The sequence below is a fragment of the Mauremys mutica genome, chromosome 6 (assembly GCF_020497125.1).
Source record: "Mauremys mutica isolate MM-2020 ecotype Southern chromosome 6, ASM2049712v1, whole genome shotgun sequence".
NCBI classification, from domain to species: Eukaryota; Metazoa; Chordata; order Testudines; family Geoemydidae; genus Mauremys; species Mauremys mutica.
The window spans coordinates 40,894,136-40,966,224 of record NC_059077.1 but is presented as its reverse complement, the minus strand read 5'-3'; positions in this window follow the sequence as shown (position 1 = coordinate 40,966,224).

Below are 72,089 nucleotides of genomic sequence, written 5' to 3'. Positions count from 1 at the left end.
ATGCCAGGAGAGCTATAAAGTGATAGCAAACACTGTGAAAGTAAATAGGAAACAAAATACATTTTCCTTGCCCCAGGAAAGGCTCAGTCTCTGTATTCTTAAATGGCAGTCTATAAGCCTTCTGTATGTTTTGGCATCAGAAATCATATGACCATTATATAGGTATGTGTTTGCATGTACTAGGGATTTATCTGAGCCCTGATACTTAGACTTCATATTAAAGAGTCAGGGGCTTTAGCATCTATCCCTTTGCACACACTATAAAATACATTTTTTTAAAAATTAAAAGTCAAACATCAACAATAAAGCAGTGTGAGACTCCAGATCACCCTTGCAAGATCAAGAGTTCTTCATCACACAGCCTTCCTTGTCAGCTCCCTCCACCCGGGGAATGCTAAGGGTTAAATCAAGAAGGGTCATAAACAGCGATGGAAGATTATATACATAGTAAATTGGTGCAGATGGGTGTCTGCTAACGCTTCCTTACACCAACCTGCAGCTGTGTAAATTATACCACAATTTGAGTCACTTCTGAATCTGGCCCAGTGGGGTTTCATATCACCATGCAGTGACCACCATTTTTCACGCCTAAAGAGCCATGCACTTTAATTCACCTACTCATCCAAAGTTTATGCAGCCCCCTCAAATAATTCTCTCTTAAATGTGAAGGTTTGAGGCAATAGGCTGCTTCAACCAGCTTGAGCGTGGCTAGTGGCGCCCTCAGCACTCCTGTTCCTGTGAGTTGAGTCTGCTCATTCATCATCCTATGTCTTTCACATTAGACATCTTAGTAAACTTCCTCTCTTTCCCTCCGCTACTTCCGCCACTCTCTTTTCACTTCTCCCTTAGCTCCCGGAAGGGTCGGTATTTCTGCATGTTCTTCTCTCTCTGGGTTCCTTGTTTTTTGTTTGCTCTGTTGGTTTGTTCACCATTTCTATCTGTGTGTGTGTACTGTAAATGCTCTTTGTTGCTTCCTGAAAGACTGCCTGCCAGGCTGATCCCACTTCCAGTGGAGCACAGCTGCCTCTCCTCCTCACTGTTCCCACCAGGGTGTCAAGAGCAGCATGCCAAGGGATGTATGTGAGCTGCAAAGAGAACACTTTTCCTGTTACATGAGCTGCTCGTCCCATTTCTGATCCTGAGCTGCGGCAACTTGGGATGGCATTAATTACTTTGCATGCCTCTATGCACAACCCACAATGCATTAATTAAGTCTCTTACATAAGCTGTCCATTTGACATCAGGGTCAGATTGTTCCTGAGTCAAGCAGAAAGGAAAGCAAGTGTGACTCAGCCATGACAGAATGCATCTGAGCTCTGCCATGAAAATGTTCACATTGTCTGTTACCCAGCAGTAATAAGTCAGTGGTTGCAGAGACAGGCAGAGGAAACAGACCTCTCACTCTTGTCCAAAGTGATCCTAAATCTCTTCGGCCTTGAAATTGGGCTGGAAACCTCACTCTAGTGGGGTATTAATATTTATATAGCAGAAATGTAAAGAGGCCCTATTGTGCACAGACAAAGAGCATGGTCCCTGCCCTGGGTTGTTCACAATCTAAGAAAAGCAGCAGGGTAGCCACTTATTTTATAAACATACATACGTTTGGATTAGTGTTGGGTAAAGTGTCATCGATCCCCATCTGCCCTTTCACCCATCATTAAATGGCTGATTTCTTATAGGCAGCATGGCATAGGTGGGTGTTCAGGAGGACTATGATGGAAGTATCAGAGGGGTAGCCGTGTTAGTCTGGACCTGTAAAAGCAGCAAAGAGTCCTGTGGCACCTTATAGACTAACAGACGTTTTGGAACATGAGCTTTCGTGGGTGAATACCCACTTCGTCGGATGCATGCGACGAAGTGGGTAATCACCCACGAAAGCTCATGCTCCAAAACTTCTGTTAGTCTATGATGGAAGGTTGGTTAAAGAATTCCATGCATAAAGGACAGTGTGGAAGGAGACAAGGAGATGTCTGAGAGGGAAGATGGCAAAGAGATTAATGAGGCTGGTGTCACTGGCTGGTTGCAGAAGGCAAGGCAATAAGTGACAAGATGGGTAGAGCTGTGAAAGGCCTCGAAGGTGAAGACAAAAGACTTGGACTTAATGCAATAGAATGAGTGAAGCTATTGGAGGGATTCCAAGAGAGGGGTGAGGCAGTCAGAATCACGGGCAAAAAAAGATTTGAGTGGCTGGGTTTTGAACAGAGGAGGGTGGGGCTGATGTCAATGTCAGGAAGGAAGAGTGGAGAGAGTTTCAGAGAAAAGTCTAGGAATTCAATTTTGGCCCAGCTAAGCATACACCGAGAGTAAGGTCTCCTGGGGGAGATATTAGAGAGACAGGTGGGATTGGATGGAGGGAGATTGCTCAGCAGTGGAAAGGTAGGTCTGTGAGTCATTGGCAAAAAGATGGAAGCTGAAGGCAGGTTAGCAGATGAGATCATCCAGAGAGAGTATGTGAAGGGAAAAGTGGGGGTGGGCAAGGATGGAGTACTGTGGGATCCAAGCAGAAATTTCTAATACTTCCCAGTGGAGTAGCTGCTGCAGTTGTATTTCAAACCGTAATTTTATTTCACAGCTGTGTCACAACCAGAGAGTTCTAAGTTACATGAAGTGAATCCAGGGCCACTGCCAGTGTCACTTGCACAAATACCTCCAGAGCACCCGGGCTGGAATGTGGCCATGTCCTTACACAATATACTGTAGTACACTGCTAAGTATGTTATAAGGTGTGTACTGTATAGTAACTATCAACGTAAATGTGATGTGTTATCCCTGCTTCTTCAACTGTTTATTTGTGAATATTCACAAAATCAGGGGGGTTGCAATGGGTCTCCCAGGCATTAGTGTTTATTAGAAGGTTCTGCCATGTGTATTCTCCATGACAGAACCCCTGACTTTGGAGAAAGTTCTTCCCTTCCCTGGATCTGCCAGAGCCCTGATTTGTTAGCCTCCCAGACACACTGAAAAGCTCATCTTTTGTCTCTGGCATCTGAAGGCAGGTGGATGAGTGTTGGATGCCATGGGATAACTACATTTTGGGGCTGGATCTGATTGATTGTGGCAGTTAATTTAAGGGGCTTCATGTGATTTTTTTTTTAATTATTCGTTTGGTTTAAAAAAAAAAGACAGAACCTTTGCTTCAGCAGGGTATAAACCAGCTGGTGAGGTGTAAGAAAAAACGTCCCCCTATAGGCAGGTTATTCCCAAATTGTACATTTCTAGGTTTCTTGCCCTTTTGTCAGAAGTATCTGGTAATGGCCAATGTCAGAGAGAGGCTATTGGACTAGTTGGCTGGAATGTGAGCTGATCTATCAATTCTTATGTTTGTGTATTGCAAATTTCAAGTTTTGGAAGGAGAACTGAGAGCTTGGGATGAGTGCTTCTATCATCTGTGTTTATTAAATCTAAATAAATAAATATACATGATCCAGAGCCTCCGCTGGAATGAAGGCACCAGATCAATGCTGATTTACACCAGATGAGGAGCTGACCCAAACAGTCTGTGTATGCTGTGCATCTCCACTGGAGAACCATGAGGGCCTTACAAATCACTACTTTTTTTTTTGTTTTTGAAGTTTCCATGGAATTTAGCTTTTACATTTAGGGGGGACTACAGAGCTACCTTGAATAGCTGCAAAACTCAATGTGCATACAGGTCCTTCCAAGCGTCTAACTCTCGTAAGAATATTGTTGTGCCTGTTCACCAGCCTTTTTGATTGCCTGCTTTATACAAAAAATGTTACTGCTGTAATATGACTGCACTCAGATTTCCCGTTATCTATTTACTGATATAAAACCCTACCTACCAGCAAATGTAACACTAGCTGGATTGTAGAATATGTTTATTTACTAGAAAATCACATTTTTTAAAAAGATACTCCTTACTTCTAACTACAGCGCTGTCTCCAGCCACTCTATTAGCCTACTTTCCAATCCAGAGAGCTGGGGAGAGTTTATGTACTGTCAGACCTGTTCAATAATCTTATTTAATCCTTTTGATTTCCTGAGTCATCTTCATTCTGGACCTCAGCTACCACATGGGCTCCCTGTTTGTAAAACAATCTAAAACACACTCTCGGCTCATAAATGTTTTTATGTTTATAACTACAAAGGATACTTCAAGGCTGTCTAAATGGAGGGGTTTTTATTTATTAAAATGTCAAGCCACTCAGCATGTTGTGTGATCATACCAGCTTTGAGCTTGATTCTCATGCAACTTCTTGTGCATAGTAATGACACTGCTTCTTTAAATAGAATGTAGATCCTGATCCTCAAAGCCAGATTGCTTTTAACCTCCTTATTTTCTAGATAGAGCTTTACTGAGAGTACTTTGCCTGCTGTTTCTGAGAGATGTTTTATAGCGGTTTTGTTTTGGTTTTGTTTTGTTTTGTTTTTTTTAATGTACTACTGCATCATATTGTGAGTAAGAAGAATAAAAGCAGATGGAAAATAATGTGCCTCATTCTGAATGTTGTTCTGGCACAAGAAATGTTTTTTCTAGACTCCACCTTTTCTACATCTTCCAGAAATACTGAAATGCTGTTTCTCATTAGCTTAACTATAGCTGCTTGCATATCATTCCCCTCAGAGTAGGGTGGGAGACCACATATGGGACGCTTGCATATCTCAGTGACTTTATAGTTTGGATATTCTCGAATTTGGACATCAGTGGATAATTTGAAAATTATACACACAACCCTCACTTATATTGTTCCCTTCTGAAAACATTTCCAGGCCTTTTTCATTTTTCAGTTCTTCAAGGCCAAATTTATTTCCCCCCTTCAGATGTACATAAGAGAGGTTATGAAAAACAGCCTGAAAGGGGAACTTAATACATGCAAAGCTGCAAACACTTTGTGATGGAGTAAATAAGCTCCCGAAAAGTTTACCTCCAATGATTCAAGTAAAATGTAGACCGCGAGGACCTTCATGCTCCCTGCCTCCTCAGTCCCATGGCTTGAAAATACCATGGTGTGGTTGAGAAAATGTCACTGCACTAATAAAAGCCCAAATCCTGAGGCCACTTTACACAGCCGTGTGGTGACTGCTAAGTCTCAACAAGCCATGTAAACTGGCTGGGCAGTGCACAAATCCATCCCAGTGCACAAGGAGAGAATTAATAGCCATTCCTCAGTCAGGAAGAGTGTAACTGTCCAGGGGACTCACATAAATGAGCTTTCTGAACCTGCTCCAAGCAATATACATATCCCAAATCTCACCCCTCACTGCTTGTGTACTTGGGTAATTCCAGCCCTAGAGCTAAGAGGGAGAAAGAGAGAGGGGCATCGGGTTATTCCAGTAGCTCCCATGCAGACAAGGCAGCTTCCCTAGCCATTTGCTTTTACAGGAGTTCTTTAATGACCTGAAAATCAAAAAGGAATCCTACAAAAAGTAGAAATATGGACAAATTGCTAAGGATGAGTATAAATGAATAGTGCAAGCATGTAGGGACAGAATCAGAAAGGCTAAGGCACAAAATGAGTTACACCGAGCAAAGGACATAAAAGGCAATAAGAAGAAGTTTTATAAATACATTAAGAGCAAGAGAAAGATGAAAGAAAGTGTAGGTGCTCTACTTAGCAGAGATGGAGCGCTTATAATGGATGACATCAAGAAGGTCGAGGCGTTTAATGCGTAAGTTGCTTCAGTCTTCAGTAAAAGAGTTAACTGTGACCAGATACCTAAAACAGTTAATATTAACAACAAGGGGGAAGGAATAAAAGCCAGAATAGGGAAACAACAGATTAAAGAACATTTAGATAAATTAGACGTATTCAGGCTGGCAGGCCTGATGAAATTCACCACAGGGTGCTTAAGGAACTAGCTGAAACAATTGCTAATGGTTCCAAGATTATCTTTAAGAACTCATGTGGGGACAGGGGGAGGTCCTAGAGGACTGGAGGAGGGCTAACATAGTAACTATCATTTTAAAAGGGAACAAAGAGGACCTGGAGAATTATAGACCAGTCAATACCTAGAAAGATACAGGAACAAATTATTAAACAATCAATTTGTAAGCACCTAGACGATAATTGGGTGATAAGTAATAGCGAACATGGATTGTCAATCATACCAAACCAACCTAAGCAGTTGATGCAATTTATCTTGATTGTAGTAAAGCTTTTGACACAGTTTGATATGACAATATTATAAGCAAACTAGGAAAATGTGGTCGAGATGAAATTACTATAAGGTGTGTGCAAAAGCGGTTGAAAAAATTTACTCAGAGTAATTATCAGTGGTTTGTGTTCAAACTGCTTTTCTCCTTCTGAGAGCTCTTCCCAATTGGCCAGGAGAGAGGGGAGTCCGGCCCCCAACCTGCACTACTGGGCTCCTGATCCTGGGCCCTTAAAGTAATAATGTCCTGAGATCTTCCCATCCCACTGCTGACTCCTGGGACCATCTCATCTCTTCCCATTTTGGCCTTTTCCTGAGGCTGTGCTCCCACCAACATCCCTGGGTTGGGGTCTGCACCCTCCTCCCTGCCCCTTAGCCTTAAAAGGCCAGTTTACTTCACTACAAGGAATCTGTCCTGGGTCCAGTACTATTCAGTATTTTTATTAATAACTTGTCTAGGAGAGTGAAGAGTATGCTTATAAAAGGTGTGGACGACACCAAGCTGGGAGTGGTTGGACATATTTTGGCAGACAGGATAAGAATTCAAAAGCACCTTGATAAATCAGAGAACTGGTCTGAAATCAACAAAATGAAATTCAATGTGGACAAGTACATAGTTCGGCACTTAGGAAGGAAAAATCAAATGCATAAATACAAAATGGGAAATAACTGTCTAGCCAGTAGTACTGAAGAAAAGGATCTGGGGGTTATAATGGATCGCAAGTTAAATGTGGGCTAGCAATGTGATGCAGTTCTGAAAAAGGCAAATATCATCCTGGGGTGTATTAATAGGAGTGTTGTATGAAGACAAGGGAGGTAATTGCCCCTCTCTGCTTGACACTGATGAAACTTCAGCTGGAATATTGTATCCAATTTGGGTTGAAGTTTAAGAAAGAAGTGGATAAATTGGTGACAGTCCAGAGGAGAGCAAGAAAAACGGAAAAAAACATGAATGTAGCAGGGTGGTTAAAAACAGACCTGGGAAAGGGCTGCCCCGGGGAGCCAATAGGAAAAGGCTAGGAGGCAGCCAATCAGGGCCAGGCTGGGCCCTATAAAAGAGCTGAAGGGGCAGAATGTGGGGCAGTCTCTCTCCAACTATGGAAGGAGAAGGGCTAGCTGCCTGAGAGGAAGGTACCTGAACTGGAGCAGTGCTGGGGAACAGGGCAAGGGAGCTGGGGTGCTCCAGCCTGGTAAACCCCAGGCTGCAGGCCTTGGTGAAGGCCAGCTATGGAGGGAGAAGGGCCTAGCTGCCTGGGAGCAGGGTACTGGACAGAGCAGTGCTGGGGAAAAGGGCAAGAGGAGCTGGGAAGCACCAGCCTGTCAGCTCCCCAGGTTGAGGCCTTGGTCAAGGCCTAAACAGGTATTGGGGCTGCAGGGGTGTAGCCCAGGAATAGGCAAAGGCAGCAGGTCCTACCCCCTTGCTGATGATGAGTGGCCATTATGGACGTCAGTCTGCCCCTTGAAAAAGGAGCTAGCTGAAGACTGGCAGTAGCCACTGAGGCAAGGTGGGTGTAGAGGGTTGGAGGTTCCCCTGGGTGGGGAGACCCAGTGGGTGGGGAGACCCAGTGTGTGGGGGTACTGCAGTGGGCAGTAAAGGGCACTGGGGGCCGGGAGGGACACGGGGTGGCTAGCAGCACGTGAGACACCAGTCTGCAGAGGGTGCCCTGTATGCTGGAAAAGAGCTAATTCCCAAATGACCAGAAGGAGGTGCCGTGCTGGTGAGTCTTCACTTCGCTACAATGAACTATGATTAAAGGTTTTTAAAAAATGGGCATTTAGTCTTGAGAAAAGAAGACTGAGGTGGGGGGATCTGATAAGTCTTTAAATATGTTAAGGACTGTTATAAAGAGAACAGTGATCAACTGTTCTCCATGTCCATTGAAAGTAGAACAAGAAATAAGGGGCTTAATCTACAGCAAGGGAGATTTAGGTTCAATATTAGGAAAATCTTTCTAACTATATGAATAGTTAAGCACTGAAATATGCTTCCAATGGAGGTTGTGGAATCTCCATCACTGGAGGTTTTTAAGAACAGGCTGGACAATACCTGTCAGAGATGGTCTAGGTTTACTTGATCCTGTCTCAATGTTGGGGATGGACTCAAGGATGGGCCTGAGTGGTCTCTTCTAGATCCACATTTCTATGATTCTGTAAATGGCTGCAGCAGTTTCTTAGGCTGGGACTGCTTTCCTTAGATAACACCAAGACTTTTCTCCTTGTCTGACATTCCAGAGCTATCAAAAAGGAGACTGTTTTGAGCCCCTGTGCCCCATTTAGTCTCCCATTTCTGACAGTCAGTAGAGAATGAACACCCCTCTTCCAAAATACCAAGGCTAAACGTGCTCAATAATATTCCTGCTGTCTAATTGCATTGTGCCAGGGAAGTGGAGGGGCTGGATGGCTCAATAAGAATTAACCAACCACCTCCATAAGGATCTTCCAAATTCACTCCCCTCCCCCATGGTTTTCTTGGATATCCCACTGCAGCTGTGAAACACAGCAGCACATCACAGAATTGCTGTGGGTTCTGCAGTGCAGATGTAGTAAAGCACCACATTGGACCCACAAAGGGTGGAGAGACCTCAAAAGAGCATATGCTTCAGTACTAACCCCTCCCTAGCAAACATCTGTTATGCTGATTCAGATGTACACTTGACAGCCCTAATGCCTTTTTTGACAGAAACATGCAGTACAGAGATCTGAACTTTGGATTGGGAGCCATGAACTCCCTGAGTTCTAGCCTAAGCTTCCACACTTTCTCTTTTGTGTCCTTAGGCAAGTCACTTAACTTCTCAGTTCCAGTTTCCCATCTGTAAAGTGAGGTTAATAGTTTTACAAGTTAGCCAGGAATAAATCTTTTTTTATTATGACCAGCATAAGAAATAACTCCTTGGATGTTCTGATTCCCAAAAAGGGAGCAAAGCAGATTTTCCCTTGCTGGCAAAGAAACATTTATTGAAGAACAATCAAAATAATGGTAAACCAAATACAGTGCTTCACTTAGTAACCAATTTTATCCGAGGCTTCTAGTAGTAAGACTACATTTCCCAAGTTTCCAAAACTGGGATAGAAGGAATTTGGGAAAGACTACTATGGCAGTCCTGTGCCTATACAGGGATGCGCTGAGTGGTAACTAACTGAACACACAAAGACTGGCAATGTAATTTTCAAGGGTTAGTTTGCATTCTTTGAATGTGACAACCTTGGACAGCTTTTGAGGCCTAGAGATTTGAACAGGGGGAAAGGATTTATGGTCACAGTAGAGGCTCATGATCCAGTGGTGGAAACCCAGTGCATTCAGAAAAGATTGTAATTAATTGACTAGAGCAGAGACTGGCAGTAACTACATCTTGGTTTACAGTTAGCATTTTGTAGGTCCTATCCTGCTCCCATTAAACTCTGGACGGAACTCTGAGTTTAATGGCAGAAGGAGCAGATTCTGTTTCTCATGTGTCCTTTATTAAAATCATGCACTATAGTGGATTATTTGTTAATGGCAAGCAGGCCTGAAGACAGATTAGATATGAGAGCAAATGGCTCAACTTGGTGATTCATAGCAGATGAAGTTATTTAATGTAAGAGGTACATTATACGGAGGGGGGTGTTTAAACCTCAAAAATAATGTTTTAATAGTCCTTTGGTATTTACTTAACAAGAAAACAATTCTTATCTTCCAAGATTCTATTCTGAGAAATGTAGTGAGCAGAAAAGCTTATTGTAAAAAATCCACTAGAAAAAGTGGAAGCAGTTTATGATATGCAGCAATGTATAATCCTTTGTGGTTTTGAGATGAGAATCTAGGCACAACTCATTGTGAGGCACTGAACATAATGCTGAGCCAAGATGACCCGTGCAGAGTGGTGGGCAAGGGAGACATGAAGGAAAGCAACAGAAGCCAGAGGGAAGGGGATTTCTATTGTTTCTCTCTGTCTCAGTCTGCAGCACAACCTGACAGTGCCTCCAGACAGGCAAGACGGATCTGAACAGCAAACTGACTGCTCATGAATCCCACTCCTGCTCCCTCTCCCATTTCCCCTGGAACAGCAAGGAAAACTCTGTGCCTGAGAGGAGCTTCTTTTGGCAGCACTGCTTCATAAGGATGAGACCTCCCTGCAGCTCTTGTCAGCAACAGCTTCGTTCAGACTAGAGCATATATTGGGGATTGTCTAGCCTATTCCATCTGTCCCTTTACAAAAGTGCTAAATGTTATTATAATTGTTGGCTCTGCGATTTTTTGCTACTCAGCTGCTCCTTCCCAACTGAAAAACTTGTGTAATTTTTCTAGCTGGTAGGGTAAAGCATATGGCTAATTTTACTAACAAGAAAAAGCAACGTCACAGTCAATCCTTGTATGTTACGGTGTATCCTGCTAACAACTTTCAGGCAGACTCCCAGAGACAGATTTTCCTAACTGCATGCCTGATTTGTGCATGGAATTACTGTGACTGTGCATGTAGATGGCTATACATTTCACTGCCTCTTTTCTTGCACAAATACCCATGTGAACCCCCTGTGTACAATTATGGTTAATTCAGATTCTGAGGTTCAAGCCATAAATTGTTACTTGTGGCAGCCCTTGATCTAAGTCTTGCCAGCAAGTTTTGAAACACTTGCTTTTCCATCCTTACCTCACCGATAGCTAATATTTATATAAAGGTGGGCCTAACCCAAAGCACTGGGTCTGAGCTAGAACTGGTTGGAAAACAGGTTATTTTTCCATAAAAGTGACAACTGGAACATAGGTTTTTTCATGTGTATTAAGCTCTTCCATGGAAAAGGTAGACTTTTCAGCTACTATTGAAAAATGATTTTGTCCAAAAAACTCAATTTTTTTTGTGTTTCCAGGTGGTCATTTTTTTTCAACAAAATACTGAAATGTTCCACAGAAAGCCAACAAACACTCTTTGCAAGCAAACACGGATTCTACTGAAAACGCAATTTCCCATTAAAAACAGTTTGACCACCCTTGTCTGAATATGCCATGGTTTGCAACCTGAACCTGGATCCAGATCCAAGTTTCATGGCTGGTACATAACTATAATGAGTTGAAACAAATCCTGTGGATGTGGGGGTTCAAAAGCAAAACTCATATGAATTTTGTAGGTTTCACCTATCTCTAATCTAGATGCCATTGAAATAAAGCACAGGAAAGGTGAACACTGACAGTGCCAGGAGAGGTGAAAACCCATTAATAGTTATTTCAATGATAGGGAAAACCATTAAACTTCTGTGCAGTGAAAAAATCTTCAGTCCCACCTACACGTCTGCCTTATCAAACCAGGCAAGCCCTTTGCTGGAAATAAATCATCCCAATAATATAACTAACAATTGTGAGAAATTCCACTTGTGAGGATATAAAATAACTTGGCCAAGGGTTAAACTGGGGGTTGGGCACGGGGGGGGGGAAGTACCAAGCTCAGCCCACAAAATAAGCCCCACTCAGACGAGTCACCAAAATGAGCCACCACACACAGTATTGTGCAGAGAATCAAAATACATTTGTGCATGCTCAGTGGACTCCAATGGGATCCATGAGTTTGACTTTCCTTCAGTGGGTTCTGAACATCCCTATAGACTCTGTTGTGCTTCTTCATCTTGGCTCCCTCTTGATATGGCTCAGATGCCCTAGTGGGTAAATCTAGGTGCCTTAGCTGCTTTCTGTTTGGAAGGGAAAAAATGTGATGGTAGGTCTCTCAAACAGCATTTCAGTGTAAGTGCGATGTCACTCACTGTTGAGTGGGAAGATGTGTGATTTCCCCCCCCCACACACACACACACTTTCTTTTTTGTTATGATAAATGAAATAGCTAACGCTGCTGACACTGATGTTTAAATTAGCATCACTGGGCATCTGAATTAACACCTCACGGTAAAAGGCAGAGCTTTTGTTCCAGACTCAGGCAGACAAAGCTGCATCAATTACACCCTTCTCACATTTTCAAGATACAGCCATAACAGCTAGAGATTTGCCTTTTTTATTTATTCTGGCGCACAAGCTGGCATTGTAGGAGAGGTGCTAGCATCTTGCACCCCTGGGTATTGAGTCCTGAACTTTACCATACCTATGTTCTAGGCACTTCTGGCAAATACTGGAAATTATTTGCAGAACTATCCATTCTGGTTCTTCAGTGTCTGCCCCTTATTGATGGCTACAAATGTTAAAGAGCCACAGGGAAGAACTGGGATTCAAAAAAGATAAGCCCAGAATGACAGGGAGGGCCTGAAAATTGTATAAATTGTCCAGCATCCAGCCCCACTTCATGGAGTGGACAAAATGGATGCAATGTTAAGGAATCCCTTTCATTTAAAAAAGTTGTATAGAAATAAACTGAATACCTTTCTCACCTCAAAGACCTTCCTTCAGTGTGACCACAAATTATATTAAGTATAAAAAACCCTGAGAACAATACTGATCAAATAATTTAGTCTCTTTTTAATAACTCCCAATGAATTCAGCAACATCAAAGAAACATAGGCTTTTGCCACAATGGATCTATGTCCTGGTCAATCGAGTCATGCCTGCAACAGGTCTAGGATTCCTGCTAGTTTATTAGTCTTAATCAGTTTTCCTGCCTTCACACCCTTCCTCATGAAAGTATAGTTAGTCTTCAGATAGAGAGGTTTACCTTTCATTCACTGCCTCAGTTATGACTATAATAAAGGACTAGCGAGAAAGAAACTAGCACCCACTGCAGCCGAATGGACTGACTGATTATGATTGGCAAAGAACTACAATATATGTGTGCAAAAACAAAAAGGCATTTGTGTCACTGAGTAACATAAGTATCAGAGGGGTAGCCGTGTTAGTCTGGATCTGTAAAAGCAGCAAAGAGTCTTGTGGCACCTTATAGACTAACAGACGTTTTGGAGCATGAGCTTTCGTGGGTGAATACCCACTTCACCATTTTTTAATCTACTTTTTCTGGGTTTTCATCAGGAAAGTTGGTCTCTTTTATGCCAGAATGTCTTTATGCCAAAGAAAAAGAAAAAGAAAAAGAAGGAAGAACCCCTTAACCCTGCCTGTTACATCACTTGCCTCTACCAATCAGCTGCCAATATACACAGGCACAGTATCCTGAGAAGAGCAGAGTACCTGCAACTCCTATTGTATTCAGTGGTAACTGCAGGTGCTCTGCTCCTCTCAGGATTAGGTTTAAAAAACCCCAGCCTCTCCCCACATCTCCTGAACTGTTTCTTCCCTTCCTGTATGAAAAATGGTATGCAGAAAAGATCTGGTTATTTTAAGGGGAAATTCTGATTTGGAATCCTTCACCCAGCTGTGTATATTTAATACAACAATGTGTTTCTTTTTGGCAGTCCTCAAGTCCTATGTTACCAGTTATTAGAGTTCAAACTTTGGATTCTTATTAATAAGGCCCTGTTATCATATTATTGCTTCTCATTTTGACTGTTTACTTAAGGTTCATATTTATGTCATGAAATTTAAATTTGTTAGGTGGGGGGGGGACAATTTTTTTTTAATCTGAAGCTACCATGATAGAATACATTTTCACTTGTTGTCCAAAGAAAATGAAGTACTGGAGACACAAGTGACTTTAGTCATTGGGAAATAAAAGCAGTTGATTTCTCATGGACAAGTAACCACTGTGTATGTTAAGGCCCCCAGCCAGCAAAGCCCTTAAACACACAAGTTGCCCCACTAAAGTTGATGGGAACAAACACTTAAAGTTAAGCATGTCTTAAATGCTTTGCTGGATCAGCTGGGTGAAGCCAAATTCTTAGCACCTAGATTACCAATATGGAATTCTATATACTTTATTTCTCTCCTATAACATTTGTTTAACTGAATGTTTTCTTAATTGGTCCTCCTTCTTACTGGACATAGATTCTAGTGAATCATCTCCTGTCTCATCCATCAATACCAAGGTTTCCTGTACTAATGGGCAGTGATGGGGCTGGGGTTGTATGTCACTCTGAGGATATTTTCCATGGAAATAAATCAGGAATTCAACTCTTAAAATCCCTGGGAGGAAAAACATTGAGCTATCTAGACTAGACCTTCATAGCAGCAATTTCAGAACCATGGCTATAGCTATGTGTGTATTTACTGACAACTCTGGGTTTCCTGGTAAATAAAAAAAAATAGGTTTTCACTTCTCAAAGCTTAGAGTTTGAGGGTTCTTGGTAAACTCCACTGCATTTACACTAGCTATTCCCTGACCTAAAGGGATTCCATTACCAATGTGCCCTACTACCACCACTAAAATAGCAGAGGTCCTGGAGCTGAAGTCCTCACGCTAGAAACAATAAAGGGCAGCTGGCAGGACTCTCTCTTCACCATGTTAGTCCAAAATAGCCTGACTCAGATAAGCTTCAGGGAACACTGCAAAGTTTATCTTTTTCCCCAGGTACCTGCAAATGGGCCAGTGGGAAAGGAGGAATTATAAGGGTGAGGAGTAGTGTGAGCCAAGGTGATCTGAGCATTGAAGTTCTCTGATGTTCTGATGGTGCGTTGTTCTGCTGTACTTAACTTCTGTTGGGGTATTACTTGTGATTTAGTCTTGTTTGTATACATTCAAAGAAATAAAATAAGTGTCAGAACTTTAATGTTACCACTTTTTCATCCTCTGCCCCCCAAACTACCTTTCTTCACCTCACATGATGCCTTAATATCTTAGTCCTCCCTCCCACCACAGCTGTCCCTCTACCTCAAGTAGCATAATGAGGAGATGGATAAGCTCTAACTAGGCACCATTTCAAGCTGGTGAACAGCTCTGCCATATCAAAAAGGCCCAAGCAACCAATCAGATTGTAGCATTGGATAACCAGGATTTATAGCCATACTTGTGAGGACCATGTATTACATTTTCTCTGTTCTATCTCCCTAGTCAGAAGAGACTTTGGTACTGTAGCGGGGTGCTCACCGCGCCCTGCTCGGTTCAGACTCCTGGCCCTGCTCCCCAGTGAGTCGGGAACACTTCAAGCTGGTGCAACACCCGTGCTCTTTATTCCTGTGTCCGGTCCCCACCACCAAGCTCAAACTATTTACAGATTATTTACAGGTTTCGCCTAGCACAGGCCTCAGTGGCAACAGGGTAGCAGGCTCCTGGCTCCTCCTGAGCCTATTCTCCCCTCCTGTCCTGTCCTGTCCTGGTCTGGTCTGGTCTGGTCTAGTCTAGTCTAGTCTAGTCTAGTCTAGTCTCCACCCCACCCCCTTTGGCTCACTTCCTCCCAAGCTTTTAGCCCCAGTTAACAAGGCTGGCAGGTGTGGCCAGGTTCCAGGCCAGTCCTAGCAAGTTGCCCAGTCCCAGCCCCTTTCCCCTGATTGGGCTGGAATGGCAGGAGCTGATAAGGGCTTCCCCTGTAGCGCCCTGCCACAGGTACCTGTTATGATTCTACCCATTTTAAAAAAATGTTTTACACTGGGTCAGGAGAGAAGTACCTTGTTTTATGAGCATTATTTATATATGTTTGTTTCCCAGATATGGCTTATATTTACACACTGCTTTTGTTTTCCTATTTTAAATATTAAGAGAAGGTTATTTTCTAGGGATTCTTGTCTTTTGTGGAATCCAGCTCTGAACTGGAGGAGGGAAACAAAGTAAACCTTATGTATAAGGTTCTTTGCTTCCTAAGAAATGGTCTGAAGAAGCCATTTCGATTTAAAGGACAGATGTACCTATTCTTAAAAATGAAAGACAACCTGTTTGTACTGCACAGTTCCTGTTGTTCCCCCTGAAGGTCTTGTGTTCATCTCTGAGTTCCCACAAAATACCTGATGGTATATTTGACAATAACTATGTAAATAACTGGTGTCACTACTGTAACTTCTGAGAACAAACAGAATTCCTCACATACACCCTACTATCTTGAGCAGCACTATAATTATCTCCTGTGTTGCTGCAGTCAAAGAACTGGTCTTTCAGGAACCCTCAACTATTGAAAGGGCAATAATGCCTCACCCCTTTCATGATAAAACTAATGGTTTCTGGGGTAATTTTCCATGACTGCACTACACCTGTGGATAATAGGATGCTGGTTTAATTCCAGGATGTCTGATAAAATGAATTTTTCATAATTTTTTGGTGAACTATTGTATATTTGGTTTGTGTAATTTAATTTTGAACACCTCATAGAACATTGGTTAAAACTAGGAGAAAAGAGATCCCCTCGATCCCAGCATGGAGCACCCTCCTGTACCCCAAACCCTTCATTCCCAGAGCCTGCACCCCCAGCTGGAGTGAGCCTGCACCTTTCCCACACCCCAGCCTCCTGCCCCAGCCCTCATCCCCCTTCTGCCCTCTGAATCCCTCGGTCCCAGCCCAGAGCACCCTCCTACACCCCAAACTCCTCATACCCAGCCCCACCCCAGAGCCCGCTCCTCCAGCCAGAGCCCTTACCCACCCCCCCACCTCAGCCTAGAGCCCCCTCCCGCACCCTGAACTCCTCATTTCTGGCCTCACCCTGGAGCCCTCACCCCCTCTCACACCCCAACCCCAATTTTATGAGCATTCATGGCCCACCATACAATTTCTATTCCCAGATTTGGCCCTCGGGCCAAAACGTTTGCCCACACCTGCCATAGGACTTCCGTGAATTAATTCCTGTTTGAACACGAGTATATATCTTAGAAAAACATCTAATCATGATTTACAAATTGATAGTAATGGAGGAGCCACACACCTTGGTAAGTTTTTCCAAAGATTAGTTACCCTCATTGTTAAAAATTTGCATCATATTTCTAGTCTAGTTTTGGCTTCTAGCCATTGGGATCTTGTTATACATTTGTCTGCTCAAGTGAAGAGCCTTTTATTATCAAATTTCTGATTGGATCATTTATGCATGTTTTTGTGTTGTGGGTGCCTTTTAGTGCTGTTTGAAGTGTGACATGCATTGCAAAAACATTCCAAATCAGCCCTAATTTGACATTAAACTCAGGATCCTGAATTAGTATATCAGAACTTTATTTGTTCCTGCAAATTTCTCCACAAATGGAAACTGAACAACTATTTGCTGCCTCCTCTGGCTACTCAGTAACTTTTTCAGGCTACTCTCAAAATATTTCAAGTCTGAACCTGATTTATTGAGGAGCTATGTGACATAGGACAAGTCACATGCTGAAAGTCACATGGCATTTCTCCTGTTACCCCCAACTGGCTGAGCCAACCCTAGCAATGAAGAGCATCAGTCTACCTCAGCAAAAACTGTTATCAACTGATTCCTTTGAGAGAAAAGCTTTATTTTATTTAAGTAACCTGATCCAGTTAGAAAAATCCAGAAAAAAACATGTTCTCCTCCTTCTGGTCACTGTGGCTCTCTGAGTCTGGTAGGCAGTGACCTAGTACATTTATTGCTTTCTGTAATTCCTTTGAGAGCTCTCCTTTTCATTTTCTATTTCGCTGGTACAAGTATCTCCCAGTTTTACAAAAGGAAATGTATTTGTTTCACAAATACTGTACAAAGAATTTGTATCTAAATTCTGTTGTGCCGTCACACTGTGGCCTACAATATATTACTTTGAACAGGGCAGTACACACAATACGAATTCCTTCAGCAACCCACTCACTTAGTGGGCAGTGATTTAGTATTATTCTCAGTTATATTTTTGCTTGACATAATTCTTTCCAGATTTACAAGGGCAAATTAATTTTTTGGTACCATAATACTGCAGCCAATCAAAAATATTCCTATAATTCCTTCAGTTAGTGAAACTGTCAATATTTGAGACATGGAATATGTCTCCTATATAATATGAATCTTATTCAAAGTATTTGTTTTGATTTTCATTTTGTTGGTATTTTTCTATCCATTTCTTGTCCAAAAAACGTAACCCTAGAGCAGTGGTTCTCAACCTTTCCAGACCACTGTGCCCCTTTCAGGAGTCTGATTTGTCTTGAGTACCCCCAGTTTCACCTCATTTAAAAATACTCACTCACAAAATCAAACATAAAAATACAAATATGTCACAGCACACTATTACCAAAATATTGCTGACTTTCTCATTTTTACCATATAATTATAAAATAAATTGATTGGAATATTAATATTGTACTTACATTTCAGTGAGATATTTGAGCCTGTTTTTCACTTCTCTGAAGCCCAAGCCCTGCCACCGGCCTCCTTATACCGGCCCTGCACTTGTGACCCCCTAAACTCATCCCAGGACCACCCTGGCACTGCAACCCCAGGTCGAGAAACACTGATTTAGATGAGTTGAGTATCTCCTGGAAGATCTCTGAGTAGCCCCCGGGGTACACATACTCCTGGTTGAGAATCACTGCCCAAGAGCATGCCTCCAGAAAGGAAGGATAACTAGTGTAGAATGAGAAGTGAAGAGGAAGAAAAGTAACAAGATGGGCAAACATCCTAAGTAATCCCATGTTCTTACTTTGTCACTTTTGTCTTTTCTCTTCCCTGCCTAATCATGCTGAATTTGGACTGAACACTCCTTGGAGCATGGTACTTGTCTTAATTTGTTTATGTAAAGCACTTACCACATTTCTGAGTGCCTGGGATATAAATAAAAATATTAATATGTGAATATCCACAAACATCTTGAGGCTCCTGTTCACCCCTGAATGGTGAGTTCTGACTATGTTGTCTCATAAGAACAACATGGGGCAGACCGAGTGCTATTTTTTCCAACATGGCCACAAGTCTAGCATCTGATTCCGTCAAATCTATGCAAAAGTGAGCATACATATCAAACCTCAAGCCTCCGCCTTTGCAGTGAGATGCTGCCATAGGAAAATGAGGATCAGGCAAACCTAGAACTTTTTGAATTTCACAGATTGCAGACAAATTTTGACACACACAAAATGTATTACTCTGTTTTGAACCGAACTTTGGAAGGGTTTACGAACAGCTGTATGAGAACGTGTCTGTCATTTTTCAAACCTATTTGGACTGTGTATGCATTTGAAGTGCATTCATTGATTTAAAACGTTTGTAAAATTGTGTGCTTTGAGATGTATTTTTTGAAAGGTAGCTCCTTCAAGCATTCACTGATGCTAGTATTCCAGGATCATGCATTCAACACACCTGTTGGTGGCACAGAAAATCATAGTAGTGAGACAAATGTAGGAGCAATGTTGACACTGGGAAACATCGTATGTTGGCACTGGCGTCTGTAAGATGGAAGTAACAATGAAAGAAGGAAGAACAGTGAGGTAAAAACTTAAGTGGAGAAGGAAGAAAGACGTAGTAGGGTAGGAGGAGAGCAAGAAAGAGGAACTGACATCACTGTATTATGTCATCGGATATCAGGCAATAAGCTTTCTATAACTAACTGGCATTATAGACTTTCTAGTCTATCGTAAGTATAGCACTCCAAAGTGTTAAGGAAGTAATAGTTCATTTATGCACCAGACAACATAGCCATGAATCCATCAAATAAAGGTAGATACAAAAACACTTCCTCTCCATAAATTTGCTTCATATGGCAGCTGCATGCAGGAACAAGTTCTGTTCTATAGAAATCCTGAGAAGAATGGCCTTTCTATTGCAATATCGATTACAAATTATTTAACTGAATGCAAATGCAGCTTACCAAATTGCATCAGCATTCGCGACCGGTAATGAAAAAGTAAATGATAGCAGAGTATACTCAGTATGCCAGCTGGTGGATACAGAAAAACAGCTGCTGGTGGCCGCCAACTGTGAAGCTCATGTGGACAATGTTATGTTCAAAACATAAAATGAACAAGTTGCATGCTGGCATGAAATCTGTTGCAACAAAAGTACTTTCATGAAGTCTGTTGCAACAAAAGTACTGTTGCCTGGAAAACTTGACAAATGGAGTCCAACTGTACAGATTCACTGACTTTTTGGAAGTTGTGTGGACAGAATTATTTCAGCATAACTATACAATTGTTACAACTACAGACCTGGCTACACTAGGTCATGAACCATGTTTGAAAACTCAGTATGAAATATATGGTTCCACTGTATATGTTTCCTGCTAAGCCAGTTTTAAATATAGTTCAGCTGATCAGCGTGAGCAGGGCTAAAGAGTTTTAAAACCATCTTCAAAACCCTCATTTCAGCCTTGACAAGGAAAATGCTTGGCACTTCTAAAGAGCCTACTTATCTATAGTGCTTGGCAGAACCGTACTTTGGGTACAGCAAATCAGGGCAACTGTCCCGGGCCCTGCACTTTGGGGGGGCCCTGCAGGCGGGGAGGTGAGGCGGGAGGCAGGATGAGCGGGGTGAGGAGGCGTATGGGGAGGCAAGGGGGGTGAGGAGGAGCTCCTCTACCAGAACCTACCCCTCCGTCCAGTGCCTCCTGCCCACCTGCGGGCCCAGCCAATCAGCGCCTCCCCCTCCCTCCTAGTACCTATACCCCCTGCCATGGATCAGATGTTTCATGGCATCAGGAGGAATGGCGGGGGAGGAGCAAGGGCACAGTGTGCTCGGGATAGGGGGCAGAACTGGTGGGAAGAGGCAGGGTAGGAAGAGGTGGGGAAAAGGCGGGGCAGGAAGAGGCAGGGTGGGGGTGGGGCATTAGGGGAAGGGGTGGAGTGGGGGTGGGGCCTGGGCAGCTCCCCCTGGCAGATAGGCACCGAGTTTCTAATGTCCTGGGCCCCGCACCCCTCGAGGGTGCTCAGAGCACTTTACAGACGTTAGGTTAATCCCCAATTAGGGGAGGTGGCACAGTCTAGTGGGTAAAGCACTGGACTGGGAATCAGGAGACTTGGATTTTATTTCTAGCTGAGCCTCTGACCTGCTGTGTGACCTGGGGCAAGTTACGTCTCCTCTCTGTGTCTCAGTTTCCCTTCCACTCGTTGTCTGTCTTGTCCACTTAGAGAGTAAGCTCCTACAAGCAGGAACTGTCTCTTACTTTGTGTTGGCATGGAACCTAGCACAATGGAGCCCTGGTCTCGCTTGAAGCTGCTAAGCATTACTAAACACACCAAGTTTGCTGCTGAGGAAAATGAGGCAGTGAGAAGTTAATGACTTGTCTAAGGCCACTATCTCCTCCTCACTTATTAATGGGACTAATTTCTCCCTGGTACTTCTTTCCCCCCTTGCTATGCTTGTAAAAACCCTTGTTAGTCCACTTGAACTGTCATTAATTCTTCTTTTCCTGATCTAACCTTTTCCCTGCAAGCCTTTACTGACTGAATATTCTCGTTAGGTGAGTTGCCTGTCCCCTGTGCAATTTCCAGTACAGGTTTTCTTTTATTCCCATGACCCTGAGCAGACCTTCCTGAAGCTACATTGGGTGTTTTTAATTTCTAATTGACCCTTCACTTGCAGGTTATGAATAAAAAGCTTTGCAAAATAGCACAATGTTTACTAGCCATCCAATAACAGCAGTTCCAATGTACTGTACTGCCTTTGCTGAGTGACAAAGGTTGCACTTAAAATGTTCCTTGCATTTTGAGAGTTATTGCTTGCTACATAGTCATAGAGTTTAAGGCCAGAAGGGACCACCAGATCATCTAGTCTACACCACCCAGCACTTCCACACTAAACCCAACAACTGAAATCAGACCAAACTCACTCCAGTGGTGCTCCTCATTTTACGTATACGGCTCTCTCTCAAACCTACAGTATTTATGTGACTCCCATTGCTGTTGTCTCTAAGTACCTCACAATCGTTAATGTAGTTATGCTCAGAACACCTCTGTGAGGTACAGGACTACCCGTATCCCATTTTACAGATGGGAAACTGAGGCACAGAGAGGCTAAGGTCACCCGGGGGATTTGTGGTAGAGATAGGGATTGAAGGCTGGTCTTCCAAGTCCCAGGTTAATGCAATAATCACAGTGGCAAATTAGCCACTGGGCCAATGGGGCCCATGTCCAGGGCCCTGGCCAATTGGAGGCCTCTGGAAAAATGGGCGTCCCTGGGCCCCAACCCATTCCACCAGCTGGGCACTCCTGCCAAGGAGTGGGGGCTTGCCCCACTCTGCCCACCCGGTGCCCTGGCGCTGGGGGCGGGCGGAGTGGGGAAAGCCCCCCATGCCCTAACCCCACTCCCCAGCTGGAGTGTCGGGCAGGAGGAGCAGGGCAAGCCCCCATGCCCCAACCCCATTTCCACAGCAGGAGTGCCAGGAGGGAGGTGCAGGGGCGAACGGTGCAGGCAGTTCCCAGTTGCTCTGGCCCAGGGCACAAAACCCTAATCTGCCCCTGACTAATCACTAGGCCATCCATCCTCTTTAGCAAAGAAACCAAATCCTTCAAAAGGGAAGAACTTTTAAAGTTGCCTTTGATGCTGCAATCCCAACACTATCACCATCCCACCAATGATAATTCTTTTGAAATCAATGTAAACTTTTAAAAAAAGAAGCAAAGTTTTCCCACTGTTTTTGCTTTGCTTCTGTAAGACAAAAAGCCACGTAAAAATGAACAAGCAGAAAGATGCAGTAAGAGAAGCCTCAAGGCAAAGAAATAATTTATATCTAGTTTTAATTCAAATATTTTTTATTTTTATTTTAAAGGCTAATTATAGCCTTCAAATATATAAAATATAATGAAAATTGTAAGCAGGACTATGCACACACCCAAGAACATCACAGACCCTGGATGATTTGCAAACCACTCACACATAGGGAATAAGATATTCAGGGGAGGGGGTCACAAGCTCTTTCAAACTCCAGACCTCCCCAGTCTAATCAGTTATGTTCTTTTTTATTGCCTCAGCTAGCTCAGTTATTTTTCACACAGAGACATATGCATTATGAGGATATCAGCATATTGGCAGGTCTAAGAAAGTACAAGCACATTTTTGCCTTGGGGGAAAGTTACCTTCCTGTCTCTAAATAAACCTTGAAAGTTTGCCATTTATCACATACTATCAAAGTAACATTGCACTGACCAGCTGTTCAACCAAGGAAGACTGAGCAAAACTCCCTTTCGAGTTTGTCAGTGCATACTTCATAATTGGCTAGAGGGGTTGTGCACCTAATCCCAATAGAATGCCATTGATTTCAACGGGCTTTGGATCAGTTCTGTACTCTGCCTAAGGCTACCAGTCCTTGTCAGCTTGGAATGTGAGAATCTGAGTCTAGAAAGAGAACGAGGATCTCCCCCATCACAGTGCAAAGTGCCACGAATAGATCAGTGGTCTTATTCAGAATTTACTTCTAGAACTTATATTTAGAGCTCTACCAATTTCATGGCCATGAAATACACGTTATGGACCATGAAATCTGGTCTCCCCTGTGAAATCTGGCTATTGTAGGGGGGTTGTGTTACTGCTGTCCTTACTTCTGCGCTGCTTTCAGAGCTGGGCAGCCAGAGAGTGGAGAGCGGCTGCTGGCTGGGCACCCAGCTCTGAAGACAGCACCACTGCCAGTGGCAGCACAGATGTGAGGGTGGCATAGTATGGGGGGGGAGGTCATCACTTTTTGCAGTGGGGAGGCAGGGCTAGTCTTACTGGTGGGTGATGTGGGCAACGGTGTGGGGCGGGGGTTTGTGGTCACCCCTCCTACACACACACATATAGCCAGCCCAAGGCCTCTTTAACCACCCAATGCTGGGCCTAAAGCCAGGGAGGGGCAGGGCTGGGGGCTGGCCTTTGTGCTGGTCTCCAGCTGCTAGTCCCAGCCTGGCTGGGGAGGGACAGGACTTCCTCTTCCTCTGCATGGGCTGCTCCCGGGGCCAGGTCAGACCCACCTCCAAGAACCTTCTCCGACTGCAGGAAGTTCTGCGGCTGTTGGCTGGGAGTCTGGCTCAGAAGGTAAGGCCACCGCCAGCAACAGTGCAGAAGTAAGCACGTCCCTCCTAGAGTCGCCTTGTGACCACCTCCCACAACCTCCTTTTGGGCTGGGACCCCTATGGTTACAACACCATGAAATTTCAGATTTAAATATCTGAAACTGTGAAATTTAAGTTTCTTTAAATCCTATCATCATGAAATTTACCAAAATGGACCATGAATTTGGTAGGGCCCTACTTATATTATTTGCTATGATTAGAGCTACACAAATGGTGGGTTTTTCAAATAATGGATTTTTTTTGTTGTTCTCTGGTCATTCCAAAAAGTTCCCTGCACCCCCTGCAAAAAAAAATTTATTTTGGGTAGAACTGAAAACAATTTTTAACACTTCCAGCACATTGAAAAGTTAAAAAAGAAAATGTTTTGGATCAAATAAAACATGATCTGACATACAATTATTTGTTTTTTTTATTTCTAGCATTTTAAAATGTTTTTTAATTTTTTTAAAACATAGGAAATTTTGAAATGCAATGTTGTTTTGAATCAGAAAATGGAAACATTTTATTTTTGGAGGGGTTGATTTTTTTTCCCAAACAAAACAATGTGGCAGAATCACTGACAAAATTTTGCGAAAGTTATGGTGTTGCTGAGTCTTTATTTTTTACTGAAAAAAGTTTTGATCAGAAAATTTCACCCACTCGCTGTAACTTACTCCTTCTTGATCATCCAGTTTCTTGGCTCAGTTCTTGAAAACAACTCCAACCTACAACACCACCAGCACATTTTCTCCATCTGAAATTTATGTGGACCTGGCTCCATTGCCACTTATAAAGTAGCACTAACTAGACACTAACTAGAAGCAGGCCAAATTACTTCATGGACAGCATGAAGACTGCCAGATCAAAATGAGACGTGTACAACTGAGCAGACAGCACAAGGCCTAGATGCACTTTTCCAGGCCCTTTGCAAGGTGGCCTAGTTTTAAAATGACAAAGCAAAATGATAAACTAGATAGACAGGCCCTCCTCACTCAGTTTTAGAGTTGAAAAGCTCAGTCCCTGCCAGACCAAGCCTCTGGTAATCAAGGCAGATACATGACCAAAAACCACAGCAACATATACCGTAGCAGATATGAAGACTCAAGAGACCCCACAAGTGTTGGTTGTTCGTTTGTAAGGGTTGTGCCTTGGTTTCCATTGAGAAAAGAGTCCAAAATGAAAAAGAAGATAGCTGAACAGTGGTTAAAGGGAACTAAGAGACTAACATGACCTTGCAAGAATATTGAGAATGTTGTCATTAGCAGAGCTGGGTGACATTTTTTGGACAAATAATTTATTCACCAAAAAAATGCAGTTTCAGCTTGGCCAAAACTATTTGCAAAAATTGATATGGAAAAAAAATGGGCTAGAGTCACAAGGGGATTTAGGAACCAGTCACAAAGCTACCACAGGAGGAAGAGGAGGAGGAGGTGACAGCAGCAGCAACAGCAGTGATGGCCTTTCCCTCCCACCAGCCCTTCTTGCCTTATCCTCTATAGTTTAGTGGTTTGGGCATATACCAGCAATGTAGGTTCAAGTCTCTGTTCCAAAGACTACCTAAGCATTTTATGCCAAGTGGAGGTTACACCAAAACAACACAAAACAAAATTGCGTTTCACTGAGAAAACCAATTTTTTTTTGTTTCACATCAATCCGAAATGACTTTTTCCCCAGTTTTTTGGTTCAGCCAGTGAATTGAAAAACTGATTATTAACACAGCTCTAGTCATTACTTGGATTGGATCAACAGTATTTTTTTCTAAATCAGTACATGTATAGTACTTGCTGGGACCAGAAATGCTTTTTTTGCAGCTGTCTTTTAAATGTATCATTGAGGAGAAGGGAGGAACAGTCCTTTGTGGGTTTGAACTTTGGTCAATACCAAAAGGAAAAGTGCATGTGATCTGCCATTTGCAAGCTTAGACTATGCTTACAGGCATACAAATAATTAATGAATCCAACCCTATGATGATTGCATAATACATTCATTTATATTTGACTAACTAAGGACTAACATTTTGGAATGCAGTCACATATTCTTATTTTGCCTGCCTCAACTTCTGCTTTTTTTTTTTTTTGCCAGTAACCAAAGGAAAGGGAATACTTTTTAACCATGGTACTTGTCTATATTCCAACAAAGAAAAAAAAGAAACGTTTACTAAGCACTGGCTGTACAATCCTCAAACCCAGCAGATGATCTTTTTTACCCAGCAATCTTTCATCTTGTAAAATAAAATAATAATATTGGCTGTATTTTATACAAAATTCCTTTGAACTATTGAATTCTTTCCCCAAAAGAGGGAATGTGGCAGGGGGAGGGGGAGGGAGAGGGGTAGAGGCAGAGGCAGCATTAAAAGGAACATTAAAGTTGTCTTAAGGAAGAGAACAAGACTTTGATTCTTCAGTACTTGGTTAGCAGAACATCTTGGAACTAAGGTGACAGGGGCATAGAAGGATCTTATAATATATAATCCCTGGACAATTTCCTTACCTTAACCACAATTCCCCCAATTCATAGTTTTATGTTCTTGAACTCTGGCCTCCTTCACTGCTGGAGAAAACACATGTAGGCGGTTAGTGGTTTCTTTGCCATTATAAAGCAGTTACAGTTGTTGGTCTTGATTCTAATCTGTGACATTTAGGCACTCATTGCTGTGTTTCTTGAAAAATCCATGGCAGTGATGAATTTCAAACCTGCTGTTTTCTACATTTTTTAACCTAAATTGGTAGAGGGTTGTAGATTTTAGCTTGGGAATAGGGTGGAGGATAGAGACCATTTTCTCTGTATCTTCCACCAGAAGAACTATGTGCATTTGATGAACAGGCCCTATAAATACATTTTGTCCTTTACTAACATTTTGATTCTCGTGGCGCTTTTGCACATGTCTGAGGATGAAGCTTTTAAGAGAAATACACTCTGTGCTTTGTATAAAACAACATTAGTGACAGTGTTTGCTTTTTCAATTGGAACTGACCTTTGATACTTTAGCCAGATGGGGACCTCAGCCAGATTCTAATTAGATATGTATTTTCCACATCCTCAGACCTTCAGCCAACTGGCAGGGACTTCATGAGACTTATTAGTAGAAATGCAGCATTATCTTTTTTGCTAATCTGGCTAAAGTGAAACAGTCTAAAGAGAAGCCAAAATGAAGGAAAGACAAAAATGACAGACGTTGGACAACAAGCTCTAGTTCAAGAAAATTGTGTCTCGTTAGGCCTGCTATTTAATGGAAATGTACAGAACAGATAACACAGAAAGGAGTTACGGTGCTAAAGTAAAGAATATTTTCAAGACATGCATGTTTCTGTGTTGACATCAAACATTTCTCTATTCTAAAAAAAGTTCTTTTTTTAATATTGGCCCAAATCGAGAAGACTTTACTCAGTTTTACAGCAGGTTGAATAATAGATGCCAACTAATCTATTTGACAAATGCCACATCAAATTATTTGAATTTTTTTTTCATTTCAAACTCAGAAAAATAATTCACATACATAGTGTCAGATAATGGAGTCATGAGTTTACCACTTATCTGACAAATTTTGTGAAATATTTTGTAGAGAATATGGGTAGTTTGCCTGCATGAGGACAGAAGTTCTGAGCCATTGCTCTTTGAAGTCAATGGGAATCATTTCATTGACTTCAAAGGACTTTGGATCAGGCCCGGAGGAACACCACTTAGGGACCTCTGGATTTGGGCCAGTACTGATTGTAGAACAGATAAGATAAGAAGTGTTACGAGGAAGATTTTGAGTGCAGATAACTTTGGTCCCAATACAGCAACAAGTTCTATGCAAGCAGAGTCATGCACTAGCATGCTATTGATTCACCCACACAGAGCTCATTGAAAGATAGGAACCTAAACACTTCTATCATACGTACTGAGTATGGGAACTATGTTTACTAAATATCAACTATATTGGAGCCTGATACATGTGAAATGATGTAATGAACAAGGACTAGAGAATAGTTAAAGTATCAGTTGGCAAAGAACTCTTAAACTGAAATCTGTTCATATAAACTATTTCACAATATTATTACAAATAATAAATACAGTGGTAACAATCGGTATGGGTTTGGGAACAGAGAAAAGGACAAAACTCACAAAAAATAGTAATTGCAAGAATAATTCAACTGGCTCTAATATGGAAACAGTTAAAATGTGCATTTATTGAAATTATAATCTTATTTTTAGGAACATATGAACTGCAGGCTAGATGAGACTGACAAAGGTCTGTCTAGTTTAGTCTGTCTCTCTGACAGTGGTCAGTACCAGATGCTATACAGGAGCATTTGGTTTTCACTGAGCTGTCTACACTGACCTCCAGGACTACTTCTTGAGCAGTTACAGTTAATTTTAAACCCAGCAAAATATCTGATCAAATTATTCTGTCCAATGTTCATTACCCAGCATTTGTCAACATTACATTTCATCTGCTAGTCTGCTAACCATTGCCCTAGTTTTGGGAGGTCCCTCTGGAGTTCCTCATAGTCCTACTCTAGTTATGACAACCCTAAATAATTTGTGTTACCTACAAATGTTGCCACCCCTTTTCAGCTGGTTCTAATACAGTGTGGCACCCTATTAGGCTTTTGCCATGTTTAAAGTTTATTGTTTATTCCTACTTTTTGTTTTCTGTCCTTAGCCGCTAATCTGTAACCAAATACTCTTTATCCAGCGACTACTTAGCTGCCCTAACAGACTCTTGTGCGGTGCTTTGTAAGGGTTTTTTTAAGTAAAAATAAATTGTATTCACTGGGTCTTCTTTATCTATTGTTTTCTTCACTCACTCCAACAGTTCTAATAGGCCCCACTTCAGAAAAGTATCCTGTTCAGTACAGCACTTAAGCATTTGCTGTTCTGAAGACGGGTGGACTTAAACATGGGCTGAAGCACTTTCCTGAAGGAAGACCATAGTTTGGAGAGGCATGTTTTTACTTAACAAAAGCCATGCTGGTTTGTTGCTATCATATGAGGTTCCTCATCTCTTTTCATATGCTTCATTTTAGGCCAGATTCTGCTCTCACTTAAACAAGTATAATAGGATACAGTGGCTAGGAACTTCTTGTCTTTGGTAAAATATGTAATGATTTTAAAAGTAGGAGTGTTTAGCCTACTAGGTTTGTAGGCCAGCGCTGACTGACAGGTGTCGAAACTGAGTCTACACACTGTCCCGTTATCAAGGCTAAAGTTCATCAAATTAGTCATTGTGAAATCTCTTCCTTCATAAATACAGCTTTTGCCAATAGATTATGAGGACAAATTTCAGCTTGGGGAGTTTTCATGAACTGTTCACTGTAACCAACCCATATATGTTATTCATGTTGTATCACTAGTTTTCTACATCATATTATATTGTTATTACTCCCTGTCTGGATGACCTGAAGATTAAAAGGAGATGGATGAGTGATAATAGCAAAAGCCAAACAACACACTTCTGATAGGAATTTTCACATGAATAATAATTTGTGCTTAAATCTGTGAAACTTCCAAGATAAGGAAACATTTTCATAAATAGTTGGTGGCTGTCCTAATACAAAGAATGAATAACATGATCGAACAAATAACTGCACATCAAACTCACTGCTTTTATTAGCAAAAGTATTTGCAAATCCCTTTTTATATTAATCAACCAGCTCTATTCTATATTATGCTAAAGTCATAAGTTACTCTAGGATGCCAAAGTGGTAAAAGTAGCAAAATTTGAACTCAAAGAAGCATACATTTTAATGATGAATTAATTTACTCTAAGTTCCCTATCCAAGTACAGTAATGGTCATATGAAAATATAACTTGGAAATAAAATCCTCACATAGATGTTTCATCTGAAATAAAAGCTGAAATTCAGTTCCAAGACAACTAAATCATTTTTGAGCCTCTGAAATGAGAGTTTTGAATATCCATAACTTATGAAGGCACATCGATGCCAGTTCAGCAGCTCCTGACAAACTGGTTTTTCATTATCTACCACCATAACATAATGATAAATACATGGTGATACTTGAAAGCACATGAAAGATGTACTTAGTTTTGATAACAGTATCTTGAAACTGAATGACGATGTATAGCACCACTGGGTTAAACCCAAATCAAACAAGTAAGCAAAAGTGTATTTATTTGCTTATTTGGTCTTTCAACCAAGTGAAAGATGGTATCATAAAATAATTTATTTTTCAGTAAAATAACACTGTCTGTCTGTCTGTCTATCTATGTTCTTTTATGGCAGCAATGACAAGGACAGATGAACATTTCCCAAAATTACAAAGGATTTGTGCATAATTAAAAAAAAACATTTAATTTGCCTTGGCTTGTCTTAAAAGCAAAAGTCATTATCCTGCATTCCTTATTCAGGTGAATTCCCATTGACGGTAGATGAAGCTTGCAAAATCCCAATGAATATAATGGGAATTTGTCCAAGTAAGGAATGAGGGGAACAAAATTAAAAACTGAAAAGGGGCCTCAGGATTTGACCCTTGACATCAGTGGAAATTTTGCTTGAGAAAGGACTGTGGAATCTAGCCTTTAACTGGATACACGTGGGAAGCACAAAGGAGCTGCTTCCCCTCTCACATACCACCAGTGTAACTCCACTGAAAAGAGCGGAGTTACACTGATGTAGAGCTCATGTCAGATTCAGACAGGATTGCATGTTGGTTCTTTTGCTTTGAAGTTATTTGGAATGTCAAACTCGAACAAGCCATTTTTAGCAATTAAAATTACTGGATGACAGGTGTGCAAAGCAAAATAAACCAACCCGCACACAAACAACTCCGTAAAAAGTCTGAATGATTGTTATTTAATTGTTCACTTATATACCACCAACAGAGCACTCACGGGCAACTGTGCTACTAAGAACCAGACCTGCATTGGGTCGGAGGGCAGAGCTGCATCCAAGCTTTGCTCCAGGAGGCACTGTGCATCAGTTCTGTGCAGAAAGCACAGGGACTAGAATTGTAGAGGGTAGCAGGAGACAAATGGGAGAGAAGGCTCCTTGCACCATCTCTCTCCATTGTGCACCCATGCTGGGGTAACTACAATCTAGCCCTAAGTGCTTGACAGGCAGGTTGGGGAACTGAAGGCTTGATTCTCTTCTCATTTACACTGATGTAAATCTGGAATAATTCCACTGACTTCAATGCTGTTACTCCAGATTTACACTGGTGAAACTGAAAGGAGAATCTGCTCCAAGGTCTCTGCCCCAAAGAGTTTACGATCAAAGAAGGCTATCTATAAAGCAAGAAGACGATGGTGGGGTGGAAAGGACAAAACTCTGAATGTTTTGCAAGTGTAATTTGCTCTTCTCTTTGGTTGTGTGTGTGTGTGTGTGTGTGTATTTTGTCAAAATTTCTGAGTGGATTGGTTTTACAAGGCCTATTAGAAAACATATGTTGTAAGGCTTGATCCTGCAAGTTGCTGAGCACTCTGGCCCAGATCTAGCAAGATACTTACGCCTGTGCCTAACTTTAAACAAGCAAGTAGTCCTCTCAGCTCCACTGGGACTATTCATGTGCTTAAAGATAAGCACAGCTTGTTTTGCTGGATTGTGGCCGGATAACCCAACACCTAGCAGAACTGATCCCATAAAGAGGAATAAAGGGCAGATTTTGGGCAGATTGCACTGGACTAGAGTAGTATGCCGGAGGAGGCTTTATGGAAAAATACAGTACAGTTTATCAAAACATATTAATTATTATTAATAATCATTGCTGCATTATTTGTATTATAGCAGTCCCAAAAGGACCTATTCAAAACCAGGGCCCTGCTCTGCTGTGAACAAACAGAATAAAGGACAGAATCTGACCACGTTTATAGTCTAACTGAGACAGGAATCAACAAGTGGGTGGAACAAGGTTATTTCTCTTTTACAGAGTAGCTGGTGTGGCAAGCTATTTAATACACTGTGATATGCCAGCTTAATGCCCCACCTTTTTCATAAGGCACATTATAATTCAAATAGGGATACCTTTGGGGCAGCAGATATGTTAGAGTTCAGAATGTAATGCCAAGTACATAATGAGAATGGCTCATCACAGGTAAGTGCTTTATAATAATTCTTAGAATTGTTTATAGTCCTGTGCTCAACACTTTGTGCCTTCAGATGAGGAGCACTGGGTACAATCTTGTTCCGCCCTATTTTCCTCTGTTCTGACTACTTGTTGCTCCAGTCCTTATATCTGGTTCAGCCACTGAATGACTCGATTCCCAGCATCTATCACTCTCCACTGGTGGTGACAGAGCCCTCTGCCACTTTGCTCTATCACTGTGAAAGTGTCTCATCCCTAAACCCCACGCTCACTTATCATCAGCCTTCACACAATGAAAAGGCATCTCTTGTTTTGTTTTTCCTGCCCACTCTGAGCCTTCACTCTGCACCTGGCCCTCTTCTAGCCTGGAGGATTTAACTGTCCTTTAGTGTTATGTGCTGCAGCGAAGCCTGTGCTATAGCAAAATGAACAATTGTCTTCAGTGCTAATATAACATTAACTGCCTTCAGGAACAACCCTTATGTATATTAAGCTTATGCCAAAGATTCAGAAAATCACACATGTGTTTACTTCATCTCAGTTCTCTAAGTTCACTAAGGACTAGTCTGTGGATTTACCCCTCACTCTGAGTCAGAGGCAGCACATAGTTGCATTGCCCCAGAGGAAGATGAGGGACTGAGTTATTATTCAGAGTCACACTCTGGTCCGTGATTCTTCCCAGCCTCTGTGAGGAAAAGTGATCCATCCTGACCCTTTGCCAGCATGGATTTCTTCCCACTCCTTGCTGGCTCACTGTGCTGGTTGACGCATTGGCCACTCCCAACCTGCCCATCTACACGAGAGAAGGAGTAGTGACTTCAGGATCCTTCTCTCCCCTCCACACTGTGACTCCTGATGCAGGTAGTCTGTACTGGTGAGTAAGGCAGTGCATTGCACTCTCCTGTGCAAGGAGTAGGATGAGCCACAGTCTTGACCTAAGTCTGGAGAAGTTATGTTTGTGTCCATGCACAGCCCACTACAGAAAGAGGCAGATATTTTAGATTTGAGAAATAAATACCATAGAATGGGGTTGAAAACAAATTCCCCAGAATTAATTTATAATTAATACTTCTTGCAGGGAGCAGTGCCACTTTCTATTGGTAGGCAGCATGCCTCTGAGTGCTTGTGTGACACTAGGTAGTGCTGCCTGGGAGAGATGAGTGTGACCTGCCATCAGGCAACATGTCTGCAAGCACTCCCAAGCAGGGCCAGAAAAGCAGCACATGTGGGCTTGCCAGAGCTCTGCCTGTCAAAGGCAGCCATTCCCTCTCCCTGCAGGGCAGCCAGCATGAAATGAATTAAGGCCCTAATTCTGCATGGCAGACCCCTGTACCCATTGCAGAATCTGACTGAAGTCAATGGGATGCAGCAGTCTGTATTAGCAGCTCATGTTGCAACATCAAAGCCTAACTTTAAATATGTGGCCAGTACAGCTGGTCCAAAATTTTCCACTGAAACATTTTTCAACAGAAAATGTTTTTTTGGATGAAAGAGAAATACCCGTGGAAAAAAAATCTGTTTTCATTAAAAATGTTCAGGGTTTCATCAAGAAATCAAAACCCCAGTTTTTTCTGTTTAAAACAGATTTTGATGGAAACCTGCTACATTTCAAAGAAAAATTGTAATTAGAACTATTTTTGTCAATATTTTTGCATGAAAAAAAATCTTTCCCTAACCAGCTCTAGAGACCAGCCTGGAGAGTGCAGAATAAAACAGAAAACATCCTGTGTTGTCTAGGGATGAGCCAAAATGCTCAGAGACAATAAGAACCTTCATTCCCCTGAGACCTGTATTCAAAGATGTACCCAGACCTGAACTGAGTATTTTTGGAAGGTTTAATTTTTTTTATTGATTTGCTTTAATTTTCATCAGCCCCCTAGATTTCCAAGATCTAGCCAGAAGTGGGCATGACAGATGTCAGAGAGAGGCTCTTGTCACAGTGACTCCAGCCCAGCCGGAAGTAAGAAGTTCAATAAATCTTTCCTTGTGAGATTTCCAGCCTACTTCCCAGGCATTTGGATCATTCTGGTACATTTCTGATAAGCTTCCAATGGCAGGATTCTGACCTGCCCGTACTACACTCCACAATGGAGTTGGGAAACACCAGGCACAAGCTGGTTGAGGCTGAGGGAACCTGGGTTATTTAGTCTGCAGAAGAGAAGAGTGAGGGGGGATTTGATAGCAGCCTTCAACTACCAGAAGGGGGGTTCCAAAGAGGATGGAGCAGGGATGTTCTCAGTGATGGCAGATGACAGAACAAGAAGCAATGGTCTCAAGTTGCAGTGGGGGAGGGTGTTGAAGCACTGGAATGGGTTACCTAGGGAGGTGGTGGAATCTCCATCCTTAGAGGTTTTTAAGATCAGGCTTGACAAAGCCCTGGCTGGGATGATTTAGTTGGTGTTGGTCCTGCTTTGAGCAGGGGGTTGGACTAGATGACCTCCTGAGGTCTCTCCCAATCCTGATAGTCTATGATTCTAAGCTACTCACATCACATGGGCATAGCAGTGCCCCTAGAGCTTCTACTCAACCTCCCACGAAAATAAGCTAGGCAGAATAGGGAATGGACAGCGGCCTTGCCATGCCTCCGAAGCACGGGCCAGTAGAACTGAGCCAGCACAGACGGGGAAGTAATCATCTACTAATATAGGAATAGTTCAATAGCAGATTATCCTCCCCTGGAGCAAGAGTGGGTCAAGGAGGGAATTGGGACTAAGAATTCCCTCCAGGATCTGCTCCTGGACTGGGGCAGCTCCGTGCCATCCCTTAATTGGGAAACATCAAATTTGCAAGCTAGACCCAATTAACCTTGTGTGCCTTTTAAGGTTTATCCGTGAGGACACTCTTCAGGAAAGGCAGGGCCGGTGCAAGGATGTTTCGCGCCCTAGGCGAAACTTCCATCTTGTGCCCTTCCCCATCCCCGAGACCCCACCCTGAGGCGCGCCCCCTGCGGCAGCTCCCCATCCCACCACCCTCCACCCTGAGGCAACCCCGCCCCAGCTCACCCCTGCTCCGCACATGAGCAGGAGCACCCCGAGCACACCGTCGCTGCTTCACTTCTCCCACCTCCCAGGCTTGCGGCGCCTAAGCTGATTGGCGCAGCAAGCCTGGGAGGCAGGAGAAGTGAAGCAGCTTACCCCTGCCCCGCCTCCTCCCCAAACATGCCGGGCAGGGGTGAGCTGGGGCTGGGAGTTCCCCTGAGTGCCACCCCCTCCCTTACTTGCTGCAGACGGCCCTCCCCGCGCTCCCCTGCCCCAGCTCCCTCCGCCTAAATGCCGGCAGCGACCGGGGTGGCCGAAGATCCGGCCGCCATGGTCGCTGCCGAAGAAAATGGCACCCCCCAAATCCTAGCACCCTAGGCTACTGCCTAGGTCGCCTAAATGGTTGCACCGGCCCTGAGGAAAAGGGTTTTGACTTTCTCTGTGTTTACAAAGCATGTAGCATATTTTGGGCACTAGTGCAACCTAAGAACTAGATTGATTCTGCCAGCCTTCCTTACCATGAGTAGACCTTACTTTGTAAGAGTCCCAGCGAAGTCACTTCTACACAGGAAACTTAATAGCATTACGTACTGTATTCCCTTTGTGGAGTCAGCATTGTGAGCACTGCAGACTTTAACCAGATGTCTTGGTTACAGCCATTGTGCTCAGCTGGAGAATACCCCTAGAAAAGCAGAGCATTATTCATTCTTGAAAAAATTAGTCTTATCTTGGACATATTGTATTCCTTTAAGTGTTTTAAATAATGGCTTCCTTCCTTCATTGCTCTTTGATTCTGCAGATGTTGTCACATCATGACAAGCTGGATAGTATTGCTAGAGAGGAAGCCTATCCTGGGTGGTTTGGTTTTATTTCCATGGAGCTCCTCCAACCACAAGGGTACTGTGTATCGTATACTGCTCAGCATCTCAAAGACTAGTTGCAGTATGTGACCTTAGTGCGTGTGTTTGTGTTTGTTTGTAAAATGAGGAATACAAATCAGAAGAAGCAACACGGCACAAGCTGGTTAGTGATCGGGAATCAGAGTCTTACATTTCAAAGAAAATTAGTAATTAGCCTGGTCATTTCAGAGGGGCTGTGGTTGGGGACCACAACAGGATGACAGACTGCAAAACCCTGTATGAGAGAATGCAGAGCTCGTGTGTTGAGTCAACCTAAATGCTGGTGCTAAACATCTGTATTAGAATTCAAGGGATTCACTGCTGAGAGATGGGTAATTAGTTCTAAGCAGAATATAAAGGTTGTTTGGGCTAAGGCAGATTGGAGATACTAAGTCAGAGGAGGTCTTGCAACAGCCAAACTCAGGAAGCAAGCTTACACTGAGGTCTGTTATGTTTTTACATTACCAAACAATCCAGACTTCAGGAAGGGGTTAGTTTGGATACCCACTCAGGTTCTGTGTGTTCTGTTGATGACAAGCCTTAGCCCATTCACAAGTCCAAGCCTCTAAAACTAATTACCAAGCTCAAAACTGTATGCACACATTATCCAAACCTGAAAGTCATTTCTGCCTCCCAACCTGGTCTTGGGATGTACCTCTTAGCATATGTGCAATGCACCTTGGGTGGCACGTGACCAGGATTCACTAAATTTGGTCCTCTGGTTGGATCATTAGCTTCCCTGGCCTGGGCCGGGTACTGATGGGGAGTGTAACATGAATGCTGGGATGTACATAGCTTAACCAGACCACCAAATCCAGCCCAGTTAGAAGTGACATACATTGGGCCTGGTTCTCCATTGCCCTGCCCTTTTTGTAGTCTGTACATCAGTGCAAAGTGGATGCAACATACTTTCAAATCACAGTGGTCGCTTTCTACACCCACTTTGCACAGCTGTAAATGACTGCACAAGGTGAAGGGCAATGATGAATCAGGTTCAATATCGTCTATATTCACAAGGATAAATATGCTCACATTTTGGGTCATCACCATGAATCATTGTACTAGGTGTGTGAAAAGCAATAGCTAATGTCAGGTATAATATTTCCTTCCCCTTCGTGTGCCTCAGCTTCTCAGAACTCCACTGACTTTTACAGAGTTGTCTCAGGAATAAATTTGGCCAGTGGCTTCTGGTGACAAGGAATTTTGCATGCAATGACATGCCAGGCTATTTAAAATGGTCTTGTGCTGCATTCCCTTCACACCTTGTGAACTCATCTCTGGGAAGATCAGTTATTGTGCAATCCCTCTTTATTTTGTAGCATAATGGAGGTCACATCTTAGTCTTTTCTTCCCTGTTTGATAGATTGTCAAAATAAAAATACAAACATGATCATAAATCAATGAAAATATGCTTTTAAAAGATGCTTCAACAACAGATTATCATCTCAAAGCAGGTCATCATAAAATGAATAAGTTATTAATAAGTCCATAGTGCACTTGCATATCAATTACCCAGCCATCCACTTTGAGAGCATCATCTCTTTTTAATGTATGTGGTGAAGACTTACATTACTTTGATGCAAACAGGGCTTCTGTCCACTTTTATAATTAAAAGGGACACTAACTCTTTAAAATGAAACAATTATTTGAGTAGAACAAAAATATATATGTGAAAGAAAAAGGAACGAAACATAAACTCCTTTTTAATTTCAATCAGAGCCTGAATTTTTCCCTTGAAGTGCAATAAAATGAATGCATAAGTGAATATGCAGATTCCATTCTCAGAAGTTGCATGGCTTTTGTGTTGTATCAGGTGCTATATGGGCGGTTGTGTTAAATGTGGTTTCTTGGTTTATTCTCTAAGCCGATCCAAGGAGTAAGTAAAGCCTGGATAACTTCACAGGACATACTTGCAGTTTTTATTATTTGGGGGAAGGGATCTCTAGAACTGGGTGGGAGGGGGGTGTTTTTTGTGTTGCAAAACCAAATCCAAAACCAGCTCAGACTCAACAGTATTATATCAGAACCCTCAAAGTTTGAAGTAAGAGAGCCAGGTATCAGATGAATGCTTCTGATTTTAGCCCATCTCTGTTTCAGCTAGAAATAGGCAGTCAGGAATGATTTGATTTTGCAACACCTCATTGGTGAAGTTTTTATTTTGCAGACCCACTACTGGGGTGGTTTGGATGTGGGTCACATTTTACTCAAACCACCCATGTTGGCTGGAGGAGGCTTCAGATAACTGGCTCCAGTCTGGGCTTTTTTTCGCATGTGCGCGTGCACGCACACACACACAATGATTCCCCATTTGCAGGTCCTTCTCCTCTAGAATCTACAGCTGTTAAAAGAAACTGCTGTATTGTTAGAAAACCAAGGAATCAGGTTTGCTTACTGGAAGTGGTCTAGTTAAAGCAGAATGGGAAAAATATATCTGATATAGTTTATCTTTTTGAATGAGCAGTGAAACAACTGCTAGGCATATACTGCATACTTCACTCCTTGGATCAACAAGGGAACCCTGCCAAACGTCAGATTATATATTCCACAGCTGAAGTGTTTGCATAACTTTTCAGTGGCTACCATTTAAAGAAAGAAAACCACTGACTGACCTTTTTTAATATACTCCCTTAACTTGACATGTTCATAGTGTACTGCCAACAATCATTTTGTACTTGGAAGGCAAATCTAAAGACTAATATCTCTGTGGCCCTTGTGCCAGTTAGCAAGTAGGAACTAGCATGTTCATATTTTGCACAATCTTGGCACTTCATCACATGAACTTCACCTAGTTTGCAGCCACTCACAACTCTGTATCATTTAACCCTGCTAATGTAAAGTGTGCCTCCAGAATTTGCAGTCTAAGAAAGGCTGTACTTGTTGAAGTGTTAACCGTGTGTTATCAATGATGACATCTATATACTGTTCATTAGGCACTTTTGGTTGTCTGTCTAGTGATTCTAAAACAATTGCCTGGCATTTCTCTTTGAAGAAATAAAAAGAGGAATGTAATAATCCAACCTTGTCATTACTTTTTCTATCTTCATATCACTGCCTGGTTGCAATTATTGAAGTAGATTTCTTCTTCCAAGTGATGGTCATTCAGCAGATGGAGCTCTTACCACTCAGTCATTTTTGAACCAATGCCCCAATATGTGGACGCTGTTACTGGAGTTTTTATCTTCAAGAAGAAATGTAAAACTGACCACTTGTGGCTATTAGAGATCTGATGACGCTTTTCATAAAGGGTCACCCTCACTATCTTAGTGAAATTAGAATTTGGCCAGTTACATTGCAGTGGAGTATTACTATGGAAGCACTAATTGCATGGATATAGTCAAGGTTGAGCTGAGTTTCACATTTAAAAGCAGGGATTCCAACTTCTATTATGAACCAAAACTGCAGTATATCTGTCCTAAAATACAGAACTTATTTGTTGAGAGAAGAACAAATTTGCTGAAAATGTACAAGTAAAATTATTAATTAGATTATGAATTAAAATTAATTTTAAAATGGAGCCTTTAAGAAATTTAGCACCATATATTAGACTGATTTTAATAATAGGATAATGGAGGACCTTCAGACTTGTTGTATGGTTAAAATGGTGCTGCAATCTTGTGCACTGGCTCCATCTAAAGACTTTTTTAAGGTTTTTGGGGGGGCGGGGCATAATTGTCCATAACTAGAAATTTACTCTTGAACCAAGGCCTGAAAAATTGCCCTCTTTCAAAATGGCAACCACTTCCCATTGTTCCCAATGGGAATGCAGCCAAGCTGAAGCTCAGAGAAGAAGATGGCCACTTATGCAAAAGCTGGATTTAACAAACAGTAAAAGGCAGCATGGAAGGAGAAGGAGTGGAATACAAATAGTGGATTTGCTATGCTTCATATTGTGTAGTTTTGTGTGGTTAAACTGTTGCCACAGTCTACCCCAGAGTTATCTGCATTACAGCTCATTCCTGTATATGGATTATATGAAACTTTTGGGGGTCCTTCAGAATGGAATATCAGATACTACCTATCTCTGCCCATCCTCAGTAACCCACAGCCCATTCTGTATGACCAATTAGCATCTTAATGCTGTATGACCAATTAGCATCTTAAAATTAAGCCAAGGTACAGTATATTGCTACATTTTCTTTGTCCTGCCTCTTAGACTCATAGACTTTAAGGTCAGAAGGGACCATTATGATCATCTAGTCTGACCTCCTGCACAATGCAGGCCACAGAGTCTCACCCACCCACTCCTGTAACAAGCCCCTAACCTATGTCTGAGTTATTGAAGTCCTCAAATTGTGGTTTGAAGACCTCAAGCTGCAGAGAATCCTCCAGCAAGTGACCCGTGCCCCACGCTGCAGAGGAAGGCGAAAAACCTCCAGGGCCTTGGCCAATCTGCCCTGGAGGAGCCTCTTCAAGGCTGTGAATTTAAAACCATTGTCTCCTCTCACATGCAAGACTACAGGTTTCTTAACACAAACACAACAACTCTGAGGTATTTCCTCTGCAGAAATAATGATTAAATAATGGTTTAGGTTCAAAACACTCAGGTAACTTGGATAAGCATACAAAATGTGGGATCCTTTTCTGAGCCAAGCTTGGACCATTCTGGAGTTCACCCATTACTAATCCCTATAGGACCAAGTTTCAGCTGTGCCGACGAAGCACTGGGAAGGAGGCGTGCTGCAAAAGAGCCAGCTGTAGCTCCCCAATCCTGGGGCTGGTTCTGTACTAATTGGCTGTGCCCCCAAAGGCCTGGTACACCAGGTTAATCTGAGTACAGCCACATTCCAGCCACACCTCTGGTCAAGTTACCAACACACACACCCTATGCCAGTGGTGCAGAGCCAACTCTGCTGACTCTGTACAACCCATGGATTCCCCCAGCTGGCCAGTTATGTTGGCTTTCCAGCTGCTTTCCGTCACCTGATAATAGCCCAGGAGCCCTATATCTATGTATTTTTCTAGGTTTAAATCTTGAAGGGGCAGCTGTACCCACATGCAGCAGAAACACTGCATTTTCATTCGTAGCGGGGCAGATAGCAGAGAGCCCATGTACTTGTCACCACCCTTTGCATAGTGGAGGAAATCTCTAAACCCTGGGCTAGATTCCTGATCCCTTGCAATGCAGTACTAGTCATAGGCTGCATCGAAGGGTTCCAAAACTCCATTGCACATGTTGGATTAGGATTGAGAAACCACGCTGTGCTTCAAAGCAATTTCCTCCAACCAATGCCATTTTTTCCCTTTGCTCTTTTTATCAGGCTATGTAGTATTACAAGGGAAATGGTTCAATGATTTAACCACTTTTTGAATGTGTCTAACAGCCCACCACCGGCTAAGAAATGTAGCAGAAATCAAGGGAGTGGATCAGAGTCTATAACAATGGGAACTGCAGGGAGAGAGTTTGGAGAAAGACCTACTGGATCCAGATGCCAGTTAAAAATAATGTTAAAAAGAAAAAAAAGTATTCTAAATATGGGGGATTACATAGCCTAGCTGAAAATACCATCTCCATCTTTACCCATTAGTTATGGCCTCCATCACACGCATAGCAGAGCTAGTAGTAATGAGGATATAAAAAGCTGTGGTTAATGTGCAAAAATAAAGCTGATGTTTTCAGTCAGGTCATGTGACATCCTCTGTCCCTAAATATATACCTTTTACACAGACACACATACATAACAGTTAGATGGAGATATTTCTTAGGCTGCTCCTGTCTCACATTGAACACACAGTTCTGAGAGTATTATTAAAATATTTGGCTAGCTCTATTAAAGTGAGAATTGCTACTGGCATGGCGTTCATTAGCAAAATTTGGTTTCTGTTGTTAAAAAATCTTTCACTTGCTGCATAGAATTAAATAATCTCTCTCTTCCTTTTGAAATGAAGGGAGATAAAGAGAAGGACACTTGGGGACTAATAAAGACAGTGGCCAAATTCAGGCTTTTATACATACATGAGAAAACCCACTGGTAAGACCAGAACTGTGAGTACAATTGTTTTGTCCAAGTTCTGGACTCTGCAGGCCCCAGGCAGATTCTCCACAGCTCTCAGGGTCCATTGGAGATGCTTTGGGCCATGCAACTTGGTACCTGGGTAAAATTTTCAAAAGCACCTAAGTGACTTAGAAGCATAAGCCCTACTTTCAAAAATGACCTGGGTTCCTATGGGCCAGATTTTCAAAGGTATTTAGGTGCATAAAGCTGCAGAAAGGTGCCTAGTGAGATTTACAAAAGCCTAGGCAGATTAGGCACCAACTCCCCTTGATTTTATTATTTATTCAGCTGCATACAGACTATAATAAAAGAACTCACATCCAAAGCTCTGGGTGCCCTTGACAATTTTTTTTAATTCACTAAAATAAACAGACTCATCAGTTCCCTCAGATCAGCTCAAATACACAGCAACAACATAATACAACTGAAATTAACTGACCCTGCACACAACCTCCTGCTCCCCCGCCACCCCAAAACCCAACACCCATCTCCTTGTGGGCCAGTGATAAAAGCTGGGCCTTGCAGCTCACTATGAAGGCTGACAGACTCAGCCTGTTATGGGCACATCTGCAGCCAGTCATAACACAGTGCAAAATTATGCTCATTTGAAAGGCAAAAGCAAAGAAGTCTAGATTTGTGCCCCAAGTCTGAAGAGGTATTGAATAAAAGAGCAGGCAAGGAAATATTTGGAATAATTAAATATATACAGATCAACAAATCTGGATGATACGTTCAGAGTCTTGAGGGAATTACCGTACCCACTGGCAGACATTTTGAAAAAAAAACAAGGTTTGCATCCATTCTTGATTTCCCCACATTCTGAAACTCCTGGGGGAGGATTCTGCCGTCCTCACTCAGATTGAGTCATATATCATGCCAAATATAGTCCCACTGAAAAACAAGTGTGCCATAAAATCAGGCCTTTATTTCGCTAAGTTCAGCTTGATGGGGAATTTGCAGCATGGATTGGCTGGTGAAGACTACATTGTTTTCCTACCTCATGATGGTTTTAGATGTTTGCATTGTGTTAGTGCTTTAGTTTTGTTTTTCTGGAGACTGTGGTTACACAAGTAAATGAGACAATTGGGAGATGATGATTTATACCTTATAGATCCAGTTTTGGCTGCTAGTACTGTGCTCTGCCAATTCTTGGTGTCCAATATCTTTCTGCTACTGCCTTATTGCTGCCTCTTCTCTTTGTAATATATGAAAGTGAACAAGTTGTTTGTTCTCTTCTCCACCTTTTCTTGTGATATTGCTGCTGCCCTACTGCCCTGCCCATCATAGCTCCAATTTTATCACTATTCATTCCATATTAAATGCATCCAAAGGTTCCTAAACTCTGAATAGTAGCCCTCTGGAATCTGAACATCATTTAACTCTGACTACTGAGGTATTGACACAACCCTAGATTAACTGATACCACCCACTAACCAGGGCAATGACTGCCACTTGTTAACATTCCCACTCACATTGAGAAACCCGTGCCAGCCTCCTGGCAAAAAAAGAGCAGGAACAGCTGTCGCTGGAAGAAAGGGAGCTCCAGAGTAGCAGCTCCCTGTACTAGCTTCCCTGGCAAATGGGAAAAGAGCAGCTGCTGGCACTGGGGAAAGAGTAGTACGACTGTGGCATCTGCACCACTCTGCCCAGACCCTTCGTGGGAACTGGAAGAGAGGAGCAGTTGATGCCAGAAGAAGAGGAGCCAGCAGCATCTCAAACCAGTCTCCCCAGTCCTTTGATGGGGACAAAGGGAGAGGGCTAGCCAGCCCAAACGTCAATGCATTTGACGTTTGTTTGAGGGAGGATATATGCAACATATGCTCTGTAGCAAAATAAATGTACTTTTCTCTCCTCCCCTCAATGTGCAGGCCACCTGTGCATGTGCTGGAACTCCCTTTAGCATGAATGAGAGCAGCATGCCAAAATCACACGTCTCCTCTTCCAGATGAGAATGCACAGTGCCACAGACAGTAGTATGCTTGCGAGATGCTGCTTTTCCAGCACTGCCAATAAGGGAAGAGACAGTGGAGAGGGTTGTTTTTTTAAAATATAACTGCTGTAACTCATAGTCAGGGCAGACAGAAAAGGCCACTCAAGTCATCCCACCTGACCCCCGTCGCTTTGCAGGTCTACTTGCTGCCTTGTTCACATTAATATCTGGTTTAATGTGCATTTGAACATGTCTCGTGAGAGTGCCTCGACCCTCTTCTTTGGCAGCCTGTTCTAATGCTCTATTGGTCTGTTAAGACATTTTCTTGACGGCTAAAGCCTACCCTTTTCCTTCCTTGATCTCCGCTCCTCCATCTTGTGTTCATGTGAAAGTTCCCCCTTTCCTAAGTTCTCCGTTTAACTGCGTGTATTTATAAGTGATGATTATGTTCCCACTGAATATTCTTTATTACAGATTCTGTAAACTGAGCACTTCCAGTCCCTCTTTGTTATGTCATGTCTGTTTATATCATTTGTGTTGCTGTTTCAACTATATTTTCCCCTGTCATTTTAAAATTGTAGCATGTCTCACTCTATTCTACATATTGTAGAATAGAGCATGGCAACGCAGCATTGTATTTTTGGCACATCACACACTGAGAGTAGCAGCAAGCATGCTGAAGGATCCCAAAGCACTTCCCATGTAAGAGTCCTTTTACTCACCTCTGAAATACAGCCAATTCTGAGATGGAAGGCAGAAGTCAGGCGCACGACCAGTGCACAGCACGGTGCATCAGAATGGAGAGAAGGACAACTGTTCTCATAGGAAATGCCATGGGCACTGTAATGGCCATGAAAAGTGGGCAGGGCGTCAGTTTTGAGGTCTCGGTGAAAGGCCCACAGGCAGCAAAGTGCAGAATCATTTGTTGTTATCATCATTCATAGCTTACATGGCAAGAATCACAAAATGGGGTTCTGTTTTAATAGCAAAGCCATGATTGTTCTGCTCTGATCCACCAGGCCCTGAATGAATGAGCTTTGTCATTGCTAATCTCAGAGAGCACGGCATGGGATGTGCAGAACTCTGTCCTGTGGTGACACAGGCATTTTTCCTTTGATCAGCCAGCTGGGAACTTGCTTAGTTCTAGCTACTTTTAGTTCTGAGTTCTGTCTTTTTTCTTGTCTGATGCAGGCCCACTGGCATGTCTTAACTGGTCTTGTGTCTCAAATGACTTCTCCATATTGTCAAGCCCTGCAAAAACAAACTGCTTCAGCTCTCACTGACTGGTATATCCTTTCCTGCTTTTTCAGGCACATCAGGTGAGCACTCACAGGGAGAGAGGGAGGGGTTAAGGTGGCTCAGTTGTTCTGCAACTCCTGGCATAATTTAGACAGCCCGAGGGGGCCTGTCTAACTTAAAGCAGCATGTCCCTGGCTGCCTATGGGCTGCAGCATGGCCAAGAATCTCCCTGACACATCCCTCCTGTCTTCACCCCGCCCCCATAACAGCCCTTGCTGGATCCTCAGAAGGCAGGTTCAGGGTTATCTTTCTCAATTTCTGCACTGGGGAATTGTCCAATAGCTTGATCCAGGTGTCTTAGAGCCCCTCTATGCTACTCTGCCCTTCTACTGGATGTAAAGAGACCAGAGGGAGGATCACACATCATTGTTTTGTAGCCTCGGTGGTGCTGATGCAAGGGTTCTTTCATGATTGCCTCCATAGGCTTATTTGTGGTCACTCACCTCTGAAACTTTCCTCCTCTACACATGTTGATGGAGGGAAACGATCACAACAGAACACAAGTGACTGCGTCTCTTTTCTGATCTGTGCATAGCTCACTGGGTTCCTAAGGATGTGAGAACCTTGGATGCATAAATAACATAAATTTCTTGCAATGACACAGCTCCACATCCTTACTTGGATGGATTGGCCTGAAAGGTTACCTCTTTACACATATCAGACTTGGCAAATGTTCATGCACAGCCAATTAGCTACTGCACACTGGTGAACGCTGAGCCCTGCTGGGCATCCCATTGAACTTCTTTGTTTTCCTTTAGGAGATCTCTTAATGATGCCAACATTTCTGTAAGGTCTGGAATAAATTTAGGAAGGTAAATCATCATCCCAAGTATCTTTTGCAGCTCAGCACAATTCCCCAGTTTTATAAATCATTGACACTTTTGAAGGAATGAATTTGATATCCTCAGCTAAGAGAATGTGACCAAAATATTATAGCCCACATCCCAGATCTGTCAGCTTTTCCTGGACTTTTGGTGAATTAATCCCAAATGCTATCTTGTTTCAAATCATTTCATCCATCTCAGAAAAATGCAATCATTTAAAAGCTGCTATGAACCATAACAGAGTTAATATTCGGTATTGTTCTTTGGCTATTTGGTATCTTTTGCCCATATCTACTCAGTATTGGCTTTTATGTGCACTAGTTTTTTGCTCAGAAAAGATGTCAGGCTAATTGGCCAATAATTAATTGGGTTTTCTTTATTCTCTTTCTCAAAGTTAAACATCATCACAGAACTGGAGGAATACTAGAAAAAAAGTTTGGAGAATGTTTGCTCAGATAAAATTGAATTTGTTTCAGCTGCATTCATGTCTCTTTTGAATTAGCTTCCCAAGAATATTCTAGCAAATATTGATCACACATCACTGCAAAGAAGTGAATTTTAAGTAAATATTACAGAACGTTCATTAAAAATGAATTTTGAGCTCATAAATTTGTCTGTTTGCACCGGAAACCTAGTTCCAGGACTACTGCACATCCAGTCAGAGAATAGAAACACTAGTCTGTATAATTAATGGGGTCAGTTAACAATTAGTAATACACGTCAAATTTAAAATGTTTGCAACAAACTGTTCACAATCTGCAGGTCAAGAATTATTTGTAGGATTTATTCTATGAATAATTTTGAATAACAAATAAATTCAAGAAAATCAGAAGCTGTTCCCAGGCAATTAACACAGTTAAATTTATTGAATAAATTATTGGCGGCACTTTATTTGTTAAGATCTACATAATCATGTCCTTTCAGAAGCATAAGGAAGCATAAATATCTCCTGCTGACCATAAGCACCCCGGCTGCAGTGTCTCTGCTAATCAGCACCAGGGGAGATATCTGTTGCCTCATAAACATTCTCCTGCAGCGAATTTATCATTTAAATGAACCAGAAATTCTCAGTATGCTGAGAAAGGAATATTGCTGCCATCCACCTGCTTTCTTATTTCTTTTCTCATAAGGACAATAAATGCATTTATCCTTAAAAAGCCCAGAAGACAAGGGCATGTCCAGTTTTCCATGCGACTATAGAATGGATTGGAGTATTGGTGTGTAATTTCATAGAGAATGAAATAAGCTTTCATAATGAAATGGGGGGATAATGGGTAGATAGTCCTAGCACTCTCTCTTATAATCACGTTGGTGAATCAGCAATGAAGTGATATAATACTTGAGAGCCTTAGCATTTATGTCATGCTTTTCATTTTGAAAGTGCTTGCAGACACTGGGCCAGATTCACTGCAGAGTCTGTGCTAATGGGAGCCAGGTCAGATCCTGGCACAGGGCCCATGGCAGTGGCAAGTCTACAGATGCAATGACACGAAGTGCACACAGATTTCCTTCCACTATGGGGTCCACCAGGCTCAAAGCAGGCCCCCAAAAGTAGGGTTGCCAGGTGTCCACTTTTCAACCGGAACGTCTGGCCAAAAAGGGACCCTGGCAGCTCCGGTCGCTACTAAAAGTCTGGTTGACCGCATTAGCCTGGGGCTGGGCTGCGCAAAGTGGACAGCACATGTTGGGCAGGGAGCATTGTTAGGGCAACTGGGGAGTGTGATGATTCATTGTATTCCTCCTGCAGCCTCCATTGGCTCAGTTTCTTGGTAGCCCCTGGAGGCAATTAAAATTCCCACCTCTGGCGAAACCCTGAAGTGAATCTTGGTGAGCAAGGCTGGTACAGTGGTGCGCTGAAGAGGGATCTAGGGGGCTCCTTGGAGACTCTTATTACAATTCCATCAGAAGACTGAAGGGGCAGGTTGAGGGGGATTTTTCTGCTCTCAAAGAGTTCACCCGCTATTCTGTGTGTGGGTAAGTCTTCCCTGCCAGCGAGGATTTGGCCACAGAACTTAATACTGCTGACAAATCTTACACACATGCTAGGGTGACCAGACAGCAAATGTGAAAAATTGGGATGGGGGTGGCGGGTAATAGGAACCTATATAAGAAAAAGACCCCAAAATTGGGACTGTCCCTATAAAATCGGGACATCTGGTCACCCTAACACATGCACATGCACACACACACACACTCAGAGACAGCCCTGGTTATGTATGGTTTATTCACAGAATAAAGAGGAAATCAAACTTTATTTTACAGGAAAGTGCAATGTGCAACTTCTTGTGCCAGCCAGAATGAATCTGTCCCATTGTGGTCTTGATCCCAAGGTCAGTAGGATTATGCACATGCTTAAAGTTAAGCATGTACTGAAATGCTTTGCTGGATCAGAGACAAAATGTTCAGCACCATGCAGGAGTCCTAACTAATTGATCCTCTGTCAGTATTAAAGATAAGCAACAAGAACAGGGTCATTTTCATTTTCAAACCTCAAATGTAAACTTATCAATCATCCTATCTATAAAGACAGTTACATGATTTTAAAGAAAGAAAAGACACACAGAGAGACAATATTCTGGGTCCTCATCCATAGGGGCACAAGCGAACGGAAAGGCTGAACTATCCTTGAGCTTGTACTCTCAAATGAGTGCAATGATCCTAGTCTCTTCATCATAGCCTTTGCTTTGTGCTTTACCAGCTTGTGAAGTTAGCCTTGAATATTTGTGTGGGAGCAGATAAAAAAAAGTCGAAGAACAGGCTTCCCACTCTGACAGCCCCTTTGCAGAACTCTTCCTTCTGAATGCAATGAAAAGAACACACATGGAGTTGTCATATGATGTATTTTCACCCTCTTCATGGCTGATTAATAGGGGTCACCATGTCTCTGTGCTCTCTGATACCAGGGTATCTGGGCAACAGGTGGCTTGTATTACATTCTTTTGAATTTTTAACATCATGTGTCCCAATTGCAGCTTAAACATCACAAAGTAATCTTTATGCTAGATACTAGAAGTGCATTTCATTTGTATAGCTCTGGTAGGATTAGAGAAGGCATTAGAATAATTAAGGTCAGAGGGGTTTGCCATTTACTAAATCCCTAAATCCATCTCTAGCTCCAATATTATGCAGTAATAGTATGGGTGCTATCCAATAGTAAACTGCTATCCAATATGGATTTCTATCCATTCATAACACATAGATATACTGTATGTAGTGTAGTTGTAACCATATCAGTCCCAGGATATTACAGAGACAAAGTGGGGGAGTTAATATCTTGAAAGGTCCCATGAATGATCCCTTACAATATGTGCTAACCACTTCCGCTAAACAATCTGCTCCACCTTGAAATTTGCTGTGATGCTGGGAGTACCTTTCCCAGACCTGAAGAAGAGCTCTGTGTGGCTTGAAGGCTCGTCTCTCTCACCAACAGAGGCCAGTCCAATTAAAGATATTACCTCCCCACCTCGATACATTGTTATATGGACAATTCAAAAATGAATAGGGAGGATGCTTTGTATGCACACTCATGCCAAACCAGCAGCAGTATGATGGGGGTATCCCCATAGATAAGTCTGTAGAAAAGCACATTGTGTGCCATCTGGTACACACAACAGGGAAAATGGTCTTAAAAGTACAGAGATGTGCATTGAAGATACCATGGTGATGAGCGCCCCATAGAAACTCAGCTAGATGGCATGATATAAAACTTACATCAGCATAAAGCCACAATGGCTTGGCAATGGAGGGGGTTTTTTACATTTGGATTGATAATTCAATTTTACAAATACAATTTTTAAAATCCACAGAATTTAGTTATGCATAACTCTTCACTCGAATATGGTCACATTTTCAAACGATAAAAACCTTGATGTTTTAAAAATTTGAGATTTGGACAAAATGCAGACATTTGTTTTGGGCATACAACAGTTAGAATTGAAAGAAAGAAATTTTTAATCCCATAGGTTTTAATGTAAAAATGGCCAATTCACTGAAATTTTGAAACAAAAAATAGAAAATAATTTTTTTTGGTCATAAGTGGCCTGGGTGTGTGTTTTATATATGAAATATACATTCTTTTGAGTGTGCCAGTACGTCTATATCCCAAAACCTTTGCCTAAAACACATGCTGAATCCAAAACAAACCGTGCATTATGTCATATTTTTCACACCTCTGAGTTTTCTGGCTCAAAATGGAAAGGAAAGTTATGGTATTTTGCATACACAAGAGTTTATACTTCTTCAAATAAGCAGCCAAATCTTAAATATGCATTCCAATAAAATAACTTTATTTTGGTTTATAAGATAAAATATTGAATGGCTATGCTGTTTAAATGGTAATAAATGTGCAAGCAACATGTTGGAAAAGATTCTATTTTCCAATATTATATGTCCCTCTGGACTACAGCTTTAATTCAGCTATTATTTTTAATTAAATTTACATGCATTTAAGACCAGTGAAGGTCTTAAGCCTACATAGGTGTGATGGGCATTTCCGAAGTGCAATCTGAAACTGCGGTACAGCTGAGCCCTCTGTCTCACCAGCCTGGGCTCCCTCTCTCACTGTGATGCTATGACAAGCTGCAGACCTCTCCCAGTCCTGTACTCACACAAATATTCACTGGCAAGGGACACACCAGCTGAGTTATATGAATGCTTTTGCCAGCCACTCATGAATTAACAATAGAGAGGCTCCAGCCAGTTCCCCACAGCTCCCCAGACTAGGACTCCAGAACTGTGCTATCTTGCCCTGGTTGAAAGCCTGACCAGTGTAAGTTTATTATCAAGTCCATCCGTCCCTCAATGAGGAGAGGACATATACAGGTTTTTGTTAACTGCACTAAGATTTTTTCATGCACTTCACTCAAACCACACTGGTTTTGAGTAAAATATAAAACAGATTTATTACTTGCAGAAAGATAGATTTTAAGTGATTATAAGTAATAAGTGTACAGATCAAAGTAGATTACCTAAGAAATAAAGAAAAATCATAATCCAAGTTCTATAAACTAGACAGGATTTGAATCAAGCATTATCTCACCCTGGTGGCACAAACAGTTTATCAATCTTCCATACACAGGCTGGGATTCCTCCTTTCCCGCCTGGGACCACCTCCCTACTCAAAGTCTTTGTCCTCTAGACGTGTTTTCAAGTGTTGAGTTGTGGGGGGAGTGAGGCCAAATTATGACTTCACTTCCCCCTTTTATGATTTCTTCCAGCTTGCTGGCAAGATACTTTGTTGCAAGGTAAGTCAAACAGCCTCCATTGTGTACGTACTATCTCTGAGAGGTTTCCATTGTATAGTTCCTGGGGTAATCCTTGTGAGTGTGTGTATTCCCCTTAATGAGCCATCAACACTGTCTTGCTTCTTCATTGTTGTACCTGAAAGGCTGCTTGTGGGTGTTCCCAACCTCACAACACATTTTAGTAACACATACATAGCAAACTTCATAACTTCACATACAATTATAGCACATACAATCCCATGAAAAAGTAATGTTTAACGGATTAAGACTTTTAAAATGATACCTCACAAGGCATACTTTGTACAAAACACATCATAATTATATCACCAGGGTAAATATGGGGGTGGTAGGCTGTTGCTTTGGGGTACAGAGTGTCACAATAGGACTCAGCTGACTGGGCCTTTGAACTAGAGGTGTACTGACTAAAACTGGTGTGTATGTGGCATGGTGTATATGTGGTTTTCCTGTTCACAAGGCCATTTAACTCGTATCTAAACAGAAAAATAGTATTGGACGTATTTTGCTACCAGCTCATTCTAAGTTGCATCACTGTAAAAGAATCAGTAGAAATCCTCTGGTGATGCTCAGTTAGCCAGTTCCAAGGGGTCAGTGCTTAGAGAGAGAGAAGCAGGTTTACAGCACTCGTGCTCAGGTGACAATCTTTTAGCCGTCGTATTGTCTCTGTTTCATTTTTGAACGTTCATTTCTCTGGTACCTCAAACACAACTAAAATACCTCTACAGCACCATTAGAAACATTAAGCAACTTTAAAAAATAATAATTATGGACGAATTTAGTGTATCTAAAGCTGAGAGGACAGCTGTAATGTCTTGAGCCAGGCATAGTCACTCCTGAGTGACTCAGCCGCTGGTCCAGTCCTGGGGTTATGATGCCTGGAGTTAAGTAATTGTTTTGTGGAGTGCACATACATGCTACTTGTTACTTTTCATGGCAGATTTAAGCCAGGATTTGAATTATTTAGATTGTAAACTCTTTGGCCAGTGAAGGTACAGTGTCTAGCACATTGGGGCCCCAGACTGTGACTATCAAATAAATGAATAATAAAACCAAGATGTCTGTAGCTGAGAAGTTAGTGCATTGACACACGGCAATGCTGTGTCACTAGAATGGAATTCTCTCTGGGTGAAAGGACGGATGAGATGAAAGTAGTGGGAGTGTCTCTATGCTACCCGCTTGTGAATTATCAGCTAATTAAAACGAAAGCAAAACAAAGCAAAATAATATACTAATTCTCCTTCTTTTAATTATTTGCCCAAACAGGAAGCATTGCGTTTCATCTTGCCCCACCTCCAGATCAAAGCGTGTCTCTTCATTATGGGCTAGACTGTGATTGGCCCTTGTGTAAGAGTGTGTGTCCGTGTAAAAAGCCTCCTCAATACTCACCCCCTTCTTTACAACTTGTGCAAGGACTGATCACAACAGCAGCCTCGTGGGCAAAATCTGCCCCTTCTTTGCTCCTTCCAGGGAGCAATTTGCCCAGAGAGGAGAGGTGTCATGAGAAGGAACCAGGCCCCTGGCCCAGTCCATATCCACCAGCCCGTGAAGCAGGGCCAGCACAACCAGGGGAGCAATCTCCTCCAATCCACTGTATAATGTAATGAGTAGTGAGCAGGCCTGGGAGTCACTGCGCCTCCTGATGCCCAGTCTGTTCTGATGCTCCAATGCTCTGGCTTCTACACAACCTGAGACCAGGAAACAGTACAATCTAAACAAGGAAACCATTGTATTGACATTGTCAGTTGGACGTACTGTCTGGTTGTCTCACTTGTTCTTACAACGGTTTCTTTCAGGTTCACAAAAACTGTCAGAAACTGTTTCTGACAGACCCATTTTGGCATGCCCACACATAGTAGGAACTATTCTGGGGAAGTTCTATGGCCTGTGTTATACAGGAGGTCAGACTAGATGATCACAATGGTCCCTTCTGGCCTTGGAATCTATGAATCTCTGAAACGGTTCACCTTATAACCAGAGTTGTACCAGTGCATTCTAGGATTCCTATCACAACTATACCAAGGTGCCCAACACTGTTATTGGGTTCAGGGGTTTAGGAGTAATTTTCAAACACAATGCATTGCATCATGGGATGGGTTTAAGAGAAAAGACTCAACAGGTACTGCCACATGTCTGTGGTTGCCTGTCCACATTGAAGCATAACCATGCTTCATAGTCAGCTCAGACCCTGTTCCAAACATTGCCACCTCATGGCATCACAAACTGTAAAAGACTCAGCTGTTTTGTGTTGGCACAAAGTGATGTACAGGCATTGAAAGATCACAGTATTCCAAACAATAGTTTGCAGCAACACTTTCTCCACCTAGTGTAGGCAAAGCCAAAAAGAGGTCTTTGTGGAAAAATGTGTGGTTTTTAAAAAAAAACAAAAAACCCGAAGTATAAAGAATATAGAAGAAAGAGAAAATGTAAGAAATGAAATCCATTCACAAATACAAATGGAAAGTAAAGAGACATAAGTTGCAAAGCTCGGAATTTCTAGATTCTTTTCTTAATTAAAGAGAGATCCATGTGACTTTTGAGTTCCCAGCTTCACTAAAGATTAGCTGGGAAATCTGTTTTAGGTAAACAGCATCTGCCCTCTCTGTGGCCTGACAAAGTGCTGACTAGCTGGTAAATAGATTATCACTGACTGATTTCTACACTAATAACTGATTCATTACTTAGGCTTGCTGGTGCATCGTAATTGTCAGTAATAACTGCTGATGTTCTTGGATGTCGTTCTTTAGGTGCAAGTAATATTTATTTGTGGGCTGCGTTGGAAGGATCAGAGCTGGCTAACTGTGGATTTCATCTGTTTTACAGAAAAGTTTGGGAAGCATGAATAACTATTTTGAATGCCCTATGGTCACTTTCCACCAATCTCAGTTTGTAAAGGCACTTAGTTTCAGTGACTAGAATCATATTTTACAGGATGGTGTTTCTCTTTCTGCAAAATTAATATTAAACCCTGGTGTAAAACTTAAGGAGTTGGGGTTCTCTAACCAGTGATATCACATTCAGGGTGGAGAAGGTTGCTGTTTGTCTGTGATATATTTGGAAGGATTTGATTTTCATCTGTAGATGTCAGTAAACACTGATTGCACCATACACACACAAACTGGTGAAAAAAATATGAACATTTAAATAAACACAAATAGAAAAATGCTTAAACCACAATTTTGCATAACTGAAAATGTAAACTGATCAAACAAAATGATGCTTAAAAATAAATATCAATATTATGTGTTGAAATTATTTTAAAAAGTCAAATTTAGCCTAGCCTAGATATGCTCCCTTGGCAGGTGTATTTGGTATGGGAAGGGCCTTTACTGAAATATTATTCATTCCAGTGTCTGTTCTGATACTTTGAGGAGACATGTTCTCAGGGAAATTGCAGATATGGTTGCTTTATATTCAAAACATCCCATAAGCTGGAAATGCATTTTTTATTCTGCTTTCCCCTCTTTTAATTTCTTTATGCCTTTATAATGAATCTCTGGTGAACAGATGGCAGCTAGTTCCTCACAATGATACTTTACTAGTTGTGGCAAGATGATGATGATGCAGTTATCCATTAATCCTGTAGCAGCTGATGGTTACAAGCACCAGATCAGGTCACCCCTGTTTATGCAAAACTGGAGAATTGTTTTTTTTCACTAATTCTTTGGGGAAATTTTCTGAAATGTTATTTTCCTATTCCCATGCCTTGGAAATGTCATCAAGATGCTAATACCTTGGAAAAAACATTTATGTAGAATCATAATTTTGTGCATGTTCTTGCGGTGAAGACACTTTCAATCAAGAAGGGATCCATTTTAGCTCCATTTTTTTTTAAAAAGAAAAGAGACCAGTTTTGAATTGGCAATGATCAAATTTCCATCACTTCACATTTCATTGCAAATAATCACCAAACTCCATGTTTACTCATTTCAAGCCTCTACATTTTTCATCTGCAAAGTAAAAAAATTCTCTAATGAACAAAAAAGCTTTTCAGTGTAAAACAGAGGTGAGAAAGTATTACTGACAGATACCAAATCGGACATTCATAATCTTCTGGATGCCCAAATTATAAGCCTGCATTTTAGGACAACTCCTGGAAACACTGTATATTAGCCCAACTGTGTTATGTTCAAAACATACACACCGAGAAGTTGGTTAAAAAACATAAATCCTCTTGCTGGAAGTTTGCAATGTGACTCTATTTTATTTCTTAGAAGTCATAATGAATACACACAAAAAAACCCAGACAGAAAGAGGAAACAGGCTGCTTCCTAAAACAGAGCAGCACAGTTCACCCCACCTTGCTTTAAGCTGGCTGTGTCCAGATTGATTGCTGAATGCTCTTCTCCTTCCCAGCGCAAAACATGCACACACACACCACCTCCAGCACAGTCTCAATCCACCACAAAGTGCTCTAGGGATTCCCACAGGGACTGAGCTGGAAGAAATCCCAGCGCTCAATCCACAGTGCTAGCAGTAAGGATGCCATGGTGAGGCTGCACTACTGACCCTTCAGGATTGCAGTAGCTCCTGCAGCCAACCACTCTGCTGAAGAGAATGTCCAGAGGAGCTGCAAAATTGAGAGTCCCTCCACCTTGGCACTCACCTCTGTGCACTCTGGACTGCAGGGCACCCTAGCAGCGGAGCTGCCCAGCACACAGTCCCATGGGATTCCATATTTGTGCTCTCAATTTTTTCTCCAGATAAAATGTGCTCCATTTCTGAGTAAAACTGCATTTTGTATAACGGCCAAAACTGAAAACCAAACCTCAGGACTCAGTGAGAAAGGCTTCTTTCCCTCTCAGATAAGGTTCTGCAAGTCAAATTAGACTCTCGGTGACCCCTGCGCAATCCCACAGCCTTCAGTGGATGTATACTGGCGTGACTCTCTTAGACTTCATTAACATGTGTGGAAATGGAATCCAGCTCACTCTGCATTGATCATAAATACAATTTTAAAATGTCCTGGTTTTCCTAATATCTCCACTTAAAGCAATTCATTTGGAAAGCTAATAAGAGAAAAATGAAAATAGAGGAATTAATCACTGATTGTTGTTACTATTATGTCTCCTTTTTAAATCAGAAACATACTAAGCAATGAAGTACCTTGTTCCAACTACTCTCATGTTATCCCTTTTCCCCCGGTCAGGGAACAACCTGTCTCGCTAATGAATATAGCCAGCAGTTGTAGATTAGAAGCTGTTTATTTACATATTTTGCACTTGCATTTTGAAACTCATTACCAGATTATGTTACTCTGAAACCCTCTTGGAAGATGTTCAGAACAATTATAAACCAGAGCAGTCACATCCTGAGCTTCCTTATGAACACTGCACATGAGGCCCAATCCTGAAGTCACTATTCAGTCCTTACTCTGGCAAAACTCCCATCACAGTCAATTTGGGGGAGGGGGGGGGGAAATAAGGCTTGCAGTTTGCGGCATTCAGCACTGCTAACCGTTCAACTCACAATCATCTCCTCTCACAGAAGCAACCATTGTATGAACAACTGAATGTGAAATATCACATTTAAACAACGCCTGCCAGAATCAAGTCAGCAGAAATTCACACAAATGCAGGAACATTTCGGGTGGGGTTCTCAAAAACACTCAACAATGGGCTAACTCTGTTACCATTGAGATCAAAGGTCAAATTTTCCCATTAGTCAATGCTGAGCCCTTTTGAACATCCCACTCTCAGAATGGAACTCAGAATGGTTCAGACAGGAGCTTACCAGTTCTCCAAGGCCTGTTCAGACACAGTAATAGCCATTCTTTCAGGCAGGACCAACACCAAACATCTGCTAAAAAGTGGCCTGAGCTGAGAAACATTTTTCCATGGACAGACATAAAATATTAACATCCCTGGATCCAAGCTGCAATGTACAGCAGTGAAGAAAGGAGGAAACCAAAATCAAACAAGATGTTATGGATGAAACTGTGTCTGCTGTGGTATTATGTTCCTTAGGTATCTTTTCATGAAAAGACTTATTTGGTGGAAAAACCATTTCAGAAAAGTGTTTTCTGGAATAGATCCAAAAATGCACATTCACAGCAGACTCTAGCAGCCCCAGCCACTGAAGAGAAATGTAGAGAATTATTCAGTTGTGATTTTCTATGAGCGTTTGTCAATCAGTTTTAGTCTGCATGACTTTAATTAGGCTCTGGATAATTCATGTAATTATTTTCCAAAAGCTATCATCTGACAAGTTGTCAGCCCTGTTTTTAAATAAAAGACTGTATATTTCTGCTCCCTGCAGGGTCACCACTGATGGGAGTTATGGTTTCCCATCTCATATAACAACAGAGATGTGCCGGAGCTGCAACTCACCCAGACAAAGGCTGAAGAGAAAAACTATCAGAGAGCAATTGAAATGTGTATGCTCAAGGAAACAAGATTCAACCACCCTGACCTCAGGTGGAAAGTCCATCTTATTTGATCTGTTTATTAATAAACTTCTAGCTCCAATGAAGCCATTTCCTGTTAGTTTGTATCAAAGAGTTGTATTGATCCGCAGTCTTCCTGTGTTTGGAAGATGTGAATTCTGGTTGTCATTCATCAGTATCTAAAACTCTAACCTCAGCAATGTTCAATGTATGGCTACACGAGATAAATGTAAACAGTGACAAATATATCCACAGTAATAACCACAAGGAACTGTGTCCAGTGACTTTGTGATGCAGCAACAAGTCAAAGCTGTAAAAACAATGATAAAACCTCTACAAAACCTAAATTTTAATGACTGGAAGAAGAGGGGAGAAATATTGAGAATATTTTCCTTTCCTTCACTTCAAAACTTCTGAACAACTCCTCTCCCATTTCCTAATGCAGGACAATTAACTTAGTAAAATTTAATCCATTTGTGCTTCTAAACAGAACTATTCTTAACAAAATAGTTGTCATAGATCTTTGTATGTAATGGCTTAACCATTCCATTGCTATTATCTTGTTCTTCCTGATAATTACCGTAAATATTCTGAATTCCCTTCATAGTAATTGCTCCTACAAAAACATATGTATTTTGTAAACATTAAACGTGTGTATATATATATATTTCTTCCCAGATATGTGTTGGTTTTCCCCACTGTGGAAAAAATAGTAAAAAGACTTGACTGCACTGTGAAAATGTGTGACTTTGCAAACTTACCCAGAAAAATTAACTCTTTTGAGATTTCACAAAAAAAAAAATCAAAATTATGAAATAGGTGAAATGGCATTGCAGAAAATTGTTCAAAAAATTTCCTGTTATTCTAGCAAAGTAAAATATCCATGAAGACTATGGAGACCTTGTATGAATACAGTTTATTGAATTGTAGCTTTAACTGCAGAATTTGAAATTCTTCATTTGCAGTTCATGCTGTGTTCCTTAGTTTAGTTAGTTCAAACTAGATCCCGGTACCTGCAACCATGACTCATTGAGGGCTGCTCCAATGCCCATTGAAGTCTATGGGAGACTTTGTCAGATGGGGCCAAAAAGTTCAGCATCTTGCAGGAGTGGCTCAATAGAATATATAATTTGCAGTTCACTCCTTGTTGATTAATTAGGAACACAGGAATGAAATGCTATATTAGATCAGATCCAAGGAGCACTAGTATCTTGTCTCCAAAAGTGGCCAGTATCACATGGGTCAGAGGAAGGTGTAAGAAACACATAACATATTACATATTTTAAGTTAATACCAAGTTACTTGAATCATCCATTGAGATAATAGAAAGAATACCACATGACATACCTGACAAACGTTTTGTGAGTATACGTCAATTATTTGCAGGCCAAGAATAATTCATCCAAGGAATTCATGACAAATTTGGAATAACTAGTAAATTTGCAACATGTTCACGGGGCAATCCACAAAGGGGGAAAAAGGCAAAAGTAGCCAGTGTGTTTGATTCATTGCGAATCATTCATTCACTGTTAATGTTTATGTGCTTAACAAACCTTTCAACTTTATTTCTTTAAACAAGTCACAGGCTCAAAGACTTGAATTTTCCTTCACTCAGTTTGCTAGGCAGTTAATTATGTTCTTCCTGACTGTGACCAAATAAGTTAAAAAAAAGTACTTAGATGTGCTTCCAACCATTGCAGAAAATATGCTCAAGTGGAAAAATAGGTCAAATTTGCCCTTCAGTTCAGTTATGTTTGTCAAACATATAAAGGATGAAATCATGGCCTCATTCAAGTCAATGGGAGTTTTGCCATTGACTTCAGTGGGGCCAGAATTTCACCCAAGACACATTGCTGAGAAGCTCAGACTACATACAGAAGACTGAATGCAGCCATTAAATATTTGCACTACCAACTGCCATGATGAGCTCTGTCTTCTTTGTGTTGTTGAATGATATATTGTGCACTCTGTGTCATTTTCTATGCATTTGGTGTGTACTTATTTTGTTTAGACATTTAAAACAGATCAATAAAAAATCTTGTGATCTGAAGCAATATTAAATCAGTCCTTTACAAACCTAGAGGTAGCCAGCCAATTTATTATTAAAGCCCAGGAAGTCGTTCACATGGGTGTGCGTTTGGAATATCACCCAGAAGGTGTATGTGTTTTAAAAAAGTGGAATGAAATGGAATTTGAATCTGCACAAGACCTGAAGGCATTTTCCACACTAGTTCAACATGATCATTTCACCCCTCCTCATATGAGTGCAGCAACTTCTCAGGAGTGATGAAGTTCCATGCTGTGAAAACAAAACTAAGTAAGTTTGTCTCATGCCCCAGTTTGAAATTATCCAGTGTGCTCTGAATTGGAAGTAAGTGTACTTGGCTTGTTTAGCCTAACAAAAGGAAGGCTGAGGGGAGATATGATTGCACTCTATAAATACATCACACACCAGGGAGGGAGTGGAGTTATTTAAGTTAAAGGCCAATGTTGGCACAAGAACAAATAAATATAAACTGGTCATCAACATGTTTAGGCTTGAAATTAGACAGAGGTTTCTAATTATCAGAGGCGTAAAGTTCTGGAACAGCCTTCCAAGGACAATAGAGGGGGCAAAAAACCTAACTTGTTTCAAGATTGAGCTTGATAAGTTTATGGAGGGGATGGTAGGATGAGGTTGCCTACAATGGCACATGGCCCATCCTCATCTGTTATTAGCAAATATCTCCACTGGCTGGAGATGGGATACTACAAGGGGAAGTTTCTGAGTTACTTCAGAGAATTGTTTCCCAGGTGCCTGGCTGGTGAATCTTGCCCAGATGCGCCAGGTCTAACTAATTGCCATATTTGGGGTTGGGAAGAAATCTTTCCCAGGTCATATTGGCAGCGACCCTGGGATATTTTTGCCTTCCTTATTTGGGACATGAGTCACTTGCTGATCTTAACTAGGGTAAATTGGTGGGTTATCTGTAACTTGAAATTACAAGATCAAGATTTAAATCAAGAGTTGAGAATTTCTGTAACTTAGCCAGAGGTTGTTGGCCTATTGCAGGAGTGAGTGGGTAAAGTTTTATGGCCTTTGATGGGCAAAAGGTTAGACTAGATGATCATGATGGTTCCTTCTGGCCTTAAAATCTGAGTCTGCACTTTAGTTTAATACTTCAATCCTTTTATTGCTGGGAATCCTCAGTACTGTTCCTGTTTTTCCTTGGTTCATATACTTTAAACACAGAATCCACTGTGTCCGTGCACCAATACTATGCAAGAGGTGGAAAAAGAAGGTTGCCAGGCTCACACAGACCTGAGTAGCAATGTTCTATCTCACTTATATTTTGCAACCCGCCCCACCTAATGTCAGGACAAACCACATAACACAATTTCCTATGTATACAGAAAATACAGTCCACATTTCTGAATCTTTATGTAAACATTAACCTCTGACTTTCAATAAAAAACTATTTCCAAGATGAATAAGTTTGATTTATCTCATTCTCTTATTTATACAGTAAGTTTACATCCTATTCTGTAATCAAGAATAAAACTACATCTGCATTTATGAACAACCATTAACAAACAATGAAGAAGTTGCAGGTAAAGATAAGTCTGATACTCAGCAGAACTTTCTCAGCACAATCACGTGGGTGCATTTTAAATTTCTAGATACTCTAACTCCCACTGGAATTCATCCTTCACATTTATAATATAATTAGAAGCCATTTCTCTTAATCAGGCCCTGCCCTCTCATTCCTAACAAGCTGTCAAGGAATTGCTAGTTAACTAGCTGCTAGAAATGTCTATATTGGAAGATGTAGTTTTAAAACTAGAACCATGAAGATATTCACTGTCATTCCATTTGATACATGAATGAGATAGTGCTCCACATACAACACATGGACAACATGAAGATACTAGAAGGTGAATATAGAATAACAACTAGATCAGAGTGTTGTATTTCTATATGCACAACATTATTCTGTGAAGCACTAGTCGTGTTACCATAAGGTTTTTTCCATAATTGCCTCCAAAGGTTCTCGGTCAGATTCCACTGTAATTTTCCTTGCATATATGAAGACACAGCCAAATAAAATTGCATATATCACTTTTTCAGTCTGTGCATAGTTTATTTCCATAAGAGGGAGGGCTTTGTATGCATAAACCACTGGCTTACATTCTTGCAGTAACAGCCCCAAAGTCTTGCTTAACCTGAAGCATTGCCTCTTTATTTATATTGCAATATTCCTATGTGCCTAAACTAGCAATTAGTTAATTAGTTCTGAAGGTATAATCTTACTTTGAACTTCTTAGGAGGTTCCTTAGTGGTGGTAAAACATCTGCAATGTGTGATGTCAACTTGGTAAGATAATATCACCATTAGAAGATATTGTTTCTAGCTCAGTGCTTGTTGCCTCTTCTGTAGGATTGGGTTTAAGAACCTCAGCTGAGAAAATGTAAAGAAAATACTTTATTCTGGTAGCTCAGATGATGCATTTGTTTCAATGTAATTTGACCCAAACATTATGTCTACCCATGTCAGTCAATACCAACAACTTGTTCTATGGTTTCATTTGCTCCTTATACGCTGTTTTAAAGTGTATATCCTGCAAACAATCAGGTTAGCTTTTGGGAATGACATATTCCTTATATAGCCTATGCACATTTTTCTTTTCAGCTGATATATAAACCCAAACATTATATATTTCATTTCTTTTCTCAAAAACCCAGATTTTCCAGATAACATTTTTCATCCTCATTATTGGATTTCAGAGCATCCTTGAAAGTTAATTCTGGACATTGTTTGAATATCTTCCACTCCCCAGGAAGATTCCTGGTTTCCCAAATCATTTTGGGTAGCTTAACTCCAGCAAATCCTATAATGCTGACCTGTTGTCCTTTCCCTTTGGTTGCTTCTTCTGGAAGCAGGACATTGCAACTCTCCAATAGGTTAGCGTACAATGGAAAAGGCCGAAAACATTAAACCAGAGTATAGTTTTGTTCACTTCAAACTACTGAGTGATGTGATCTCCAAAGAATCTGTGTCTTTGACTCCTCCATATCTTGATTCCTTACTTATCACAATACAACAAAAGACAGACAATACACCACTGATGGTGTGTCAATTATTTTATTGCTGAAATCACAAATCTTACCCAAATTAGACGGCAAAAATTGGTTTGCAATATATATTGTCATTAGATTTACAAAACCAAAGATGATATGCTCTGAGTTTAGTCTTTAATGTGCCAAGCGACAGTTCTGTGTTCTTAGACTATATGTTTATAGGTATAGATATGTTGTCTTCTGGTACTGTATGCTGGGTCGATCAGCTGATCCTGACTCCATCTCCGACAAACAGCTGGAACCAGAATGGCTCCTAATATGGTCATAAAATAGAGTAAAGCCAGTTGTGACTAAAATTGAACCCTGCAGCCGTCTAGAGCAGTCTGTACATGCAGCTTCTCTCTCTGTGTGCCATCTGACTGATCACTCACTGACCGCTGTAATCAAATCAGCAGTGGTGTGGGAGTAACTTCCAGGCACAGGACTATGTGGAGATCACCTGTAGGCACCTAAGAACGATTCTCATAGAAGTCCAGGCTGCACAGACTTTCTGGGCAATATGCACTATAGCTAACCTTGCTTCATTTCTCTGAGTTCCAACCCCAGGACCATTAAATAAGCAGAACCAGCAAGAGCATCTGTTGACTCTCAATAACCAACCAGAATACCATAGGAATGCCTGACTCATAATAAGCAAAATGAAATACCAATCTCTCTCTCCTCTTTCTCCCGTCCCACTGGAAGGAATTTTTGGTAGATTTGTCTGTAGTATGTTTGGTGTTTTCAAAATATAATTGCAAATAAAATGAATTTTACATATCATCCTGCACGTGCAGTGTTAGCAGAGTGTTCATTCCTATTCCTTGTGGCAATGTGCTCCCCGGTGCTAGCTCAGATCTTGAAAAAGTTCTGTCCCTCACTCATAAATATCAGCTTTTGTGATGGGGAGCTCCATTGTTGCTGAGAAAGGCAACTTTCCTGGGAGGTGCTGACCAAAAAGGGAGAAGTGGTCTCCCACGTAATTTGGGCCACTATCTAGAAAAGGATTTGAATATTAAAACAGAATCCTTGAATTTGAATGTGTATCAAGAGAGAAGCCTCTATGGAGAGCAAAGCACTCAGGAGATGGGCTCATGGCAACATGTGTTTGCACATTAGGTGAAGTGCTGCATTCTCTGCCAATAGGGGCTGTCTCACAATGGGTGGCATCATTATTAATTAAAATGAATTGCAGTAATCAAGCATGGATCACTGTGGCCGGTAGTAATGAGTGCAGTCTTCTGTCTAACTGCAGATGGAAGATACCACAACCACTGTAATTTCAGTAACAGCAAGGAATCTAGCAGGCCCCCAAGGCTGCGGACCAAATAAACAATGTGAGAGCAGAGGGCCTTGATAGAGAAGGAAGTTATGGAAAAGTTACATTCTTTGAAACATTTCCCTCTTCCCACCAGCAACACCCCCATCTTCCCGATATTCATTTTTACCCAGCTGCTTTTCATCCAGGTGCTATGTAGCCAGGCATTGAAAAATCTCAGGCCAGGTCTACACTGACCGAACTCTGTAAGTGTTTACACTAGAACGGTGCTCCCACAGATGTAAGCAGGTGCGGCTCTAGACATTTCGCCACCCCAAGCACGGCGTCGTTGTGATACTCTGGGTTCTGTCTGAGAAGAAGGAATGGAGACACGTCTGGCCATTTTACCTTGCAACCTCTCAAAGACAGGATAGCAGTACTTGAAGATAAAAGAGGAGGAGGCTTTTTATGTCTTGTATGTACATGCAAAAAAAGAGTATGTATAGAAAATATGGCAGCAAGACACCTAATATGATGCTACTCTCATCCTTATTAACATATTCAATACTGTAAATCATGATAATTGTTTGGAAGGGGGAAATATTTTCCATCCCATGAGCTATTCTTGTTGGCCTGTAAAACTCTCATTACCATAGTTACATGTAAGTTTGTAACCGGGGCTACAAAGTTCAGCCAGCAATGTCTGGCAAAAAGTGCCAGCACTTTTTAAAGTGAGGATGCCAATTCCAGTGTTTTTCTATTACATCCTAGGACTCTTCACTACCAAAGAAATTGTAGAGTTTTTCCAGGTCCTTGTATTTTTCTCTGTATTTCCTTGACAGCACGTGTCCTTTCAGCTCTCTGGGGAAGAAATATTAGAGAAGGTCAAAATGGCTTCCTGGCTGAACACAGCACAATCAGGGCACTGAAAAAAAAAGGTCTCTGACATTACCTTTGGTCTCCTGGAACTTTCTCCTCTGATATATATATTTACTGCATCGTAAGCCTTCACCACAATCTCTCACTTGAGTCACGGCTCATTTCTAAAAGCTTTAATTACCATAGGCTATCATGAAGTGGAAGTGACCAAACCTTTCCATACTTCCACAAATAACACCTGCAAAGTCTAAAGAGATTTACGTTTCTCCATCATGCCAGCAGTAGGTCACAATACTCCATACAGAGCAATTTGTCTTAGTAGTTGATTCTGAGGGAAGAGGGGATTCTACTGGCCTTCAAAATGCTGTTTGAATGGTGGATATTTTGGTATTTCTTTAATAGATTCCTGTTAGAAGATAAAATAACGGTGAAGAAGAGGGAAACTGATGGGATCAGCAATACCAGACATGGTAACAGCAGGACTCACAGCTAAACATCTCTGCTGCCTCTTCATCTGGAACAGTCTTTTTGCTTATCAGTGCTTAATTTAATCCTTGAATCATTTTCAATTCTACTTCAAAGCCCCTTTTTACTCCCAGGCCTATGATTTCTAACCTTAGGGCCACATGATACCTTCTGGAAGCCCAGTGCAAAATACACATCAAAGCCCAAAACACACAGTGAGGGGAAGGCAGTGATCATTCTCCCTCAAAATGGCCATTCACTTTTGCCCTACCTTATTTACAGATGCTGCCTGTAAGTTATTACACCTATATTGGTTTGGTTTTGCATGCACATATTCGAATTCAGCCTTGGTGACAGCAACCATAATTGCACTGAAGTAAATGGAGCTTATTGTAGGGCTGAACTTGGCATTTAGACTGTGATAGTCTGTGAAACTAAATGTGATGCTAAATGATTTGTATACAAAATAATACAGTGAAATACATTTTCACTGCCACTTAATGTGATACTGAAATAGATAGGAAGCAATAAAACAGGGGCCTGATTGTGTGCTCTTTTATACTGGTGTGATTCTGTTGCCTTCAGTGGAGTTACTGAGGTGGGTAATGGCATGGATCAGAGTTCACGTCTCACCCCCCTGTCAGTACACGGTGCAGGCCAGGGAAGCTAATGATCCAACTAGCAGACCAAATTTGGTGATGAATCCTGGTTGCATGCCACCTGAGGTGTGTTGCACATATGCTAAGAAGAATGGAGTTCTCCTTATTTATGTCAGTGTGAGCAGGGCCAGTGCAAGGATGTTTCGCGCCCTAGGCGAAACTTCCACCTTGCCCCCCCTTGCCCCTGCCCTGAGATGCCCCCCCACGGCAGCTCTCCCTCTCTGCCCTGAGGCGCCCCCCCCCCCTGCGGCAGCTCCCCCCTCCACCCTGAGGCGCCCCCCTTGAGGCAGCTCCCCACCCTCCACCCTGAGGCACCCCCCCGCCCCAGCTCACCCCTGCTCCACACACAAGCACGAGCACAAGCACCCCGAGCACGCCATGGCTGCTTCACTTCTCCCGCCTCCCAGGTTTGCGGCACCAATCAGCTTAGGCGCCGCAAGCCTGGGAGGCAAGAGAAGTGAAGCAGCCACGGCGTGCTCGGGGAGGAGGCAGGGCAGGGGTGAGCTGGGGCAGGGAGTTCCCCTGTGTGCCGCCCCCCCCCGCCTTACTTGCTGCAGGCGGCCCTCCCCGCGCTCCCCTGCCCCAGCTCCCTCCACCTAAATGCCGGTGGCGACCGGGGCAGCCGAAGATCTGGCCGCCACGATCGCTGCCGAAGAAAATGGCACCCCCCAAATCCCAGTGCCTTAGGTGACTGCCTAGGTTGCCTAAATGGTTGCACCCGCCCTGAGTGTGAGAAGAGAGACCAGGTGTTTCAGAACAGTACTGCTCCCAGAAGTTAATTGATTTTAGGTGGCTGATTGGAGAGGTAGAGTTCATGTGTGTTTCCTCATGCTCTGAGTCCTTTTCAGCTTCCCTGTGAACTTGCAATGGGGCATGGAATCAAAAAATGCACCCCAATGCTAATAAACATTTTCATTTGGATCAGTATAATGGTGTTGATTTGAACAACTGGCAATAAAAGTGGTACCCAGTAGCACCTGGATTCAAATGGGTTGCAGCAAGGAGTAATGGGTCAAAAATGTTCACTAACTAGCAGATACCCCTATCATAGAATATCAAGGTTAGAAGGGACCTCAGGAGGTCATCTAGTCCAGCCTGCTGCCTGAAGCAGGACCAATCCCCAGACAGATTTTTGCTCTAGATCCCTCAATGGCCCCTGTAAGGCTTGAAATCACAACTTTTGGTCTAGCAGGCCAATGTGCACACCTCTAAGCTATCCCTCCCCCTGTTCATCAGTTTGATCACTTAGTACAACTCTCTTCTTTGGCTCACATTAGTGCTCGTGTTTGCAAGCTAATCAATACACTCAGAAATGATTGCCATTGTAAATTTGCTAGCTACAAAAAGAGAACATGCTTGACACAGAAAAAGACATCCAACCCAACTTCATGGTTTTATTTTAGGTATATCTTAATCCCACCTTCCTGGCTTTTCACTGCACTGCTTTGAAACTGTTGTGTGACTATATAACAACAGCTACTGCTGGCATGTTTGATCAAAGAGCCTTTTCTGCTCATTTCCTTTCTGAAATCATGGCAGGGGACAATGACATCAAATCCATAGTAAGGATGCCCTTCCTTGCACTGTGGTTGTTAGTGACACAGTATCGTATAAGAATAATAAAGACTAGAAGGAGTCAGATGGCACTTTATGGAAGGACCCCTACAAACCCCAGCAGGACATATCAACTACTTCATCACTCTTAAAGCAAATACCAAAATATTTTGAAGGCCAAAAGAGGCCCCTCAGCCTTGAGTACTAAGAGGTAAGTTGCTATGTATGGAGCAGTATGACCCCTACTGTTGGCATGCTGCAGAAATGTAAAAGCAGCAGAGTCCTGTGGCACCTTATAGACCAGGGGTCGGCAACCTTTCACAAGTGGTGTGCCGAGTCTTCATTTATTCACTCTAATTTAAGGTTTCATGTGCCAGTAATACATTTTAACGTTTTTAGAAGGGTTCTTTCTCTAAGTCTATAATATATAACTAAATTATTGTTGTATATAAAGTAAACAAGGTTTTTAAAATGTTTAGGAAGCTTCATTTAAAATTAAATTAAAATGCAGAGGCCCCAGACTGGAGGCCAGGACCCGGGCAGTGTGAGTGCTACTGAAAATCAGCTCACGTTGCGCCTTCGGCAAGCGTGCCATAGGTTGCCTACCCCTGTTATAGACTAACAGACATCTGTTAGTCTATAAGGTGCCACAGGACTCTTTGCTGCTTTTACAGATCCAGACTAACACGGCTACCCCTCTGATACTCTGCAGAAATGTAAATCCTTGTAGACTTTGCAGGTGTTATTTGTGGAAGGAAGGAGAGGTTTGGTCCTTGTGTTCACTTCACTTCAAGATGGTCCATGGTGATTAAAGCTTTTAGAAATGACTAGTGACTCAAGCGAGAGATTGCGGTAAAGGCTTAAGCAGTAAATATATAGAGAAGCTTCAGGAGGCCAGAAATAATGTCAGAACACCGTGCTTTCAGTACCTGGTTTGTGCAGTATTCAGCCAGGAAGACATACTGTGGCCTGTTCTAGTATTTTTTTACCAAAGGGCTGAGAGGACACATGCTGTCAAGGAAACATTTTAAAAAGTACAGGGACCTTCAAAAAAACCCTCTGGTTTCTCCTGTGATATAATGTGCAAGCAGTGGAGTAAACATGCTGGACTTGGCATTCCCTACTTGGCAAAAATGTGTCAGCATTTTTCAGACATTGCTGGCTGAACTTTGTAGCCCTGGTTACAAACTGACAGATAACCATGGAAATGAGTGTTTTACAGGCCAATAACAATAGCTCATGGGATGGAAAGTATTTCCCCCTTCCAAAGAGTTGTCTTGGTCTATACAGCACTGAATATGTTCATGGGAATTAATGCAGTATTGCAGTAGCTGGCTAAGCACTAATTCTATGTACACATTACTGCATAACGTTTGTTTGCACATATATGCAAAGCCAACCTTTGTAATCTTCTAATCTCCCCATCTATAATCACCAAGTCCTGCCTTTTAGAGGTTCAAGGTCCGAATGGAAATGACGCCATTCCTTTATCTCAGACAAAACCCAGAGGGTTGTTATGTGGTCCCCCATCTAAACAGCCTTTACCTGGGGCATTCCCACGGGTCAGTTCTCTCTCTTGAGTCATTCATCATCTGCATGGGGCTGCTCCTGGAGCTTTTCAGATAAAATGAGCTGAGGTGCCAGTAAGAGTTGGATGACACCTCCAGAGCTCCTTACGTCCAGTGTGGACTGCACCACCTCTCAGCTTTCTGATTCCTCATCTATCTAAGCACTGGGATGACAAGCCTCTGGCTGGAGTCAGAAGCTTCAAAAGAACTGCCTTCCTCCATCATATCCCTCTGTAGCAAGGATATTGCCCTGAAGTTGCTAAATTGATCCACAGTCTTGGGGCTGTGGGGGTGGGGGGCTTTTTCATTGTTATTTGATAACCATAAAATGAAACAGAACCCTTGAATTTCAAAGCAATGCTGAGAAATGAGCCATACATTTTACAGTAAAATGCCCCTCACTTTTTTCAAAAATCTCAACCGAAACGATTACCTTGATTTTATGATATCAGCTATTTGATTCTCTGCTTTAATGAACTTTCCTGGCCATTTGGTTCTATACAGGATTTTTATTTTTTTGGTAGCCATGTAATTCACTCATTTAATTTGTCACTCATTTGATTCAGCATATTTATTAACCATATTGTTTTTTCACCCACTTGTTTACCCAGCATGTTAACTCACTAATCTGCCCCCCACTTTTCACTTTTCCTTTCCTTATAATTTCATCTCCTTTCCTTCCCATATGCTCATCAATGCTTCTTTCTCTTCTCACCCCAAGTTCCTACTGTCCTTTTTCTCCTACTGCTCCTTTATTCCAACTCTGGCCATACCTTCATGGCCACCCAACCTACATTTTCAGTCAAACGAAGGGATCTGCAGAACAAAATAGAGTCCTTTAATGTGAGTCCGCTTTCTGAATTGGTTTCTCATTGATACAGACAGCCCAGGTAATTTGTTCACAGTGACCTGTTTTTCAAAGCCGAAAGGCTGCTGCCTTCAGTACCAATTAATGTTTTTTTCAGGGTGGGCAGGGTCATTCCTAGGTATACTGAATTATTTGCATTAATTTTAAATTGCTGCCCAAAGTCTTCAGACTTAAGGTTGACCAACCTGTACCTCTGTAAGGGCCCATGAGTCTAGAACCCAGGCCTAGAGCAGGGCTAGGTAGCTAGCATCTCCATGCTAGCACCCAGCAGCAACTGCAACCAGGCTGTGCACCACTGCCCATGACCTGTTGTGAATACAGACCATGGGAAATCCAACCACAAGGGGTCTGACAGGCAGCAGCCTCTTGGCTCCCCACCCTATATAACCCAAGGGCTGTTCCAGAAGTGTCCAGGTAACAGTGTGGATCTCTTGTAGATGCAATGACTATTCCTGCTCCTGAACTCATGGCTTTGACCTTGGCTTGATTTGGACTCTACCTCCTCACTTGGACTGTGAAATAGGACTCTGACCCTTGGTATCAACCGCAGCCTGAAACCAGACTATGAAGTCTTCTGCTACTCCCAGCCTCAGGTTTGACCCAGCTCTGACTCTTGGTCCTGACTGCCCGCGTTAGGATCCTGACACCCTCAAACTATTCCAGAATGTGAAATGCACCAATACTTAAATCTCTGGAAAACAGAAAATAAAGAATTAGAGTACAACAAAGTTATACCCCTGAGAACATGGACACAGAGGCTATGGTAAGGTCTCCCAGCCCACACCCTCTTAATGCTGCTCCCCTGGTGTTGACAATACATCAGGCACAGTGAGCAAACCAAACCTATCCTAATAAAATCTGCCATTTTCTGTGTTGTGCTGTGTTATGTCCTAAACATGCTCTATGAACTTGCCTCTCCATCCACTCCTACTGACCATCCTGGTGTCAGCTGTAGCTGTACTGCTCCCAGCAAATTGCCAGCGCTCACCCTGCCGTCTGAGGGGAGGTGCAGCTCCAGCTAGGGCAATCAGGGATCCCTTTTTTCTAGGCTGTGCCATGAAGGGTGTCTGGGGTGGGGTAGATGAGCACAATGGCCCCTCTTGGGTCTAAGACAGAGGTCCCCAAAGTGTGGCACGTGCCCCTAGGGGAGCATGGAGGAATGTCCGGGGGAGGGGGGTGATGGATCCTGAGCCAGTCCTCATGGGGTAGGGGAGGAAATGTTGCCACTCAGCCCCTCCCTGCCCCCACCTCTGCTCCAGTCCCACCCCCAGCCACATTCCTGGCTCCCAGCCCTGTGCCTGGCCCCATCCCCAGCCTCAGCACAGCTCTACTCCTGGCCTCACGCCAGCCTTGGCTGCTGGCTGCGGCTCCCTTCCCAGCCCAGGACCAAGGCCGGGAGCAGAGCTCCCTGCCCCAACCCCACCCCAGCTGCGGCTCCAGCCTTATCCCCCTTATCCATGGCCGCACCCCCACCACAAGTCATGGTCCCACTCCTGGCCCCAGCTCCTGGGGGTGCAGGGGTGTGGACAGGGATAAGGGCGGGCACGGCACTCAAATGTTTGGGGACCACTGGGCGAAGATCTAAGAATGCATGAACAATTTTTTTCAAAATGTCTAAGAAGTTTTAGGGCTGTTTGAATGGTTGCTACTGACTCCTCCAGGAGCTGCTGCTGTTATACTATGTCAAGAAGTTAGAGGAATATCAGAGTGCTTCATCCCTTTCTAATACTCCACCGCATTGTCTGAACCCCTGCCAGAACCCCACATCTGTATAGCTATTCACACAGTGCTCTGATCGCTGTTCTCTGTGCCACACCATTAGCCAGGGAGTTCTAGCACTCTGGTGGCACACATCACACTGCCCAAAAGGCTCAGTAAGGCCTCACATAGGGAATCCCTAAGACAAGAATGAACAGATGTTAACATCTGGCAGGTCTTTGGTGGTTTTGGCTGGAGCAGAAGAGGATGTTGAGTGTATATGGTGCGTGGTTCATTCATGTTCGCTATGCCTGACTTAACTTCAACCTTCATCCCAGTGAAAACAAGGCCTAAGAGTTTCCCTCACACTATTCTTGGACACTTCTCTTACTGTCCTCCACATGCTTGGGAAGGGTACAGCTTTGAGGTCTCTCTCAGGGACTTGTTGGAGTTAAGGTTGGAGTGTGGGGCAGGTGTTGTAGAAGACATTACCGTAACTCAGTATTTCCCAGTTTTTGGAGATTTAAGTGGTTGTTTTACCTTAACTGTTTAAGTATTGGTGCATTTCAAATTCTGGAAGGTACAAGGCACTGCCAGTCAACCTTAACTCTGTGCTAATGAAATTTCTGGCAGTGAGTTCCCCTTGTTTCCTTGAGGACATTATGGTAGTGCC